This window comes from Gobio gobio, assembly GCF_949357685.1.
Source record: "Gobio gobio genome assembly, chromosome: 6".
Taxonomy (NCBI): Eukaryota; Metazoa; Chordata; class Actinopteri; order Cypriniformes; family Gobionidae; genus Gobio; species Gobio gobio.
In genome coordinates, this window is record NC_137102.1 from 60,321,284 (window position 1) to 60,384,322 (window position 63,039).

The following is a 63,039-nucleotide window of genomic DNA, read 5'->3' on the forward strand; positions in this document are numbered from 1 at the left end:
CAGACAGCACGAGACTGAATGGAGTTGTTTTTGGCAAGTTATTATTGCGTAATAACTCTTTTTAACGTCAAGCAAGTCACATTAGTAACAGTCGTGTGCTCAGTCTATTCTCTGCTATATGCGTCCACCTAAAAACTTACACTTTTCACAATGTATTATATATAATTTCGATATATTGCGCAGCCCTACTGATCGGTGTATGTAGAATTCAGAAACCCTTGTTATTAGCGCCACCTGTGGTTGTTAAGTGAACTGCAGCAGGAACTTATTGCTCGTAAAGGATTCAAAGTCCCAATTCACCGGCATCATCTCGACAGATGAGCTCATGAAAGGTTATGATAGTTTGATTAGTATATTTGAGACTATATCTCTGACTATAGTGTTGATTAGTGATGCAACAATACAGTTAGTCCACGGTTCAATACACACCTCGGTTTTTAACCACGGTTTTCGGTTCGGTTTGGTTCTGATGGCTTGTCACATCAGTTTTTTGTTATTCTATTCTTAGGCGACAGGGAACCGCAAGACGTTAAGGAGAAAATAGACTATTTTTTTTTATTGCAATACTCTTTCTTTATTTTACTTAAAAGAATTGAAAAACCTTACTTAAGCTTAAAACTTTACTTAAAAAAAACCTTGTACACATTCCTAGTGTATTGTAAAATATAATATATATATATATATATATATATATATATATATATATATATATATATATATATATATATATATATATATATATATATATATATATATATATATATATATATATATATAAAGATTAACAGTGGCAGCTCAGAGCTGTACAGCAGCATTTAAGTATGAAATTGAATGAATAAATGTAAAAATAAAACACTACATAGACTTCACTATAAAATATACATTGATTCTTATTAAAGCTGCTGTATTAGTTTTTCAGTCAAGAGCAGTGAGTGATTTTCTCTTTGTCTTTTGTTGTTTTATTAACATTAAATGGATAGTTCACTCAAAAATGAGAAATGAATACAGGTTTGGAACAATATTAGAGTGAGTAAATAATGACATAATTTTAGAGGTGAACTGTCCCTTTAAGGACAGCTTGTTCACTATAGGCTGCGCCGCTGTCAATTAAAGACCTGCATCTAATGTACAGACACACGGCGATTTTACTTTCACTTTAGACATAATCGACTGTGTTTATGTAAAACTTGTGTGTATTTGACAGTATTAGCGCAGTAAGACGACTTAGTCCAGTAATCACGTGTTTGACAGGCGTTTAGTGCGCGCTCTGAGAAGCGCATGTTTAAACCGCGCACACGCCGGCAAGGCTTTAAAACGCATGCAAATAATGAACTTTGGTGATTGTGAATAACTATAGTGTTCCGTGAGTATAACTCCACCACTAATGTGTGATGTGAATGTATGTCGCGTTGTTCAGTATATTACGATTGGAGGCAAATGATAGAATTTGTAGAAAAATACTTAATTAAATGCAAAACCGAAAAACCACAATTCACAGGCGCGTATTGAACCGTGAAGGCCGTACCGAACTGTTCAATATTATATTGAGAATTGTGGCATCCCTAGTGTTGATATTACTGTACAAATGGGCTTTTTCATTCATTTCATGTGTCAGAACGTGAGAGGTTCTCATGAGCGAGTGTAACCGTCACATCCGTTTGAATATCTCGGCAAAAACGCCCCGAATCCTACACATGAAAATCAGCCTTTCATACACAACCTATAGGACGTCACGGAAGCTCTCGCTTTTGATGTTCACACATTGGGAATAAAAGAATCCTTACCCCTTTAAAACAAGAAAAATATCAGAATAACCAGATTATTTTTCTTCCCTTTAAGCACAAACTCACTTAATCTGGATATATGTATCAAAAAACACGATTTAATATCTAAAACGATTTTTCTCCTCAAGTAAACGTAGGAGTGTTTAGATATTTGTACTGGAAAACAATAATTTTTTTTCAATATGTTTCATAAGCATTAATGATGATGAGAGGATTGCTGATCTCAATAATATATCATCAGGGTATCTGCAGGTTTCACACAGTCAAATTTAAGACCTTTATGAATTAAATTTAAGACCTATATCACACAATAAAAAAAACGTACAAAGGAAATGCAGAATCACAAAATTACTTTCAAAGCAAGTTAATTAGTAGTTTTAGTAAACTTGCACTTCGTCACAGCTCAATCCCACCAGGATTTCACTATATTATATATACACAATATTTTTTGTGAGATCAAAATGACTGATTTTGTGGTTATTTCCAGAAATGTGCACCTTTTTTCTTCTTCTATATTTAGGATGCCACATTTACCATGTCATTATGTTGGATGCACAATAGTCACACATGGCAATAAAACAAACAAAATGCATGAATCTGGTTTGGTATTCCCATAAAAAGGCTGGTCCAGTCGTGTGCTATCTAGCTTTAATAACACGATTGCTTAGGATGGGAAATATGACCAAAAAGTAAACCACAGCAATAAGCAATTGCTTAATATAGGTAAAAAGTTCTCAAGTAATGAAGTAAATGGTCAGTAATAAAATATAAACTTATAAACAAATGACCATAGGACAAATAATTACAACAAAGATACAGATACAAACAGTGCTTTAAGTTTAGGTCGGCTACTGTTTGTGTTTACCCTGTTGTTGTTTGTTTAATATTAAAGGGGTGGTAAAACACGATTTCACTATTCTAACTTTAGCTAATGTGTAAGGTCGCTGTTTGAGCATAAACATCTGCAAAGTTACTACGTTTAAAGTTTAAAGCAAAGGGAGATATTTGCTTTTAAAGAAATCAATTTCTAAGAACTACAGCAAACGGCCAGTAGGCGACTACAGACATTCCTCCAGGGTTGGTGACATCACCAGCCCCAATATTTACATAAACCCCTCCTCCGAGAATATTAAATAAGGGGGACGAGGCCATTTTTTATTGCTGTGGGGAAGACTTGTTGTGGTATAGTTAGGCTGGAGTGTTGTTGTGGTATAGTTAGGCTGGAGTGGTGTTGTGGTATAGTTAGGCTGGAGTGTTGTTGTGGTATAGTTAGGCTGGAGTGGTGTTGTGGTATAGTTAGGCTGGAGTGGTGTTGTGGCATAGTTAGGCTGGAGTGGTGTTGTGGCATAGTTAGGCTGGAGTGTTGTTGTGGTATAGTTAGGCTGGAGTGGTGTTGTGGTATAGTTAGGCTGGAGTGTTGTTGTGGTATAGTTAGGCTGGAGTGGTGTTGTGGTATAGTTAGGCTGGAGTGGTGTTGTGGTATAGTTAGGCTGGAGTGTTGTTGTGGTATAGTTAGACTGGAGTGGTGTTGTGGTATAGTTAGGCTGGAGTGGTGTTGTGGTATAGTTAGGCTGGAGTGTTGTTGTGGTATAGTTAGGCTGGAGTGTAGTTGTGGTATAGTTAGGCTGGAGTGTAGTTGTGGTATAGTTAGGCTGGAGTGTTGTTGTGGTATAGTTAGGCTGGAGTGTTGTTGTGGTATAGTTAGGCTGGAGTGGTGTTGTGGTATAGTTAGGCTGGAGTGGTGTTGTGGTATAGTTAGGCTGGAGTGTTGTTGTGGTATAGTTAGGCTGGAGTGGTGTTGTGGTATAGTTAGGCTGGAGTGTTGTTGTGGTATAGTTAGGCTGGAGTGTAGTTGTGGTATAGTTAGGCTGGAGTGTAGTTGTGGTATAGTTAGGCTGGAGTGTTGTTGTGGTATAGTTAGGCTGGAGTGTTGTTGTGGTATAGTTAGGCTGGAGTGTTGTTGTGGTATAGTTAGGCTGGAGTGGTGTTGTGGTATAGTTAGGCTGGAGTGGTGTTGTGGTATAGTTAGGCTGGAGTGGTGTTGTGGTATAGTTAGGCTGGAGTGTTGTTGTGGTATAGTTAGGCTGGAGTGGTGTTGTGGTATAGTTAGGCTGGAGTGGTGTTGTGGTATAGTTAGGCTGGAGTGTTGTTGTGGTATAGTTAGGCTGGAGTGTTGTTGTGGTATAGTTAGGCTGGAGTGTTGTTGTGGTATAGTTAGGCTGGAGTGTTGTTGTGGTATAGTTAGGCTGGAGTGTAGTTGTGGTATAGTTAGGCTGGAGTGTAGTTGTGGTATAGTTAGGCTGGAGTGCTGGAGTGTTGTTGTGGTATAGTTAGGCTGGAGTGGTGTTGTGGTATAGTTAGGCTGGAGTGTTGTTGTGGTATAGTTAGGCTGGAGTGTTGTTGTGGTATAGTTAGGCTGGAGTGGTGTTGTGGTATAGTTAGGCTGGAGTGTTGTTGTGGTATAGTTAGGCTGGAGTGTTGTTGTGGTAAAGTTAGGCTGGAGTGTTGTTGTGGTATAGTTAGGCTGGAGTGTTGTTGTGGTATAGTTAGGCTGGAGTGTTGTTGTGGTATAGTTAGGCTGGAGTGTTGTTGTGGTATAGTTAGGCTGGAGTGTTGTTGTGGTATAGTTAGGCTGGAGTGTTGTTGTGGTAAAGTTAGGCTGGAGTGTTGTTGTGGTATAGTTAGGCTGGAGTGTTGTTGTGGTATAGTTAGGCTGGAGTGTTGTTGTGGTATAGTTAGGCTGGAGTGTTGTTGTGGTATAGTTAGGCTGGAGTGTTGTTGTGGTATAGTTAGGCTGGAGTGTAGTTGTGGTATAGTTAGGCTGGAGTGTTGTTGTGGTATAGTTAGGCTGGAGTGTTGTTGTGGTATAGTTAGGCTGGAGTGTTGTTGTGGTATAGTTAGGCTGGATTGTTGTTGTGGTATAGTTAGGCTGGAGTGTTGTTGTGGTATAGTTAGGCTGGAGTGTTGTTGTGGTATAGTTAGGCTGGAGTGGTGTTGTGGTATAGTTAGGCTGGAGTGTTGTTGTGGTATAGTTAGGCTGGAGTGTTGTTGTGGTATAGTTAGGCTGGAGTGGTGTTGTGGTATAGTTAGGCTGGAGTGTTGTTGTGGTATAGTTAGGCTGGAGTGTTGTTGTGGTATAGTTAGGCTGGAGTGTTGTTGTGGTATAGTTAGGCTGGAGTGTTGATGTGGTATAGTTTGGCTGGAGTGTTGTTGTGGTATAGTTAGGCTGGAGTGGTGTTGTGGTATAGTTAGGCTGGAGTGTTGTTGTGGTATAGTTAGGCTGGAGTGTTGTTGTGGTATAGTTAGGCTGGAGTGTTGTTGTGGTATAGTTAGGCTGGAGTGGTGTTGTGGTATAGTTAGGCTGGAGTGTTGATGTGGTATAGTTAGGCTGGAGTGGTGTTGTGGTATAGTTAGGCTGGAGTGTTGATGTGGTATAGTTAGGCTGGAGTGTTGTTGTGGTATAGTTAGGCTGGAGTGTTGATGTGGTATAGTTAGGCTGGAGTGGTGTTGTGGTATAGTTAGGCTGGAGTGTTGTTGTGGTATAGTTAGGCTGGAGTGTTGATGTGGTATAGTTAGGCTGGAGTGTTGTTGTGGTATAGTTAGGCTGGAGTGTTGATGTGGTATAGTTAGGCTGGAGTGTTGTTGTGGTATAGTTAGGCTGGAGTGTTGATGTGGTATAGTTAGGCTGGAGTGTTGTTGTGGTATAGTTAGGCTGGAGTGTAGTTGTGGTATAGTTAGGCTGGAGTGTTGTTGTGGTATAGTTAGGCTGGAGTGTTGATGTGGTATAGTTAGGCTGGAGTGGTGTTGTGGTATAGTTAGGCTGGAGTGTTGTTGTGGTATAGTTAGGCTGGAGTGTTGATGTGGTATAGTTAGGCTGGAGTGGTGTTGTGGTATAGTTAGGCTGGAGTGGTGTTGTGGTATAGTTAGGCTGGAGTGGTGTTGTGGTATAGTTAGTAGGCTGGAGTGTAGTTGTGGTATAGTTAGGCTGGAGTGTAGTTGTGGTATAGTTAGGCTGGAGTGGTGTTGTGGTATAGTTAGGCTGGAGTGGTGTTGTGGTATAGTTAGTAGGCTGGAGTGTAGTTGTGGTATAGTTAGGCTGGAGTGGTGTTGTGGTATAGTTAGGCTGGAGTGGTGTTGTGGTATAGTTAGGCTGGAGTGTTGTTGTGGTATAGTTAGGCTGGAGTGGTGTTGTGGTATAGTTAGTAGGCTGGAGTGTAGTTGTGGTATAGTTAGGCTGGAGTGGTGTTGTGGTATAGTTAGGCTGGAGTGTTGTTGTGGTAAAGTTAGGCTGGAGTGGTGTTGTGGTATAGTTAGGCTGGAGTGGTGTTGTGGTATAGTTAGGCTGGAGTGGTGTTGTGGTATAGTTAGGCTGGAGTGTTGTTGTGGTATAGTTAGGCTGGAGTGTTGTTGTGGTATAGTTAGGCTGGAGTGTTGTTGTGGTATAGTTAGGCTGGAGTGTTGTTGTGGTATAGTTAGGCTGGAGTGTTGATGTGGTATAGTTAGGCTGGAGTGTTGTTGTGGTATAGTTAGGCTGGAGTGGTGTTGTGGTATAGTTAGGCTGGAGTGGTGTTGTGGTATAGTTAGGCTGGAGTGTTGTTGTGGTATAGTTAGGCTGGAGTGGTGTTGTGGTATAGTTAGGCTGGAGTGTTGTTGTGGTATAGTTAGGCTGGAGTGTTGATGTGGTATAGTTAGGCTGGAGTGTAGTTGTGGTATAGTTAGGCTGGAGTGTAGTTGTGGTATAGTTAGGCTGGAGTGTTGATGTGGTATAGTTAGGCTGGAGTGGTGTTGTGGTATAGTTAGGCTGGAGTGTAGCTGTGGTATAGTTAGGCTGGAGTGTTGATGTGGTATAGTTAGGCTGGAGTGGTGTTGTGGTATAGTTAGGCTGGAGTGTTGATGTGGTATAGTTAGGCTGGAGTGGTGTTGTGGTATAGTTAGGCTGGAGTGGTGTTGTGGTATAGTTAGGCTGGAGTGGTGTTGTGGTATAGTTAGGCTGGAGTGTTGATGTGGTATAGTTAGGCTGGAGTGTTGATGTGGTATAGTTAGGCTGGAGTGTAGTTGTGGTATAGTTAGGCTGGAGTGTAGTTGTGGTATAGTTAGGCTGGAGTGTTGATGTGGTATAGTTAGGCTGGAGTGTTGATGTGGTATAGTTAGGCTGGAGTGGTGTTGTGGTATAGTTAGGCTGGAGTGTAGCTGTGGTATAGTTAGACTGGAGTGTTGTTGTGGTATAGTTAGGCTGTAGTGTTGATGTGGTATAGTTAGGCTGGAGTGGTGTTGTGGTATAGTTAGGCTGGAGTGTTGATGTGGTATAGTTAGGCTGGAGTGTAGTTGTGGTATAGTTAGGCTGGAGTGTTGATGTGGTATAGTTAGGCTGGAGTGTTGTTGTGGTATAGTTAGGCTGGAGTGTAGTTGTGGTATAGTTAGGCTGGAGTGTTGATGTGGTATAGTTAGGCTGGAGTGTAGTTGTGGTATAGTTAGGCTGGAGTGTTGATGTGGTATAGTTAGGCTGGAGTGGTGTTGTGGTATAGTTAGGCTGGAGTGTTGTTGTGGTATAGTTAGGCTGGAGTGTTGTTGTGGTATAGTTAGGCTGGAGTGGTGTTGTGGTATAGTTAGGCTGGAGTGTTGTTGTGGTATAGTTAGGCTGGAGTGTTGTTGTGGTATAGTTAGGCTGGAGTGTTGATGTGGTATAGTTAGGCTGGAGTGTAGTTGTGGTATAGTTAGGCTGGAGTGTAGTTGTGGTATAGTTAGGCTGGAGTGTTGATGTGGTATAGTTAGGCTGGAGTGTTGATGTGGTATAGTTAGGCTGGAGTGTTGATGTGGTATAGTTAGGCTGGAGTGTAGTTGTGGTATAGTTAGGCTGGAGTGTAGTTGTGGTATAGTTAGGCTGGAGTGTTGATGTGGTATAGTTAGGCTGGAGTGTTGATGTGGTATAGTTAGGCTGGAGTGGTGTTGTGGTATAGTTAGGCTGGAGTGTAGCTGTGGTATAGTTAGACTGGAGTGTTGTTGTGGTATAGTTAGGCTGTAGTGTTGATGTGGTATAGTTAGGCTGGAGTGGTGTTGTGGTATAGTTAGGCTGGAGTGTTGATGTGGTATAGTTAGGCTGGAGTGTAGTTGTGGTATAGTTAGGCTGGAGTGTTGATGTGGTATAGTTAGGCTGGAGTGTAGTTGTGGTATAGTTAGGCTGGAGTGTTGATGTGGTATAGTTAGGCTGGAGTGTAGTTGTGGTATAGTTAGGCTGGAGTGTTGATGTGGTATAGTTAGGCTGGAGTGGTGTTGTGGTATAGTTAGGCTGGAGTGTTGTTGTGGTATAGTTAGGCTGGAGTGGTGTTGTGGTATAGTTAGGCTGGAGTGTTGTTGTGGTATAGTTAGGCTGGAGTGTAGTTGTGGTATAGTTAGGCTGGAGTGTTGATGTGGTATAGTTAGGCTGGAGTGTAGTTGTGGTATAGTTAGGCTGGAGTGTTGATGTGGTATAGTTAGGCTGGAGTGTAGTTGTGGTATAGTTAGGCTGGAGTGTTGATGTGGTATAGTTAGGCTGGAGTGGTGTTGTGGTATAGTTAGGCTGGAGTGTTGTTGTGGTATAGTTAGGCTGGAGTGGTGTTGTGGTATAGTTAGGCTGGAGTGTTGTTGTGGTATAGTTAGGCTGGAGTGTTGTTGTGGTATAGTTAGGCTGGAGTGGTGTTGTGGTATAGTTAGGCTGGAGTGTTGTTGTGGTATAGTTAGGCTGGAGTGGTGTTGTGGTATAGTTAGGCTGGAGTGGTGTTGTGGTATAGTTAGGCTGGAGTGTTGTTGTGGTATAGTTAGGCTGGAGTGGTGTTGTGGTATAGTTAGGCTGGAGTGGTGTTGTGGTATAGTTAGGCTGGAGTGGTGTTGTGGTATAGTTAGGCTGGAGTGGTGTTGTGGTATAGTTAGGCTGGAGTGGTGTTGTGGTATAGTTAGGCTGGAGTGGTGTTGTGGTATAGTTAGGCTGGAGTGTTGTTGTGGTATAGTTAGGCTGGAGTGGTGTTGTGGTATAGTTAGGCTGGAGTGGTGTTGTGGTATAGTTAGGCTGGAGTGTTGTTGTGGTATAGTTAGGCTGGAGTGGTGTTGTGGTATAGTTAGGCTGGAGTGGTGTTGTGGTATAGTTAGGCTGGAGTGTTGTTGTGGTATAGTTAGGCTGGAGTGGTGTTGTGGTATAGTTAGGCTGGAGTGTTGTTGTGGTATAGTTAGGCTGGAGTGTTGTTGTGGTATAGTTAGGCTGGAGTGTTGTTGTGGTATAGTTAGGCTGGAGTGGTGTTGTGGTATAGTTAGGCTGGAGTGGTGTTGTGGTATAGTTAGGCTGGAGTGTTGTTGTGGTATAGTTAGGCTGGAGTGGTGTTGTGGTATAGTTAGGCTGGAGTGGTGTTGTGGTATAGTTAGGCTGGAGTGGTGTTGTGGTATAGTTAGGCTGGAGTGTTGTTGTGGTATAGTTAGGCTGGAGTGGTGTTGTGGTATAGTTAGGCTGGAGTGGTGTTGTGGTATAGTTAGGCTGGAGTGTTGTTGTGGTATAGTTAGGCTGGAGTGGTGTTGTGGTATAGTTAGGCTGGAGTGTTGTTGTGGTATAGTTAGGCTGGAGTGTAGTTGTGGTATAGTTAGGCTGGAGTGTTGTTGTGGTATAGTTAGGCTGGAGTGTTGTTGTGGTATAGTTAGGCTGGAGTGTTGTTGTGGTATAGTTAGGCTGGAGTGTTGTTGTGGTATAGTTAGGCTGGAGTGGTGTTGTGGTATAGTTAGGCTGGAGTGGTGTTGTGGTATAGTTAGGCTGGAGTGTTGTTGTGGTATAGTTAGGCTGGAGTGTTGTTGTGGTATAGTTAGGCTGGAGTGGTGTTGTGGTATAGTTAGGCTGGAGTGTTGTTGTGGTATAGTTAGGCTGGAGTGTAGTTGTGGTATAGTTAGGCTGGAGTGTTGTTGTGGTATAGTTAGGCTGGAGTGTTGTTGTGGTATAGTTAGGCTGGAGTGTTGTTGTGGTATAGTTAGGCTGGAGTGGTGTTGTGGTATAGTTAGGCTGGAGTGGTGTTGTGGTATAGTTAGGCTGGAGTGTTGTTGTGGTATAGTTAGGCTGGAGTGTTGTTGTGGTATAGTTAGGCTGGAGTGGTGTTGTGGTATAGTTAGGCTGGAGTGTTGTTGTGGTATAGTTAGGCTGGAGTGTTGTTGTGGTATAGTTAGGCTGGAGTGGTGTTGTGGTATAGTTAGGCTGGAGTGTTGTTGTGGTATAGTTAGGCTGGAGTGGTGTTGTGGTATAGTTAGGCTGGAGTGTTGTTGTGGTATAGTTAGGCTGGAGTGTTGTTGTGGTATAGTTAGGCTGGAGTGGTGTTGTGGTATAGTTAGGCTGGAGTGTTGTTGTGGTATAGTTAGGCTGGAGTGTAGTTGTGGTATAGTTAGGCTGGAGTGTTGTTGTGGTATAGTTAGGCTGGAGTGTTGTTGCGGTATAGTTAAGCTGGAGTGTTGTTGCGGTATAGTTAGGCTGGAGTGGTGTTGCGGTATAGTTAGGCTGGAGTGGTGTTGCGGTATAGTTAGGCTGGAGTGGTGTTGCGGTATAGTTAGGCTGGAGTGGTGTTGCGGTATAGTTAGGCTGGAGTGGTGTTGTGGTATAGTTAGGCTGGAGTGGTGTTGTGGTATAGTTAGGCTGGAGTGGTGTTGTGGTATAGTTAGGCTGGAGTGGTGTTGTGGTATAGTTAGGCTGGAGTGGTGTTGTGGTATAGTTAGGCTGGAGTGTTGTTGTGGTATAGTTAGGCTGGAGTGGTGTTGTGGTATAGTTAGGCTGGAGTGTTGTTGTGGTATAGTTAGGCTGGAGTGGTGTTGGGGTATAGTTAGGCTGGAGTGGTGTTGTGGTATAGTTAGGCTGGAGTGGTGTTGTGGTATAGTTAGGCTGGAGTGTTGTTGTGGTATAGTTAGGCTGGAGTGGTGTTGGGGTATAGTTAGGCTGGAGTGGTGTTGTGGTATAGTTAGGCTGGAGTGGTGTTGTGGTATAGTTAGGCTGGAGTGGTGTTGTGGTATAGTTAGGCTGGAGTGGTGTTGTGGTATAGTTAGGCTGGACTGGTGTTGTGGTATAGTTAGGCTGGAGTGGTGTTGTGGTATAGTTAGGCTGGAGTGGTGTTGTGGTATAGTTAGGCTGGAGTGTTGTTGCGGTATAGTTAGGCTGGAGTGTTGTTGCGGTATAGTTAGGCTGGAGTGGTGTTGTGGTATAGTTAGGCTGGAGTGTTGTTGTGGTATAGTTAGGCTGGAGTGGTGTTGTGGTATAGTTAGGCTGGAGTGGTGTTGTGGTATAGTTAGGCTGGAGTGTTGTTGTGGTATAGTTAGGCTGGAGTGGTGTTGTGGTATAGTTAGGCTGGAGTGTTGTTGTGGTATAGTTAGGCTGGAGTGGTGTTGTGGTATAGTTAGGCTGGAGTGTTGTTGTGGTATAGTTAGGCTGGAGTGTTGTTGTGGTATAGTTAGGCTGGAGTGTTGTTGTGGTATAGTTAGGCTGGAGTGGTGTTGTGGTATAGTTAGGCTGGAGTGGTGTTGTGGTATAGTTAGGCTGGAGTGGTGTTGTGGTATAGTTAGGCTGGAGTGGTGTTGTGGTATAGTTAGGCTGGAGTGGTGTTGGGGTATAGTTAGGCTGGAGTGTTGTTGTGGTATAGTTAGGCTGGAGTGTTGTTGTGGTATAGTTAGGCTGGAGTGGTGTTGTGGTATAGTTAGGCTGGAGTGGTGTTGTGGTATAGTTAGGCTGGAGTGTTGTTGTGGTATAGTTAGGCTGGAGTGGTGTTGTGGTATAGTTAGGCTGGAGTGTTGTTGTGGTATAGTTAGGCTGGAGTGTTGTTGTGGTATAGTTAGGCTGGAGTGGTGTTGTGGTATAGTTAGGCTGGAGTGTTGTTGTGGTATAGTTAGGCTGGAGTGTTGTTGTGGTATAGTTAGGCTGGAGTGTTGATGTGGTATAGTTAGGCTGGAGTGGTGTTGTGGTATAGTTAGGCTGGAGTGTTGTTGTGGTATAGTTAGGCTGGAGCGTTGTTGTGGTATAGTTAGGCTGGAGCGTTGTTGTGGTATAGTTAGGCTGGAGTGGTGTTGTGGTATAGTTAGGCTGGAGTGTTGTTGTGGTATAGTTAGGCTGGAGTGTTGTTGTGGTATAGTTAGGCTGGAGTGTTGATGTGGTATAGTTAGGCTGGAGTGGTGTTGTGGTATAGTTAGGCTGGAGTGTTGTTGTGGTATAGTTAGGCTGGAGTGTTGTTGTGGTATAGTTAGGCTGGAGTGGTGTTGTGGTATAGTTAGGCTGGAGTGGTGTTGTGGTATAGTTAGGCTGGAGTGTTGTTGTGGTATAGTTAGGCTGGAGTGGTGTTGTGGTATAGTTAGGCTGGAGTGTTGTTGTGGTATAGTTAGGCTGGAGTGTTGTTGTGGTATAGTTAGGCTGGAGTGTTGTTGTGGTATAGTTAGGCTGGAGTGGTGTTGTGGTATAGTTAGGCTGGAGTGGTGTTGTGGTATAGTTAGGCTGGAGTGTTGTTGTGGTATAGTTAGGCTGGAGTGTTGTTGTGGTATAGTTAGGCTGGAGTGTTGTTGTGGTATAGTTAGGCTGGAGTGTTGTTGTGGTATAGTTAGGCTGGAGTGGTGTTGTGGTATAGTTAGGCTGGAGTGGTGTTGTGGTATAGTTAGGCTGGAGTGGTGTTGTGGTATAGTTAGGCTGGAGTGGTGTTGTGGTATAGTTAGGCTGGAGTGGTGTTGTGGTATAGTTAGGCTGGAGTGTTGTTGTGGTATAGTTAGGCTGGAGTGGTGTTGTGGTATAGTTAGGCTGGAGTGGTGTTGTGGTATAGTTAGGCTGGAGTGTTGTTGTGGTATAGTTAGGCTGGAGTGTTGTTGTGGTATAGTTAGGCTGGAGTGGTGTTGTGGTATAGTTAGGCTGGAGTGGTGTTGTGGTATAGTTAGGCTGGAGTGTTGTTGTGGTATAGTTAGGCTGGAGTGGTGTTGTGGTATAGTTAGGCTGGAGTGGTGTTGTGGTATAGTTAGGCTGGAGTGTTGTTGTGGTATAGTTAGGCTGGAGTGGTGTTGTGGTATAGTTAGGCTGGAGTGTTGATGTGGTATAGTTAGGCTGGAGTGTTGTTGTGGTATAGTTAGGCTGGAGTGGTGTGTGGTATAGTTAGGCTGGAGTGGTGTTGTGGTATAGTTAGGCTGGAGTGGTGTTGTGGTATAGTTAGGCTGGAGTGTTGTTGTGGTATAGTTAGGCTGGAGTGTAGTTGTGGTATAGTTAGGCTGGAGTGGTGTTGTGGTATAGTTAGGCTGGAGTGTTGTTGTGGTATAGTTAGGCTGGAGTGTTGTTGTGGTATAGTTAGGCTGGAGTGTTGTTGTGGTATAGTTAGGCTGGAGTGTTGTTGTGGTATAGTTAGGCTGGAGTGTTGATGTGGTATAGTTAGGCTGGAGTGGTGTTGTGGTATAGTTAGGCTGGAGTGTTGTTGTGGTATAGTTAGGCTGGAGTGTTGATGTGGTATAGTTAGGCTGGAGTGTTGTTGTGGTATAGTTAGGCTGGAGTGGTGTTGTGGTATAGTTAGGCTGGAGTGGTGTTGTGGTATAGTTAGGCTGGAGTGTTGTTGTGGTATAGTTAGGCTGGAGTGTTGTTGTGGTATAGTTAGGCTGGAGTGTTGTTGTGGTATAGTTAGGCTGGAGTGTTGTTGTGGTATAGTTAGGCTGGAGTGTTGTTGTGGTATAGTTAGGCTGGAGTGTTGTTGTGGTATAGTTAGGCTGGAGTGTTGTTGTGGTATAGTTAGGCTGGAGTGGTGTTGTGGTATAGTTAGGCTGGAGTGTTGTTGTGGTATAGTTAGGCTGGAGTGGTGTTGTGGTATAGTTAGGCTGGAGTGTTGTTGTGGTATAGTTAGGCTGGAGTGTAGTTGTGGTATAGTTAGGCTGGAGTGGTGTTGTGGTATAGTTAGGCTGGAGTGTTGTTGTGGTATAGTTAGGCTGGAGTGGTGTTGTGGTATAGTTAGGCTGGAGTGGTGTTGTGGTATAGTTAGGCTGGAGTGTTGATGTGGTATAGTTAGGCTGGAGTGTAGTTGTGGTATAGTTAGGCTGGAGTGGTGTTGTGGTATAGTTAGGCTGGAGTGTTGTTGTGGTATAGTTAGGCTGGAGTGGTGTTGTGGTATAGTTAGGCTGGAGTGGTGTTGTGGTATAGTTAGGCTGGAGTGGTGTTGTGGTATAGTTAGGCTGGAGTGTTGTTGTGGTATAGTTAGGCTGGAGTGGTGTTGTGGTATAGTTAGGCTGGAGTGGTGTTGTGGTATAGTTAGGCTGGAGTGGTGTTGTGGTATAGTTAGGCTGGAGTGGTGTTGTGGTATAGTTAGGCTGGAGTGGTGTTGTGGTATAGTTAGGCTGGAGTGTTGTTGTGGTATAGTTAGGCTGGAGTGTTGTTGTGGTATAGTTAGGCTGGAGTGTAGTTGTGGTATAGTTAGGCTGGAGTGTTGTTGTGGTATAGTTAGGCTGGATTGCAGGTCCTCTTTGTTCAGGCTTCAGGGAGTTCGGGATCAATGGTTAAAATGTATTTTTAACTCGGTCCCTCATAATTATTACCCAAATCTCGCTCTCTGTGCTGCACATTTCACGGAGGAAAGCTTCACAATCATCGCGATTCGCACAACGGCTTGTCCTGAAAGACGGATTAAAAACAGAAGCTGCTCATGGGCCACAACCTGTAAGTCTGATTTATTTCTCGTCGATGTGTTTTCCTGTTATAGTTTGTATTGTTAATTGTATGTTGTAGCAAGGAAGTAAACAGATGATAACGCTCATTCATACTTAGCGTTATCCGATGAACACCTAACGTTACAAACTTTTTAAAATCTCAACAGTGAACCTGGCATTAGTGTAAATGATTCTTTGATTAGAGCTTTTATGTATTGTTTATCTACAGGCTTGCTAAACATGGTTCTGTGTGTGATTTGGCTACTAGTAAAGCCAATGTTTAGTGTTCGTTTTGGGTTAATAGTTCTTGCGACAGATATTTGGATATAATCTTTCTAAAAATACAAAAGTGCCATTCAGTAGCGATCACTATAGATCCGCAGTCTTTACTCTTGAGGAATGAACAGGTTCTGCTCGATCATCTTCACTAAAATGAAGATATTTTAGTGTAAATCTGATGCTCTGAAAGGCCTCCATTGGCTCAATGGCACGGTTCACTCTCAAGACCCTTAAAAGACACTAAAGATGTCGTTACAAAGTCCATCTCACTACAGTGGTTCTACAATAACTTTATGAATCGGCGAGAATAGTTTTTGTGCGCAAAAAACCCTAAATAACGACTAATATAGTGATGACGATTTCAAAACACGGCCTCATGAAGCTTCGAAGCGTTATGAATCAGTGAGTCGATTCAGCGGTTTGACACGCGATCCGAATCATGAATCGACTCACTGATTCATAACGCTTCAAACCACTGAATCGACTCACTGATTCATAACGCTTCGAAGCTTCATGAGGCCGTGTTTTGAAATCGTCATCACTATATAAGTCGTTATTTAGGGTTTTTTTGCGCACAGAAACTATTCTCGTCACTCCATAAAGTTATTGTAGAGCCGCTGTAGTGAGATGGAGTTCGTAACGACGTCTTTAGTGTCTTTTAAGGGTCTTGAGAGTGTAAAGTTGAGCCAATGGAGGCCTTTCAGAGCATCAGATTTACACTAAAATATCTTCATTTGTGTCTGAAGATGAACGGAGGTCTGACGGGTGTCCAACCACATGAGGCTCAGTCATTAATGACAGAATTTACATTTTTGGGTGAACTAACCCTTTAAAACACATACAGGAGTCTGACAGTGGCAAGTCTTGTCTACTTTTTGATTTTGAAATTCTAGACTTTTTAAGAGCCCGAAATCTCAAAGGCTTCGTACATTAGAACAGGTCATGTTGTAGCTGGTCAAAACAAGCGAGTGTTATTGTTCAGGGTGTTCACACTGACTCTAGCTCAAAGACTTGGAGATGAAGGAATATCTCAATCAATAAGCATGGGATTATTTGAAGATGTTTGGTGCAATATCACAAAAACCTGTTCAGTTGGATGTTTTTTGGACTTGTACCGCCCCCTGGTGGCCGTGATGAGCTGTTGCATCCCTCACATCTAGTGCTAATGAGGCACAATCATCACTGGAATGACATTTGGCAAACTCAGGAAATCATTCAACACTTTCTCTGAGGGACAAACAATTATTAGGCTTATAGTCAGAGCATCAGTATTGCACTTTTTTAGATAAAACGAATGAAAAATCCCAGACTTACATCGAAAGAGGGACCCGAAACGCCATGCAGCTTCACAGCAAAACACCTCAGCAACTGCAGAGCTAATGTTTCAATTCAGACACCCATCAGGCATAACATTATAACCTTCCTAGTATTGTGTTGGTCAGTTTGAGCTTCAGTAGCTCGTCTGTTTGGTTCTTTTTTCCTGCTTCTAACACATCAACTCTGAGGACAAAATGTTCACTTGCTGCCGAATATATCCCACCCACTAACAGGAGATCAACAGTTATGGCGTATCGGTGTATATTTCAGTCTTGTGATGCTAAACGTGCACATCTAAAACAACAGAGAACTGACATTAAGTCTGAACTGCTTTACACTTTTTATTTTTCTAATCTAAAAAAACAAAACAATGGACAAATGGAAAATGGAAAGCAGAAAGCGTTCATCCCCTCTGCAGTCGCTTTATTGAGAGTCTTAAAGCAACATCCGTCTGTACATGAAGTAATAATCATAACTGATATCCTGGCATTTATGAATCCATTACACGTGATCAAGACGGAAACATTCTCAGGTCATAATTCAAAAATCAAAAGACAAACATATGAAAAATATGTTTTCTTAAAAATGAAGCTTATTCTTAGGACCGTTAACATTTTTATTGCAGGGACGTTTTCATGATAATTAAGTATTTTAAATCAGTATCAGTAGAGAACTCCTGAAACGCCTCCACTGAGTTTTCCTCCGGGAACAAACACAATATTCCTCATTATAATAATTCATATGCAGAATAAAGGCCTGGTTGAGTGTTGAAACTGGCCGTTATGGTAAGGGGCGGGACATTTCCCAAACACCAATCACAACACACCGCTCCAGCCGACCAATCAGAGCACAGTGTGCTTTTCAGAAAGATAGTTACTGACAGACTGGGAAGAGAGGAGCCGCAACAATGGAGAATATGAGGAAATACTTTGAAAATGGGATTTTCAAAGGCAGTATAACAAATACTACCATAATATAAAGAATTGAATAATATAAGAGTTTTTTTCTCAGTAATGGGAAGTTTGTTGGCAAATGTCACCCACATGCAAAGTCGTAAAAACAGGCTTCATCTTTGTGTTATATCTGTGTTTTGACCGTGACATGAGATTCTCCGTGTGTGTGTGTGTGTAAAATAAGCAGCTTTGCACGTGTTCCATCAGATACGCTGTAAACGTTGGTGTTGTGTCGGGGAATCGTGTGTCAGGTGACGGTGAAGTGTGTGTGTGTGTGTGTGTGTGTGTGTCATTCTGCTGTTTGTGTGGGTGTGCTGGGCTGGTTGAGCCCAGTGGTTTTACACAACCATCCAGCGAAGTCCACCTCCTCCACCTCGGAGCGCTTGATGAACGTGTGATTCTGTCAAAGAGAGAGAGAGAGAGAGAGAGAGAGAGAGAGAGAGATCATTTATATTGGAATAATATATGATTCTGCCAGTCATAGTGAATAATGTCCGGAAACAGATGATTTGATCTATGAAATCCCTTTTATTTTTTCCCAAACTCAGTTTTTCCTGTTTTAATTTTTGAAACCCATTTTAATGGTTAATATTATTTTTGTAGTAATCATAAAGCATGTCTAAATAATTTAAACGTATCCAATTTAACGTTTTATTAAAAGTTGAACAAAAATGACATGTTAAAGGCCCTGTGAAATTAGATTTTTTCTGTTATAATCCATATATTGTGTGTGTGTGTATATATATATATATATATAGTACAATATTATATTATATATTGTCCAAATTAAATTGTAATAATCAAAAAGCATGTCTAATTAATTGACTTCATAAAAACAATCAAATGTATTATTATTAGAGCTGTCAAATCAATTAAATCGCATCCAAAATAAAAGTTTGTGATTACGTAATATATGTGTGTGTACTGTGTATAATTATGGTGTATATATATAAATACACACCCCATGTATATATATTTATATTATATATAAATATAACACATTTCTTAAATATACATGTATGTGTGTGTGTATTTATATATACATAACACAGTACATACACATATATTTTCATACACTTTTATATATTTAAGAAATATTTGCATTTGCATGTATATGTATGTATATATGTATATATGTATATATATATAACATTTTTTAACATAATACATTTTTCTTAAATATACACATGGATGAGTGTGTATTTATTTATACAAACATAATTATACACATAAATATACAATTATTCACAAATTTGTGTTATTTTTAAATTTTTAGGGCAATCAAATGAAGGCATAAAAAAATAATTTAAATATTTTAATCATAAAATTAAACAAACTTTTTAGTCAAAGTGCTGCACAACTGAGCTTTACTGTTAAAATTAAAACATGGACGGAAAATGGTGATTTTTCCTTAAAAAATATTAAGTTTAACAATATTTTATTATTAGTGTTAGTATTATTGTTACATTGAGACTTCTATATTTCTGTCACAATTTCTTCAAGTTAAACTGAACTTTAATTTGGACGGGTTGGAGATGTTTGAGTCTATGATATGATGATAGTATAATATTCACAGACACTAGTCTATATCATGACTTCATTTAAGTGCACTGCTTTTATTTATTCATCAAAAAAATGGCAAATTCTGTGAAATTACGCATTATACAGCAAATTCTGCTTTTATTCCACGATTATGTCCATGTTTGTAAATCATAGGGCACTAACTATGGCTGATATTATTTTCAATCTTGGTTACTGTAATAATAATAATGAACACTGGTGCATTCATTATAAAACTCATTTAGATTTGATTTCATCTTGCATTAAAACATGATAAACGTGTTCTCACCACCAGCATCTTCAGGTCCGCTCTGTCTGCAGGGTTTTTAATGAGACTAGACAGAAAACACAGAGATAATCAGCTGCAATGATCACTCACATCTGTACACACACGATCTCAATCACATCTGAACACACACACACACACACACACACACACACACACACACACACACACACACACACACACACAACTCACCATTTGGTCACAAAGTCCTGGAAATCAGGCGTGAAGACGCCGTGAGGCAGTTTCGGGGGCGGCTGATGGATAACACACAGAAAACCTCAGAATTTACACACTCATATATCATTAATAACAGCATCAGAATCATATTCACAGTGTGATGGGGAATCATATATCTGTCCAATCTGCCCGTTTACTCTGGACATTCATGCATTTAAAACCACTTTGAGTCCTCAGCTGTGAATCTGCTGTTAGTTCAGACACACTAAACATGATCTTCAGTATTGTTATGGGATTATAGCCAGGCTGTGATTGAAAGACTCTCACCTCATTGACGATGTAATCCAGCAGCTCAAATATAGCCATGACGGGCCCATGACCTGAAAGAGAACAGGCAATAGAGTCAATAACTCATGATGTTTACCTTAAAGGATTAGTTCACTTTTAAATAAACTTTTGCTGATCATTTACTCGCCCCCATGTCATCAAAGATGTCCATGTCTTTCTTTCTGCAGTCGAAAAGAAATGAAGGTTTTTGATGAAAACATTCCAGGATTGTTCTCCATATAATGGACTTCAATGGGCTCCAAACGGTTCAAATGACAGTTTCAGTGCAGCTTCAAAGGGCTTTAAACGACACCAGATGATGAATAAGGGTCTGATCTAGCCAAACCATCAGCTTCTGTGAGAAACCCAGCAGTATTTATGCTATTATTTTACCTCTTAACTAGGGTTGGGTATCGTTTGGGTTTTTTTCGATTCCGGTGCCAAACCGATACTTTTAAAACGGTTCCGGTGCCTAAACGGTGCCTGAACCGATACTTTTTTTTTTTTAAAAGGCCACCAAACGAGGTGGATGACATTAAATGGCTTTTTATTTATTTATTTATTATTTAAATTGAACCATTTATTAAAAGTTTAATGTATACTTAAATGTATGAATATAAATAAATACAAAACACAATTTACTTATTTACAAATTATAATTGACATATTTACAAATTCACAGTAAAACCTAAGCCACCCAACTACAACAAGCCTAATATAACTCTTAATAACAGTTACAGTAATAACAGCAGTCGTCTGTGTTCTTGCTCTGCTACAAACCAGCTTCGAGATTCAGCTTTATTTTGAAATATGATCATATTCTCTGGCTAAATATTTTAGAACGCATCGTCTTAATGTTTCCATGACGACGCGTCATGTTTCTCACATGACACAGCAGCCGCAATAGCGCTGACAGCTCAGCTGTATCGGGTTTATTTCGCTTTTTTCTTTTTATTCAAAATATTCACAAACTTCTTAACTGTGTCACGAACTATCTGATGTTCAAATGTGTGAGTGAATGTGTGTTAGTTGATCTATAAAGCGCAATGGGCGGCGCCATGTTAGTTTGCGCCTCAGAATCGGATCTGTCGGATTTACAACACTTGAGTTCCTTCTCGTCTCACGAAATACATGAAAGTAAGTGACCAGTGAACTGGAAGAAGAAAAGAGTAAACAATATAGTAACTATATTATGTGCATGTATCTGATGTGAATAAAACACGTAACGTTAGTCAAATTATAACCGTCTGAAAGGATTGTCATTGCCGCTTCCACAGACATCAGTGTGTGTTTTTTGCTAGTAGCCTATTTATGAGCATTTAAATGTCTGAAACCTGAAATAAACATGATGTGGTTGAAAACACTGAATAGTTGTCATGAGATGTGGTTGAAAACACTGAATAGTTGTCATGAGATGTGGTTGAAAACACTGAATTGTTGTCATGAGATGTGATGTGACGAGCGCTGAGCGTCTGTCTCTGGCTCAGCCAAAGCGCGAAAGCACGTTTGAATTTTGGCACCGAAATGAGGAACCGAAATCTGCGTTCTGATTCGGTCCGGTACATACCGGTTAAATAAGTACCGGTGCCATATTGGAACCGGATTTCGGTACCCAACCCTACTCTTATCAGACGAACGTGATCATCTCTGAGCTCCGCCATAACTTCCGCTAAGTGAGGTCAAAATACGAGCGTGGTTATAGATATATCAATCGTAGATGCCTCATTCTACTGATCTGTGCAGGCGTATCTACGTATACATCTATGACCATGCTCGTATTTTGACCTCACTTGTCGGAAGTTACGGCGGAGCTCAGAGATGATCACGTTCGTCTGATAAGAGGTAAAATAATAGCATAAATACTGCTGGGTTTCTCGCAGAAACTGATGGTTTGGCTAGATCAGACCCTTATTCATCATCTGGTGTCGTTTAAAGCCCTTTAAAGCTGCACTGAAACTGTTATTTGGACCTTGAACCGTTTGGAGCCCATTGAAGTCCATTATATGGAGAACAATCCTGGAATGTTTTCATCAAAAACCTTCATTTCTTTTCGACTGCAGAAAGAAAGACATGGACATCTTGGATGACATGGAGGCGAGTAAATGATCAGCAAAAGTTTATTTAAAAGTGAACTAATCCTTTAATTATATATTTATACATTATATATTTTGCTTAATATTTTTTAACATAAACCTAAGAAACCTAAAAGCGTGCTTGAACTCTTGCTTTTACAACTTCAGCTCTGCAGCATATTTAGATTTTATTAGAGAATTAGGCATATCTGAATTTAAAAGAGCGCCCTACCCACATACATTGGAGTAAATTGATAAAAATGGTCTCATTTGACAGAAAACACTCTAAATTTTAATACAGTGGTGGAATATTGCATATATTATATTATATTTATTCACAATTTTATGATAAACATGTATAAAAAGTCATTTTTTAGTTCATTTGTTATTTGAAAATCTATCATTTTTAATCTGTTTGGTCTATTTCCCTTCAGAAAGTTTCTGTTGATTCCACTAGGTGTCAGTAAACAGGGGAAAAATAATTTTCTTGATATCTCCTTTCAAAAAAAGGTGGTTAAAAGTTATTGAGATGAATCTGTCCAAACTATCTAGTAACTCCTCCTCATCTGCATTGATTTAAGCCTGCCTGGGGAATCGAGAAGAAGGCTCCGCCTCCTCAACTTTGTAAAGGGAGATCTCGGGCTCTGATTGGTCCAGAAGCATGATCGACATGTCTATAGACAGCTGAGATACTCAGCTTTTTTGATGTATGACGCAATACGTGATGACGTCATCAAAAATCACGGCGATCAAAACTAAGGATAATAAGAGTATTTGTCTGCATCACATGTTTTGATCTGGACATTGGTGACATAGTGTGGTTTGGCCATGCTCGCTCACAGACATGAGGGAATGGTCTCATTTTGAAGAAAACAACCTAAGGAACGAGCTAATATAGCGTTCGAGGGTAGTAGCTACACAAGGAGGAAGTGATCCGAACAGGAATATGACTCATGTGTTTGCTTGTTCAAAGGAGTCATTTCCATCTTCGTGATTCTTTTGATAATAACGTTACTGTAAAGTGTTGGATTGGTGAAATAAACTGCACAGTGAAATTCTTGAGGGTGAGAGCTTTCATTTGATATATGACTTGGTGCGTTTGTGTGATATAAATATGAAATGTAATATTATTCATATGATTTTCTCAATTGCAGGGGGGGTCAAATTCAGACCTTATTATCTTTTTCTATGTAACATCAATGCAAAAGTGATTGTTATTAAGAAAGCTGAGGTTCTAATCTTTCAAACGATACCATATATGTGTAGTTTTGTGCTGTACAACTTATAGATTTTTTTAAATGATTATGATGATGCAATATTGGATCGGTGGGGGGTGCAGAGTATTCTATGCATTATGTTATTATTATTATATGTTATATTCATTTTTTATATGTTGTAATTGATGTTTATGTTTTTATGATAGCGCTTTGAGCTGCATTCCATGCATTAAAGGTGCTATTATTATTATTATTATTATAGTGCCACCTGCTGGCATTCTATGCAATATTATAAACAAACTATTAAACTTTTGATTTATAATACTGGTCAAAAGTTGGAATAGTTACGATTTTTTATATGTATGAAATATGCTCACCAACGCTGCATTTATTAAACCAAAATACAGTAAAAATTGTGAAATAATATTACATTTTAAAGTAGTTGTTCTCTATGTGAATATCTAGTAAAGTGTAATTTATATCCTGTGATCAAAGCTGAATTTATCATCATTACTCCAGTCTTCAGTGTCACATGACCCTTCACTAATCACTCTCATATGAGGATCTGATGATCAACACACATTTATGATTATTATCAGTGTTTTTGCAGCTTTTGTTGGAAACTGATACACTTCTATTCAAATGTTTGGAGTAAGTAATATTTAAAATAATGATTAATACTTTAATGTCACTATTTAATGAATAAAATACATCAATTTCAAATAAATGCTGTTCTTTAGAACTTTCTATTCATCAGAGTCATGAAAAAGTAAAATATATCAAGTTTTCCACAAAAATATGAAGCTGTTTTTAACATTAAAAAAAGTGTTATTACCAAATAAATACCAACAATAACTGAAAATAACCAAATTAGAATGATTGCTAAAGGATCACGTGACACTAAAACTGAAGAAAATTCACGGAAATAAATTACATTTTACAATATATTAAAATAGAAAACACTTAGTTTAAATTGTAATAATATTTCACAATTATTACTGTATTTTGATCAAATAAAAACAGCCTTGGTGAGCAGAAGAGACTTCTTTTAAAACATTAAAACAATCATAATTACTCCAAACTTTTGACCAGTAGTGCAAAACTCAAAGAAGAGCTGAATCGTCCATTTGGTGACGCTAGAAGAAAATACACACTACACTTTTAACCCTCTGGGGTTCTTCATTTATGGGTCACACTCAGGACCTTCAGGTCAAAAATGACCCAGAGGGCGGGATTAAGATAAAAAAGATTTGAGTAAAATCAATTAAATATATTTTTGTTCAATAATATTTTTTCTTTTATTTTTTGGTGTTTTGAGATAATTTTATGATTTATAATTAATATTTATGTAACAATTATGACCCATTTTTTTCCCATTGAATATAATAATTAAAAAAAAAATTATATATATAGTTTTTTTATTTATTTATTAAAGCTGTATTTCATTTTAGAGTCAAGCCTAGGCCTCATGAAAGCAATTTTTTCTATGAGATCGGTGCCATCCGGTGGACACATTGAGCATTTTTATCATCACGCAATAGCACATTTTTACCACTATAGTGGATCTTGCGTTTTATAAAAAAAAAATTAAAATCGTAGCTTCATCGTAATGGTCCGAAACTTGGTGACTTTATTGGTACTTGGTATATAAACACCCCAAAAAATTGGGGACAGGATTTGAAAAGTCTAAATGGTGGTAAAAAAAAAAAGTCACACTCAGGACCTTCGGGTCAAAAATGACCCATATAGGAAATGAATGGGAAATTGGCAAAAATATGAAAATACAGAATTTTTTTGTGCATACAATCTACAAATCAGCCAGGATGCAGAAAGAAAGGACTCAACAGTGAAGATCTCTAAAACATCAAGAGTGCAAAACAGACAAAAAAACTCTCACACACACACACTTGTACACACAAAAACACACGCACACATAAATGAACGCGTGGCATTCCAAAAGCTAATCGTGATTTTGTGTGTGTGAGGTTTTTTTTGTATGTTTTTTGACTCAATTAAGTCACCAAGTTTCGGACCATTCCGATGAAGCTATGATTTTTTTTTTACATTTATAAAAAGCTTAGGGTCATTTTTGACCTGAAGAACCCCAGAGGGTTAATAACATCCAAAAACGACTCAAAATCTTGTGCTGCCATCCATAAAGCAACCATCTCTCACCGCTCACGGGTCTGCCGGGTGGTCTGGGTCGAGGAGAGGTACTGTGAGTCTCCGCCGCCCCGACATCCATCATCGCCCTGCCGAACATCCCCTCCAGCTCCTTGGCATCGGGTGGAGGAATGGGATACCGTCCGATGGCCAACTCCACCAGAGAGAGACCCATACTCCACACATCTGACTGCACCGAGTAATGAGTGCCCTGCAACCGCTCCGGCTGAACACACACACACACACACACACACACACACACACACACACAACATCAGCTCAAATCCTACAACACTTCACAGAATCATTACAGCTAAACGCCTCCATAAACTCATGGAGAAGTTCTTCTCTTAGGGGTATTAAGAAGTTCAAAAGTTACACTGTTAGTGAACATCACGATGAATATGTTAATATGTGCGCCACGCTTTTCTCTCAAGAACAAAAACGTGATAATAGCAGTTAAAGGGTTAGTTCACCCAAAAATAAATTCTGTCATTAATGACGTCCCCTCATGTCGTTGGACACCCGTCAGACCTCCGTTCATCTTCAGACACAAATGAAGATATTTTAGTGTAAATCTGATGCTCTGAAAGGCCTCCATTGGCTCAACTTTACACTCTCAAGACCCTTAAAAGGCACTAAAGACTAAAGTTACAAAGTCCATCTCACTACAGTGGCTCTACAATAACTTTATGGAGTGACGAGAATAGTTTTTGTGCGCAAAAAAACCCTAAATAACGACTTATATAGTGATGACGATTTCAAAACACGGCATCATGAAGCTTCGAAGCGTTATGAATCAGTGAGTCGATTCAGCAGTTTGAATCGCCAAATTTCAGCAGTTTGTCGGTTTGACACGCGATCCGAATCATGAATCGACTCACTGATTCATAACGCTTTGAAGCTTCATGAGGCCGTGTTTTGAAATCGTCATCACTATATAAGTCGTTATTTAGGGTTTTTTGCGCACAAAAACTATTATCGCCGATTCATAAAGTTATTGTAGAGCCGCTGTAGTGAGATGGACTTTGTATCGACGTCTTTAGTGTCTTTTAAGGGTCTTGAGAGTGTAAAGTTGAGCCAATGGAGGCCTTTCAGAGCATCAGATTTACACTAAAATATCTTCATTTGTGTCTGAAGATGAACGGAGGTCTGACGGGTGTCCAACCACATGAGGGTCAGTAATTAATGACAGAATTTTCATTTTTGGGTGAATAACCCTTTAATGTCACACCAGTTTTGAGTATATCAGGGCTTTAACCCTTGCTAAAAACACCATACTGAAGACGTACCGACATGTATGATCGTGTTCCTACAAAAGAGTTGGCCATGGAGTCGATGAGCTGCCCACTCACGCCGAAGTCACACAGTTTGATCTCCCCGCGAGAATTGACCAGAATATTCGAAGGTTTGACATCTGAGAAAAACAGTGTTTCTTATTAGTGCACTCATTTTACACAGATCATTTGAAAGATTCAATACTTTATTTTCTTTACCTCTGTGAATAATCTGGTGCTTTTCTCGAAGGTAAGCGAGACCTCTTAAAACCTGTTTGAAGAAAAAAAGGAAAAAATCAGATGAATGTAGTTGCACACCCGGACGAATATCGCCAGCGTTTTTCATGACGTTTTTCGGCGCGTCTTTGTGTTCACACCCAAGCGATTTTCACTGTTATGAAGGAGGGAATAATATGGAATAGAGCCCTGCATTTATGCCCGACGGGCGGCGACTTTTTTACGCCCCTATTGGCTTCGGGCCAATTTTCACGTCATACCTCAAACGCGGGCCGGGCTTTGGGCCTTTTTTTAGACTTCTCCTTCGTTTTATATATTAGACATTAATTAATTAAAAGAAACAACGAGATGTGCTGAGCTGGTGGAAACAACATGAGACCATGAGGATACCGCGACTGTCAAGACTGGCTCGCACAGTGTGTAGAGTACGCCGCTATGCAACACGCATCACCTCAAATGAGTAAAGCAAGCCAACACGCTAACTGCCGCAAGTTAAACTGAAATACAGGCATGAAAACGGGTCAGGGGTGAAAAAGGTGAGAAGGATATTACCCCTCTAGGAGGGTCCGTGAGCATGCTCCCCCGGAAGAAAATTTTAAATATTCCATATTTTAAAACATCAATCTGATGCATTTTGAGATGCTTTTTTTGCCAACCTGGGGAGAGGTTGCATATAATGTGTGCTGGTCAACTAGTCTAAAATTAAGAAACAGTAAAAAACAAAAACATTGTGTGTACATTTAAGATAGGCTACTTAATTTATTATTCCAATATCCTAATATGATACTAAATACCACAGGGAAAAGGGCTTCTATTTGTGACGTGCTGTCTTTGCATTTGAACATTGTAGGCCTACATTTTAAACAGGACACGCATTAGCTGAATAAATGCTAGCCAGTACAAACATATTTATAGAAAACAGTTGACACTGAATAGACAGGAGTAAAATAATAGCAAAACGAATCACTTCTTCTAAAAAGAATATCAAGTATAATTTAGACGAATCCGACATGTAATGAGGGCTGTGTTAACAGTAAAACGTCCGTCATTTAACTCATTTTAAAAACACGGATGGATAATACAAAATGCTTTCTGATATTTTGACAGAAAAAAACACAAGCAAGAACAAAATTTAAACTTAGTCCGTCAATTTTCATTTTACAATTATCTTATATCTGTGTGCGCGCGCGTCTGTGTTTGTGAGAGACAGCTCGCGCCACACTAATCTATAAGTAACTAACGCGCTAGTTTTCATACAAAATAAATATGTAACATAATTGGGTACTTTAGTTATTATTAACACAATAACGTAACACATGCAGGCTACGTTGCTCAACACTGAGAATGAATAAATGTATGCCTGCAGACTCACGCTTATATTATATAGTTCACTGAATCGCAGTTCACTGAATCTCGCGCTCCCTTCTGGCATGCGCACCTCTTCGCAGTTCACTGAATATGAACCCCCTACCCCCAAAAAAATGTTTTCTCATCGAATCTACACAATTCACGTAGGTCACCTATTTCGATTTCAAAATGGCGAATTTCGCCGAAAGGTGAGGGATTTTCATGTATGGAAATAGGCTAAGTCTTAGATGCTCAGTTACACAATCATCTTCATTAAAACTAATGAGACTAAATGCTCTCACCAGTGCTCAGGTCGCTCGTTCTCATATTGCGGTCTTTGATCTAATGAGCTGATGAATCAAATGCAGCTCACATCTGTTGCTTTCGTTGACGTGAACTCTGTTAAATGTGCCTATAGCACGGGAATTAAAGATCGGATTTATATTCATTTTGCGGAGAGGTGTAAGGTAAGACAACCTGCATTTAAAAAAAAATGCACTTTCAAAACTTTCCAGGGCCTTGAATATTTTTTCTCAGATTCACAAAGGATTCAAGGACCAGTGGGATAGAGTTTAGATTCTCTGCGTTTAAAAGTGAACATTTCAAGCTTTCTACACACATTTCTCATGTCTGTGAGGTAAGTAGCTGCTGAGTCTCGGTTTATTTATGAGACGCGCTCCAGTTCATGTGCAATGAAAGTGATCGCTCCGGCGCCTTCATGTCACGATTATAGTCTGCTATAGTCTATTTGCTTCTTATTTATTAAATCCAGGCGATTAACAGACGAAAGCTTGATTAAAATTAAGATACAATTTATACAAAACGAAATTCACTTTACAGAAAGGCTTTCTATAAAACAAAACTTAATATTAAACACCACCAAACTCATTTCTGACCCACTCGCATCTTTGCTTTTTTCATAATCAGATGAAATTTAAAAATAACATTATAATATTTAAACATAAATATGAAACAAAATACATTGTTTAATCGCTACAACAAGTATAGGAGCTACAGTACAGATAAATGTCATGTCTTGAGAGAACTGAGCATCACACCGCTCCGATTCGCTCATTACAGGCTCGTTCTCATCAGAACGCACACGTATTAAAAAATGGTCGGGTTTAAATCGGACCCGGGCTCGTAATTACAGTTAATGTGTTTGGCCGGGCTCTGACACAACGTGCATGGGGTCGGGCTTGATTTTTTGAGCCCGATCTGAGCTCTATCGTGGGAACCCTGTAATATACAATCTCATAACATTATTTAATGCAGTTGTAATTTTTCAGTGTTAATAATTTAATTTGATTGGCAACAGCCGTATTGTATCTTATTATTCTGATTGAATTTATTGAACAAATTTAAGAATTCGAAATGAAAGATGAAACATATTTCATAAGATTAGGGAAAAATGTCCTTTATAAAAGGTAAAAGAAAAGCCCATCACAAATATGCAGATTTAAATATATGTCATAAGTTACACACTTACAGCTATGCTGACTTTTCCCAAGATCTCCTCTGGGATTCTGCGGGCATCTTTCAGGACCTGATCCAAAGATCCTCCGTCCTGTGGACAAGAGAAAGAGACCAAACACACGGCGGTCAGCGAGGGAACCGCAAATAAAAGAGCAAAATTAACAGATCATTTTAAAATGAAATCTGTTGTCCTTTATATCACAATCATTACGATCACTTTAATCACACATGATCAGGTTCTGTTAGTTTATGTTAAAACTAATAATGAGCAATACATTTGTTACAGGATTTATTCATCTTTGTTAATGTTAGTTGATAAAAACTCAACTGTTCATTGTTAGCTCAGGTCCATTAATAATAAATAACAGTATAAGACGCTATAAGCCTCTGAGCGCACCATGTTCTCCATACAGATGCTAATCTCGCCGTCGCTGTAAAACGCCCCGTAGAAACCCACGATATAGGGCGAGTTACACTCATGCAGGACCTGAAGCTCCCGGATGATCTGATGCCTGATGGCCGGCTTGATCTCCAGATGAATCAACTGCAGGAAGAGCGACAAACACACACACACAACACACTGTAAACACAAACGTTCTGGGCCGTTTTCTTCATGTCTATGAACAGCAGAAAGACATGTTAGATTATCCATTCATCATAAAAGTGCATCCATCTATCATAAAAGTGCATCTATCCATCATAAAAGTGCATCCATCCATCATAAAACAGCATCCATTCATCATAAAAGTGCATCCATCCATCATAAAAGTGCATCTATCCATCATAAAAGTGCATCCGTCCATCATAAAAGTGCGTCCATCCATCATAAAAGTGCCTCTATCCATCATAAAAGTGCATCCATCGATCATAAAAGTGCATCCATCGATCATAAAAGTGCATCTATCCATCATAAAAGTGCATCTATCCATCATAAAAGTGCATCTATCCATCATAAAAGTGCATCCATTCATCATAAAAGTGCATCTATCCATCATAAAAGTGCATCTATCCATTATAAAAGTGCCTCTATCCATCATAAAAGTGCATCTATCCATTATAAAAGTGCATCTATCATCATAAAAGTGCATCCATTCATCATAAAAGTGCCTCTATCCATCATAAAAGTGCATCTATCCATCATAAAAGTGCATCCATCCATCATAAAACAGCATCCATTCATCATAAAAGTGCATCCATCCATCATAAAAGTGCATCCATCCATCATAAAACAGCATCCATTCATCATAAAAGTGCATCCATCCATCATAAAAGTGCATCTATCCATCATAAAAGTGCATCTATCCACCATAAAAGTGCATCTATCCATCATAAAAGCGCATCTATCCACCATAAAAGTGCATCTATCCATCATAAAAGCGCATCTATCCATTATAAAAGTGCATCTATCCATCATAAAAGTGCATCTATCCATCATAAAAGTGCATCCATCCATCATAAAAGTGCATCTATCCATCATAAAAGTGCATCTATCCATCATAAAACAGCATCCATTCATCATAAAAGTGCATCTATCCATCATAAAAGTGCATCTATCCATCATAAAAGCGCATCTATCCACCATAAAAGTGCATCTATCCATCATAAAAGCGCATCTATCCATTATAAAAGTGCATCTATCATCATAAAAATGCATCTATCCATCATAAAAGTGCATCTATCCATCATAAAAGTGCATCTATCCACCATAAAAGTGCATCTATCCATCATAAAAGTGCATCTATCCATCATAAAAGCGCATCTATCCATTATAAAAGTGCATCTATCATCATAAAAGTGCATCCATTCATCATAAAAATGCATCTATCCATCATAAAAGTGCATCTATCCATCATAAAAGTGCATCTATCCATCATAAAAGCGCATTTATCCATCATAAAAGTGCATCTATCCATCATAAAAGTTCATCTATCCATCATAAAAGTGCATCTATCCATCATAAAAGTGCATCTATCCATCATAAAAGTGCATCTATCCATCATAAAAGTGCATCCGTCCATCATAAAAGTGCATCCATCCATCATAAAAGTGCATCTATCCATCATAAAAGTGCATCCATCCATCATAAAAGTGCATCTATCCATTATAAAAGTGCATCTATCATCATAAAAGTGCATCCATCCATCATAAAAGTGCATCTATCCATCATAAAAGTGCATCTATCCATTATAAAAGTGCATCCATCCATCATAAAAGTGCATCTATCCATTATAAAAGTGCATCCATCCATCATAAAAGTGCATCTATCCATTATAAAAGTGCATCTATCCATCATAAAAGTGCATCTATCCATCATAAAAGTGCATCCATTCATCATAAAAGTGCATCTATCCATTATAAAAGTGCATCTATCCATTATAAAAGTGCATCTATCCATCATAAAAGTGCATCTATCCATCATAAAAGTGCATCTATCCATCATAAAAGTGCATCTATCCATCATAAAAGTGCATCTGTCCATCATAAAAGCGCATCTATTTGTCGTCTCAGAGCTTATTTAATGCAATATTTCAAAGGATAAATAAAAGGAACCAGGTTGATGATGCAAACTTACAAACCCAGCTCTAAACACGTATAATGGAAGTCTAGCAGGAGCTGAAATGTGATACTTAAATGAGTATTTCAAGCACTTCCAAGAAATGCAATATATTTGAGCAGTTCTTTGAAATGAAGACATCTATCCGGTTCATTCTGTGGCATAACCCACACGCTGGCGGCTCACCTTCCGGGCCATGACCAGACCCGAGGGTTTGTGGCACACTTTATTGACCACACCTCCGTTCCCAGCTCCCAGTTCACAGATGTGCTGGAAATCATCATCTTTCAGCTCTCCCAGATTAGCCTTCTGCGTGAGGAAAGCTTCCAGACGCTTCTTCTGCTGCTCGTCCAAATCCAGCTCTTCCAGCTTCTTCTGCAGGGCCTCCAGATTCGCTCTGAGGTTTAAAGGGATAAATCAGCCCATGATTTACTCACTCTCAGGTCATCCTAGATGTAGATGACATCTAGAAAAAATCTAAAACTTTATAATAAATAGTCTTTGAGATTTTTTAAATATATATTCAAATCCATCAACAACAAAAAAAATCATTAAATGTGTTCAAAAGAGAACTAGTGAATGCTCAAGCCTCTCCGTAGAGACTCTAGTGGTTACACACATGGGTGCAGGATTTCTTAAATAATAACAAAAGAGGCGCTAATCTGCTTTCAGAAAAAAATATTTTGAAGCCCTAGTCTCTATTTTAACCTGAAATAATGCAATAATAAAAAATAAATAACAAAAAAATGTTTTTGTATAATTTTCAATGGCAAAAATAGACCATAATTATTGTAAAAATATAAAACAAAATACCATCAAATCATCTCAAAATACAAAATTAAAAAGAAAAAATATTAATATATAATATATAAATATTATTCTTTCAGACGAACACAATCTGAGTTATATTAACCCTCTGGTGCTCTTCCTTTAGGGGTTGCATTGGTCATAAGTGACCGGACACCTAAAAAATTAATCTTCCTCCACCCCAGTAAAACCAATGCAATTTATTTTTCTTCAATAATATTTTTTCTTTTTAATTTTGTATTTTGAGATGATTTGATTGTATTTTGTTTTATATTTTTACAATAATTATGGTCTATTTTTGCCATTGAAAATTATACAAAAACATTTTTTTTGTTATTTATTTTTTATTACTGCATTATTTCAGGTTAAAATAGAGACTAGGGCTTCAAAATATTTTTTTCTGAAAGCAGGTTAGCGCCTCTTTTGTTATTATTTAAGAAATCCTGCACCCATGTGTGTGACCACTAGAGTCTCTACGGAGAGGCTTGAGCATTCACTAGTTCTCTTTTGAACACATTTAATGATTTTTTTGTTGTTGATGGATTTGAATATATATTTAAAAAATCTCAAAGACTATTTATTATAAAGTTTTAGATTTTTTTTTTTTCTGTGAATTTGTGTTTTTGCAGATTTCCCATTAATGTCCTATGGTGGTCATTTTTGGCCGAAGAGCACAAGTGGGAGTATTTGTTTTCCGACCAATCAGCATGCTCGAATCATGACCACACTTTTTGTGTGTTTATAGTCCTAATGCTAGAAAAGCCACCAAGTTTCATATCGTTCTGATGAAGCTGTGATTTTTAAAAATTCCAAATGTGGTTCATAGGTTCAGTTTTTCATAGGTGTGTGTGTGTGTGTGTATAAGTGTGTGTGTGAGTGGATGTGTCAATATCACACTCTTGATGTTTTAGAGTGTTACTGCTGTGTACTTTTTCAGCATTGTGGCCGATTTGTAGATTGTACACACAAATATTCGCAGAATTTTTACCGATTTCCCATTCATTTCCTATGGTCGGTCATTTATGACAAAAGACAATTAATGCTACTTTTTTGTTTTGTTTTTTACAACCAATTAGCATGCTCGAATCATAACCCCATTTTTTTGTGTGTGTTTACATACCTAATGCAAGAAAAGTCCCCAAGTTTTATATCATTCTGATGAAGCTGTGATTTTTTACATTTCAAAACAGAAAATTTTCCGGTCACAAATAACCGAAGAGCACCAGAGGGTTAATAAATGCCTGTTTCTGTTTTTAATTCTAATTTTTTTGGGTGAACTATCTCTTCAAGGAAAACAAGTCATTTAGCACAGGGGTTTTCAAACTGCCAGAAAATTTCAGAGAATAAAAAGACAAAGCAAAAATGGTTAAAGTCTACCAAACATTTTCTAAAAGTTTCTCTCCTTTCTTGCCGTATACACTTTCCAGAATTGTATGTTTGTTTTGTATCTTTCTAGTGTGTTTTTCTCACTCTAGTCCCCTTTATCTCGCTCACTGGGGTTCTTAACGCAGTACATAAGCTGCTTACACACATTTATTGTGAAAGTTGCTTTTTCAAATAATTTTTAATTGAAAATGTTCTTCTTCAGGTTTATACATCCAACATTAAGTATAGCCAATTTAAGTTTGGAAACAATATGTTGTATTTTTAATGCCACACCTACTATTTAACAGTTTAAATGTTTTTTCAGGGTTCCCACTCTTTTTCAGCAACCATTTTCCAGGACATTTTCAATTTTACTACGGCGGGAATAAAAGACTAGGATCATGCCAAATATTGCTTTCTAAGTCTTTAAAAGCCGTACAGTTTATTGCCATTACTTAACAATCCAGCATTTTTCAACATGAGCTCTTAATCATACATTATGACTATGGAAGCTTGTTTACACCACAGAATAGAAAGAAAAGGTCATTGTGACTTTATCTCGCTATTCTGACTCTCGCAATTGCGAGTTTACATATTTGTGATATAAACGCGAAAATTGTCGCAATTCTTTTTTCCTCAGAATTGGACTTTATAACTTGCAATTGCAATAGTTTAGATCTTACAATTCTGAGAAAAGAAGTCAGAATTGCAAGATGTAAACTTGCAACTGCGCAAAAAAGTCAATTGTGAAGAAAAGGTCAGAATTGCGAGTTTATATCACGCAATTGTGACTATATAACACACAAATGTGACTTTATATCAAAATTATGTGATATGTAGCAGCTTAAGAGTTAACATTCACTGCATACATTTGAGCAGCTATAGCATTAGCATTAGCTAACACAAGACTAAACATCATTATTCAAAATACTACTCACAAATATCAAACTCAGCATTCCTGAACATGTGCTTTCTGCAACTAGCGCTAATTGTTTGGGCCAGCGATAAACTCTTTATACTCAGCTAAAGAAATAACTTTTTTTTTTTTTTTTTTTCCAGACAACAACAAGATTTTCCAGGACATTTTACATTTTCTCTAATTTTCCATGTGTTTTCCAGGACTGAAAAATTTGTCATCAATTTTCCAGGTTTTCCAGGACGAGTGGGAACCCTGTTTTTTCATACATAAAAATACATGGATTTTAGGAAGGGGGTCCCTCATAAAAGGTTCATGATGTTTGGGGGTCCTTGGCATCATAAAGTTTGAAAACCCCTGATTTAGCACATTGAATCTGCCCTGATAGCACACGTACATCTCGGAGACGTCTATTTGATGTGCGTGTTTACATCTGGAAGACGTATTTTTTAGAGTGTTTGCTCATCTGCAATACGTCTATTGGACGTTTCCTGTCAGATGTCAAATAGTCGTTTAAACAATGTCTTTAAGATGTTTATGATTTAGAATGTATGAAAAACTGACATCTTAAAGACGTCTATCAGATGTTTGTAAACTGCAGATGCTTTCCAGATTAAGTGATCTTTAACAGACATCTTGCAGACGTACGTAACTACTCCAGGACTACACACACTGTGTGACTTACTCTGTCGCAGCATCTATGGGTGTAGAGGAAATCTGTCCTTCTCCAGCTCCTGTTATAACTATGGGATCTGGTCTCTTCTTGGGAGCCATGATGTGTTTAACACCTTTAATCTCTGGGACAGCAAAAGGCGAGCTCAGACTGAGCTTTACTCAATAAAGTCTCTGATTTACAACTGGTCATCGAGATGATCCCCTCCTCAACCTGTTTCCTACTCAGATCTGATCATTATTACAAAGGAAAAAATCTAATATAAACCCCTAACACCTCAGACATTCACTTCAGGCTAATATGACACTAATATGTTATATATTATTTAGATATAAACTGTAAAATCACCGTATGTCAACATCAGCTACACACATGGCATCCTGTTAAACTGAGCAAAAGCACATTAACTTCACGAAACGAGTATAAATGAGCTAGAAGTAAATAAATAAAAGCATTGTTTTGATTCCTCAGCCTGCGCGCGAGAGGATGCTGTTAGCTTGCTAGCATCCGTCTGAGAGTTTTGTGAGGTTTAAAGCGTCTGTCAGCGCTCGCTGTCTCTCTCATGTAACGGGAAAACGAGTTCCTGAACTCCGTGGCGAGCGAGGAAGGTCCCGGTGAGCGGAAAGTCCCGGGAGAGGAGGCTGAGGATCCGGAGGGTGAGGAGAGTTTCGGCCCAGCTGCTCTCGGCAGCTTACCGGAAACATCGGAGTGTGCAGATCCCGCGCGGCAACTATCGCGAGACTTGCTAACGCTAAAAGACCATTTTGTTTTATTATGTCGATTTAAGTGGTTTTGTCATAATATTATTTGCTAACATTCTACCGCGTTATTTTTTTTTTCATTAGTTATTATTATATATAATTTTTCAGTCGTAAATGTGCGCGCGATTTGATTATTTGGTAATTAAAAAAAAACATTTGATCAAAATATGAATCAAAATATATTATTATTTTATTAGGGGTGTCAAACGATTAAATACATATTTGTTAATTATTTTGTATAAATAAAGTATATATATTTTTAATAATGAAACAAAATTAACAAAAAAAAACAAAAAACAGAATTTGTTTAAAACAAGACATTTTTATTAAGCCCTGAAAATATTATTTTTGTTGTGCTGTCGCATGGTTAATCGCATCAAAAATAAGTGTTTACATAATACATGGGTTTAATAGTTATTATTATGTACATATAAACACAGACATACATGTATATATTTAAGACACATTTGTTATATTTATATATAAAATCTTTTTATGAATTATATAAATACATACATGCAAATATTTCTTAAATATATACATGAATGAGTGTCTATTTATATATATATATATATATTTCATAATTATACACAAATGATGTAAACACTTATTTTGGATGTGATTAATCCCAATTTTTCAAAGTATTTTTAAAACGCCTTATACTTTTTAAATTATATTTCTACTTTCATATTGTTTTATTTTTATTTGTTAACTCTACTCATTTCCTCCATTTGCATTACTGTTATTATATTTAACTTTGCTCTGCAAAATATCAGTATGTAGTTAGTCATTACAATGAAGCTCATTGAATTTAAATTACTAAACGAATAAATGAGAGAATTAAATGTTTACATTTGTATTATATTTATGTTTCTATAAATGAATCAGAATTCAGAGTCAGATCTGTCAAATCTCATAATTAAACTTTATTGGCAGATTTACACCAGAGAAACACAGAACACAATCAAACCACAGGTTCAGTCATTCAGCCGTATATGATAAAAACATTTGGCAAAGTAATTCATAAATATTATCAATTATTAAAACAAAACCTTCATACAATAAGTAACTGTCGCTCAGTTAATAGTTTTGGACCTGGGGTTTTCGACTTTTGGGTCCAGAAGTTTTAACTTTGCCAGACTTTCTAAAATGCACACGTTCGTCTTGTAAATGTGTAGAAACGGTTTCTTCTTTCTGGAGATCTTCATCATCTTCATCATCATCATCATCATCATCATCATCATCATCATCATCATCATCATCATCATCAGAGGAAAACTGAGTCAGATCCACAACCACACTCTCCAGCGGCTTACAGCTCCCTCCTGTTACAGGAGACAGCACACATCAGACAGACAGCTCCCTCCTGTTACAGGAGACAGCACACATCAGACAGACAGCTCCCTTCTGTTACAGGAGACAGCACACATCAGACAGACAGACAGACAGACAGCTCCCTTCTGTTACAGGAGACAGCACACATCAGACAGACAGACAGCTCCCTCCTGTTACAGGAGACAGCACACATCAGACAGACAGCTCCCTTCTGTTACAGGAGACAGCACACATCAGACAGACAGACAGACAGACAGCTCCCTTCTGTTACAGGAGACAGCACACATCAGACAGACAGACAGACAGACAGCTCCCTCCTGTTACAGGAGACAGCACACATCAGACAGACAGACAGACAGACAGCTCCCTCCTGTTACAGGAGACAGCACACATCAGACAGACAGCTCCCTCCTGTTACAGGAGACAGCACACATCAGACAGACAGCTCCCTTCTTTTACAGGAGACAGCACACATCAGACAGACAGCTCCCTCCTGTTACAGGAGACAGCACACATCAGACAGACAGCTCCCTCCTGTTACAGGAGACAGCACACATCAGACAGACAGCTCCCTCCTGTTACAGGAGACAGCACATCAGACAGACAGCTCCCTCCTGTTACAGGAGACAGCACACATCAGACAGACAGCTCCCTTCTGTTACAGGAGACAGCACACATCAGACAGACAGACAGACAGACAGCTCCCTTCTGTTACAGGAGACAGCACACATCAGACAGACAGACAGCTCCCTCCTGTTACAGGAGACAGCACACATCAGACAGACAGCTCCCTTCTGTTACAGGAGACAGCACACATCAGACAGACAGACAGACAGACAGCTCCCTTCTGTTACAGGAGACAGCACACATCAGACAGACAGACAGACAGACAGCTCCCTCCTGTTACAGGAGACAGCACACATCAGACAGACAGACAGACAGACAGCTCCCTCCTGTTACAGGAGACAGCACACATCAGACAGACAGCTCCCTCCTGTTACAGGAGACAGCACACATCAGACAGACAGCTCCCTTCTTTTACAGGAGACAGCACACATCAGACAGACAGCTCCCTCCTGTTACAGGAGACAGCACACATCAGACAGACAGCTCCCTCCTGTTACAGGAGACAGCACACATCAGACAGACAGCTCCCTCCTGTTACAGGAGACAGCACATCAGACAGACAGCTCCCTCCTGTTACAGGAGACAGCACACATCAGACAGACAGCTCCCTTCTGTTACAGGAGACAGCACACATCAGACAGACAGACAGACAGACAGCTCCCTTCTGTTACAGGAGACAGCACACATCAGACAGACAGACAGCTCCCTCCTGTTACAGGAGACAGCACACATCAGACAGACAGCTCCCTTCTGTTACAGGAGACAGCACACATCAGACAGACAGACAGACAGACAGCTCCCTTCTGTTACAGGAGACAGCACACATCAGACAGACAGACAGACAGACAGCTCCCTCCTGTTACAGGAGACAGCACACATCAGACAGACAGACAGACAGACAGCTCCCTCCTGTTACAGGAGACAGCACACATCAGACAGACAGCTCCCTCCTGTTACAGGAGACAGCACACATCAGACAGACAGCTCCCTTCTTTTACAGGAGACAGCACACATCAGACAGACAGCTCCCTCCTGTTACAGGAGACAGCACACATCAGACAGACAGCTCCCTCCTGTTACAGGAGACAGCACACATCAGACAGACAGCTCCCTCCTGTTACAGGAGACAGCACATCAGACAGACAGCTCCCTCCTGTTACAGGAGACAGCACATCAGACAGACAGCTCCCTTCTGTTACAGGAGACAGCACACATCAGACAGACAGCTCCCTTCTGTTACAGGAGACAGCACACATCAGACAGACAGACAGACAGACAGCTCCCTTCTGTTACAGGAGACAGCACACATCAGACAGACAGACAGCTCCCTCCTGTTACAGGAGACAGCACACATCAGACAGACAGCTCCCTTCTGTTACAGGAGACAGCACACATCAGACAGACAGACAGACAGACAGCTCCCTTCTGTTACAGGAGACAGCACACATCAGACAGACAGACAGACAGACAGCTCCCTCCTGTTACAGGAGACAGCACACATCAGACAGACAGACAGACAGACAGCTCCCTCCTGTTACAGGAGACAGCACACATCAGACAGACAGCTCCCTCCTGTTACAGGAGACAGCACACATCAGACAGACAGCTCCCTTCTTTTACAGGAGACAGCACACATCAGACAGACAGCTCCCTCCTGTTACAGGAGACAGCACACATCAGACAGACAGCTCCCTCCTGTTACAGGAGACAGCACACATCAGACAGACAGCTCCCTCCTGTTACAGGAGACAGCACATCAGACAGACAGCTCCCTCCTGTTACAGGAGACAGCACACATCAGACAGACAGCTCCCTCCTGTTACAGGAGACAGCACACATCAGACAGACAGACAGCTCCCTTCTGTTACAGGAGACAGCACACATCAGACAGACAGCTCCCTCCTGTTACAGGAGACAGCACACATCAGACAGACAGCTCCTTTCTGTTACAGGAGACAGCACACATCAGACAGACAGCTCCCTCCTGTTACAGGAGACAGCACACATCAGACAGACAGCTCCCTCCTGTTACAGGAGACAGCACACATCAGACAGACAGCTCCCTTCTGTTACAGGAGACAGCACACATCAGACAGACAGCTCCCTCCTGTTACAGGAGACAGCACACATCAGACAGACAGCTCCCTTCTGTTACAGGAGACAGCACACATCAGACAGACAGCTCCCTCCTGTTACAGGAGACAGCACACATCAGACAGACAGCTCCCTCCTGTTACAGGAGACAGCACACATCAGACAGACAGCTCCCTTCTGTTACAGGAGACAGCACACATCAGACAGACAGCTCCCTCCTGTTACAGGAGACAGCACACATCAGACAGACAGCTCCCTCCTGTTACAGGAGACAGCACACATCAGACAGACAGCTCCCTCCTGTTACAGGAGACAGCACACATCAGACAGACAGCTCCCTTCTGTTACAGGAGACAGCACACATCAGACAGACAGCTCCCTTCTGTTACAGGAGACAGCACACATCAGACAGACAGCTCCCTCCTGTTACAGGAGACAGCACACATCAGACAGACAGCTCCCTCCTGTTACAGGAGACAGCACATCAGACAGACAGCTCCCTCCTGTTACAGGATACAGCACACATCAGACAGACAGCTCCCTCCTGTTACAGGAGACAGCACACATCAGACAGACAGCTCCCTCCTGTTACAGGAGACAGCACATCAGACAGACAGCTCCCTTCTGTTACAGGAGACAGCACACATCAGACAGACAGCTCCCTCCTGTTACAGGAGACAGCACACATCAGACAGACAGCTCCCTCCTGTTACAGGAGACAGCACATCAGACAGACAGCTCCCTCCTGTTACAGGAGACAGCACACATCAGACAGACAGACAGCTCCCTCCTGTTACAGGAGACAGCACACATCAGACAGACAGCTCCCTCCTGTTACAGGAGACAGCACATCAGACAGACAGCTCCCTTCTGTTACAGGAGACAGCACACATCAGACAGACAGCTCCTTTCTGTTACAGGAGACAGCACACATCAGACAGACAGCTCCCTCCTGTTACAGGAGACAGCACACATCAGACAGACAGCTCCCTCCTGTTACAGGAGACAGCACACATCAGACAGACAGCTCCCTCCTGTTACAGGAGACAGCACACATCAGACAGACAGCTCCCTCCTGTTACAGGAGACAGCACATCAGACAGACAGCTCCCTTCTGTTACAGGAGACAGCACACATCAGACAGACAGCTCCTTTCTGTTACAGGAGACAGCACACATCAGACAGACAGCTCCCTCCTGTTACAGGAGACAGCACACATCAGACAGACAGCTCCCTCCTGTTACAGGAGACAGCACACATCAGACAGACAGCTCCTTTCTGTTACAGGAGACAGCACACATCAGACAGACAGCTCCCTTCTGTTACAGGAGACAGCACACATCAGACAGACAGCTCCCTCCTGTTACAGGAGACAGCACACATCAGACAGACAGACAGCTCCCTCCTGTTACAGGAGACAGCACACATCAGACAGACAGCTCCCTCCTGTTACAGGAGACAGCACACATCAGACAGACAGCTCCCTCCTGTTACAGGAGACAGCACACATCAGACAGACAGCTCCTTTCTGTTACAGGAGACAGCACACATCAGACAGACAGCTCCCTTCTGTTACAGGAGACAGCACACATCAGACAGACAGCTCCCTCCTGTTACAGGAGACAGCACACATCAGACAGACAGTTCCCTTCTGTTACAGGAGACAGCACACATCAGACAGACAGCTCCCTCCTGTTACAGGAGACAGCACACATCAGACAGACAGCTCCCTCCTGTTACAGGAGACAGCACACATCAGACAGACAGCTCCCTCCTGTTACAGGAGACAGCACACATCAGACAGACAGCTCCCTCCTGTTACAGGAGACAGCACACATCAGACAGACAGCTCCCTCCTGTTACAGGAGACAGCACACATCAGACAGACAGCTCCCTCCTGTTACAGGAGACAGCACACATCAGACAGACAGCTCCCTCCTGTTACAGGAGACAGCACACATCAGACAGACAGCTCCCTCCTGTTACAGGAGACAGCACACATCAGACAGACAGCTCCCTCCTGTTACAGGATACAGCACACATCAGACCGACAGACAGACAGACAGACAGACAGATGACAGACAGACAGCTCCCTTCTGTTACAGGAGACAGCACACATCAGACAGACAGATGACAGACAGACAGACAGACAGACAGACAACAGATGACAGACAGACAGACAGACGACAGACAGACAGACGACAGACAGACAGAAAGATGACAGACAGACAGACGAGAGACAGACAGACAGACGACAGACAGACAGACAGACGACAGATAGACAGACGACAGATAGAGACAACAGACAGACAGACGACAGATAGACAGACGACAGATAGACAGACAGAGACGACAGACAGACAGATGACAGACAGACGACAGATAGACAGACGACAGAGAGACAGACAGACGACAGATAGAGACAGACAGCTGACAGACGACAGATAGACAGACGACAGACAGACGACAGATAGACAGACAGACGACAGATAGAACAACAGACAGACAGAGAGACGACAGAGAGATGACAGATAGAGATGACACAGACAGACAGACGACAGCCAGACAAACAGATAGAACGACAGACGACAGATAGAGATGACAGAGACAGACAGATGACAGACAGACGACAGCCAAAGAGATGACAGACAGACAGACGACAGCAGCCAGACGACAGCCAGACAGACGACAGATAGACAGACGACAGACAGACGACAGATAGACAGACGACAGAGAGACAGACAGACGACAGATAGAACAACAGACAGACAGAGAGACGACAGAGAGATGACAGATAGAGATGACAGAGACAGACAGACGACAGCCAGACAAACAGATAGAACGACAGACAGACAGACAGACGACAGATAGAGATGACAGAGACAGACAGATGACAGACAGACGACAGCCAAAGAGATGACAGACAGACAGACAGACGACAGCAGCCAGACGACAGCCAGACAGACGACAGATAGACAGACGACAGACAGACGACAGATAGAGATGACAGAGACAGACAGATGACAGACAGACGACAGCCAAAGAGATGACAGACAGACAGACGACAGCAGCCAGACAGACGACAGCCAGAGAGACGACAGAGAGACAGACAGACGACAGATAGAACGACAGAGAGACGACAGAGACAGGCAGTCGACAGACAGACGACAGATAGATACGACAGAGACAGACAGACGACAGACAGACAGACAGACAAACAAACAAACAAACAAACAGAGACAGACACACAGACGACAGACACACGACAGCCAGAGAGACGACAGGGAGACAGACAGACGACAGATAGAACGACAGAGAGACGACAGAGACAGACAGTCGACAGACAGACAGACGACAGATAGATACGACAGAGACAGACAGACAAACAAACACAGAGACAGACACACAGACGACAGCCAGACACAGAGACAGACAGACAACAGCTAGACAGACAGACAACAGACACAGAGATGACAGACACACGACAGCCAGACAGAAAGATGACAGACACACGACAGCCAGACAGACGACAGCCAGACAGACAGAAAGATGACAGACAGACGACAGCCAGACAGACGACAGACAGATAGACACACAACAGCCAGACAGACGACAGCCAGACGACAGACAGACAGACGACAGCCAGACAGAAAGATGACAGACAGATGACAGCCAGACAGACATATGACAGCCAGACAGATGACAGACAGACACAGAGACAGACACACAGATGACAGACACACGACAGACAGACGACAGCCAGACATACGACAGACATACGACAGACATACGACAGACACACAGACGACAGCCAGACACAGAGACAGAGACAGACACAGACGACAGACACACGACAGCCAGACAGACAGACGACAGCCAGACGACAGCCAGACACAGAGACAGACACAGACAACAGACACACGACAGACAGACAGACGACAGCCAGGCACAGACGACAGACACACGACAGACACACGACAGCCAGACAGACAGACGACAGACAGACAGACAGACGACAGCCAGACACAGTCGACAGACACACAACAGCCAGACGACAGACAGAAAGATGACAGACAGATGACAGCCAGACAGACGACAGCCAGATAGACGACAGACAGACATACGACAGACACACGACAGACAGACAGACAGATGACAGCCAGACATACGACAGACGACAGCCAGACACAGAGACAGACACAGACGACAGACACACAACAGCCAGACGACAGCCAGACACAGAGACAGACAACAGACACAAGACAGACAGACAGCCAGACACAGACGACAGCCAGACAGACAGACGACAGCCAGACACAGTCGACAGACACACGACAGCCAGACGACAGCCAGAAAGATGACAGACAGATGATAGCCAGACAGACGACAGCCAGACAGACGACAGCCAGATAGACGACAGACAGACATACGACAGCCAGACAGACACATGACAGCCAGACAGATGACAGACAGACACCGAGACAGACACACAGATGACAGACACACAACAGCCAGACAGCCAGACGACAGAGAGATGACAGAGAGAGAAAGATGACAGACACACGACAGCCAGATAGACGATAGACAGAAAGATGACAGACACACGACAGCCAGACAACAGACAGACAGACATACGACAGCCAGACAGATGACAGACACACGACAGCCAGACAGACAGATGACAGACAGACACAGAGACAGACGTCAGACACAGATGACAGACACACGACAGACTGACAGCCAGACAGAAAGATGACAGACACACGACAGCCAGACAGACGACAGCCAGACAGACAGACGACAGCCAGATAGACACACGACAGCCAGACAGACGACAGACAGATAGACGACAGACAGATGACAGCCAGACAGACGACAGCCAGAAAGATGACAGACAGATGACAGCCAGACACACGACAGCCAGACAGACGACAGACAGATAGACGACAGACAGATGACAGCCAGACAGACGACAGCCAGACGACAGCCAGAAAGATGACAGACAGATGACAGCCAGACAGACGACAGACAGACATACGACAGCCAGACAGATGACAGACACACGACAGCCAGACAGACAGATGACAGACAGACACAGAGACAGACGTCAGAGACAGACGTCAGACACAGATGACAGACACACGACAGACAGACAGCCAGACAGAAAGATGACAGACACACGACAGCCAGACAGACGACAGCCAGACAGACAGACAGACAGACGACAGCCAGATAGACACACGACAGCCAGACAGACGACAGACAGATGACAGCCAGACAGACGACAGTCAGACGACAGCCAGAAAGATGACAGACAGATGACAGCCAGACAGATGACAGGCACACGACAGCCAGATGACAGACAGACAGATGACAGACAGACACAGAGACAGACGTCAGAAACCTGTCTGTGAAGCCGGGCCACAGTCTCACAATAATAATAGTGATAAGGTGCTTAAGTAGTAGATCAGAATGTTGTCTCTCTCAAGCCAAAATAATGATGATCTTACTGTGTAGAACTTTGTGTTTGTCGTCTTTCTCGTGTCTCACGGCTCTCCAGCTGCTGTCAGACAGAAACTCAATCTCCTCCTCGTCCTCACCACAGCTCTCAAGAACTTCACACAGCAAACTGCAGAACAGAGCAGAACGCCGAATACTGGGACGTAACCAGATCAAATATGCAAACTAACCAGTAACCAGTGTTGGGGAAGCTACTCTAAAACAGTAGTTTGACAAGCTACAAGCTACTTATACATGAAAGTAGTTAAACTACAGTCAAGCTACCCTTCTTTAAAAGTAGTTAGATACACTACAAGTTACTAACAAAATGTAGCTAGCTACATCGAAACTACTTTGATGTTGTTTTTTTTACAATTAAATTGCATATTTACAAATAACTGAATAATCGTTAATGAAGAATGTTTTAAGTTAAATGTTTGGGGTTTAAAGCAACACAATGCAATACAAATATCATTAATTTAAAGTTTTATTTTTTAACTATCCAAATATACAATACTCAAATGTAGTATATATCTCAAACTAACAGTCAAAGTGCCAAATCGCTGTCTGCGACGAAGTCAAATCGCTGTGTGCGACAAAGAAAAAGCGCTGTCTGCGTCGAAGTCAAAACGCTGTCTGCGTCAAAGTCAAAACGCTGTCTGCGTCAAAGTCAAAACGCTGTCTGCAACGAAGTCAAATCGCTGTCTGCGTCGAAGTCAAATCGCTGTCTGCGTCGAAGTCAAATCGCTGTCTGCGTCAAAGTCAAAGCGCTGTCTGCAACGAAGTCAAATCGCTGTCTGCGTCGAAGTCAAATCGCTGTCTGCGTCGAAGTCAAATCGCTGTCTGCAACGAAGTCAAATCGCTGTCTGCGTCGAAGTCAAATGGCTGTCTGCGTCAAAGCGTTGTCTGCGTCGAAGTCAAATCGCTGTCTGCGTCAAAGCGTTGTCTGCGTCGAAGTCAAATCGCTGTCTGCAACGAAGTCAAATCGCTGTCTGCGTCGAAGTCAAATCGCTGTCTGCGTCAAAGCGTTGTCTGCGTCGAAGTCAAATCGCTGTCTGCGTCAAAGTGTTGTCTGCGTCGAAGTCAAAGCGTTGTCTGCGTCGAAGTCAAAGCGTTGTCTGCGTCGAAGTCAAATCGCTGTCTGCGTCGAAGTCAAAGCGCTGTCTGCGACGAAGTCAAAGCGCTGTCTGCGACGAAGTCAAAGCGCTGTCTGCGTCGAAGTCAAAGCGTTGTCTGCGTCGAAGTCAAAGCGTTGTCTGCGTCGAAGTCAAATCGCTGTCTGCGTCGAAGTCAAAGCGTTGTCTGCGTCGAAGTCAAAGCGTTGTCTGCGTCGAAGTCAAAGCGCTGTCTGCGTCGAAGTCAAAGCGCTGTCTGCGTCGAAGTCAAAGCGCTGTCTGCGTCGAAGTCAAATCGCTGTCTGCGTCAAAGTCAAAGCGTTGTCTGCGTCGAAGTCAAAGCGCTGTCTGCGTCGAAGTCAAAGCTCTGTCTGCGTCGAAGTCAAAGCGTTGTCTGCGTCGAAGTCAAAGCTCTGTCTGCGTCGAAGTCAAATCGCTGTCTGCGTCGAAGTCAAAGCGCTGTCTGCGACGAAGTCAAAGCGCTGTCTGCGTCAAAGTCAAAGCGTTGTCTGCGTCGAAGTCAAAGCGCTGTCTGCGTCGAAGTCAAAGCTCTGTCTGCGTCGAAGTCAAAGCGTTGTCTGCGTCGAAGTCAAAGCTCTGTCTGCGTCGAAGTCAAATCGCTGTCTGCGTCGAAGTCAAAGCGTTGTCTGCGTCGAAGTCAAATTGCTGTCTGCGACGAAGTCAAAGCGTTGTCTGCGTCGAAGTCAAAGCGTTGTCTGCGTCGAAGTCAAATCGCTGTCTGCGTCGAAGTCAAAGCGTTGTCTGCGTCGAAGTCAAAGCGTTGTCTGCGTCGAAGTCAAAGCGCTGTCTGCGTCGAAGTCAAAGCGCTGTCTGCGTCGAAGTCAAAGCGCTGTCTGCGTCGAAGTCAAAGCGCTGTCTGCGTCGAAGTCAAAGCGTTGTCTGCGTCGAAGTCAAAGCGCTGTCTGCGTCGAAGTCAAAGCTCTGTCTGCGTCGAAGTCAAAGCGCTGTCTGCGTCGAAGTCAAAGCGCTGTCTGCGTCGAAGTCAAAGCGCTGTCTGCGTCGAAGTCAAAGCGCTGTCTGCGTCGAAGTCAAAGCGTTGTCTGCGTCGAAGTCAAAGCGCTGTCTGCGTCGAAGTCAAAGCTCTGTCTGCGGCGAAGTCAAAGCGCTGTCTGCGTCGAAGTCAAAGCGCTGTCTGCGTCGAAGTCAAAGCGCTGTCTGCGTCGAAGTCAAAGCGTTGTCTGCGTCGAAGTCAAATCGCTGTCTGCGTCGAAGTCAAATCGCTGTCAAAGCGCTGTCTGCGTCCAAGTCAAATCGCTGTCAAAGCGCTGTCTGCGTCGAAGTCAAATCGCTGTCTGCGTCGAAGTCAAATCGCTGTCTGCGTCGAAGTCAAATCGCTGTCTACGTCGAAGCCTTCAAGCACATACAGGTGAATAATAGCCTTTTTAAATTGATTATCCTGCTCTCTCTCTCTATAAATGAAACAATAGATGGTGATATAACGCACGATTTTAGTATGTGATCAAATAAGAAGAAAACACTGAGTTGCTTCAGTGCATTGCAGGCTCGTCAAAACACAAAACGGAGTGTAGCTTTTGGTCGCGCTACACCGCTACTTGCTGGGAAAAGTAGTTAGCTACTGGAAAAGCTACATTTTTTTAAAAGCAACTGAGCTACTGACAAGCTACTGTTAAATGTAGTTAAGTTAGTAGCTTAGCTACTTGTAGTTAACTACTCCCCAACACTGCCAGAGCAGAGGAGTGGCGATGATCACCTGTCGATGCGCAGCTCATCACAGGGGGCGTGTCTGTGGCACACGGGGCAGGTCCAGCGCGGCTTCCTCTCGTTCATTTGGAGATAGAAGGAGGCGTCGAAACACTGCAGGTGAGCGCAGCCGCGGGCCCGACAGGGGACACACAGACGCAGCTTCGCTAGCTTACAAACACAGTCACGGTTAGCACTGGGAACAATCTGAGCTGCAGAAATAACCTGACCTGACTGTGAAGCTCTTGGACAATTTTGGCCATCAAACATACATCATATTCATAAGTAATAACATATTCCTTCTGTAATGTCCAGCGTTGGACATGATTCCTACTCACTGGACACATCAGGGACACCTGCAGGCCTGTAGTAGCGACCTCACTTTCTGGATCAGAGCACAACTTCTCAGAAACTATCAAAAGAGAAATTAATTATGTAGTTATGGGAAGTGTACATGCACTCTCTCTCACACGTACACACACACACACACACACACACACACACACACACACACACACACACACACACACACACACACACACACACACACACACACACACACACACACACACACACACACACACACACACACACACACACACACACACACACACACACACACACACACACGCACACATACAGTCCCCTTGGAATTGTAAGGTTCTATCTGACATTTTTGTCAAAATTGAGTTACACATATTCTTATTCTGTGACAACTTCTTTACATTATGTGATGTTGTTTTTTAAGTTTTTACGTTTTTTTTTACTTTTTATTTAGAAAATAAAAAGGTTATTTCTACACAGTCAAATGGAATGCAAAAACTTTAAAGCTCAATATCTCCAAACCAGTTAGAATGCAGATAGAACCTTATAATTCCAAGGTGGCGATATGTACACACACACACACACACACACACACAGTCTCACACACAGACTCACACACAGACACACACACAGACACACACACAGACACACACACAGACACACACACAGACACACACACACACACACACACACACACACACACACACACACACACACACACACACACACACACACACACACACACACACACACACACACACACACACACACACACACACACACACACACACACACACGTCGTCTGTCTTTTTGCACACATGACACAGACTGGATCAAATGCTCTGGCCTTCCCTTCACCAGTAGATTACCGTCCATGTTTAAAGAGAAAGTGGGAGGAGAAGACTCAGTTATGATGGAGGAGAAGACTCAGTTATGATGGAGGAGAAGACTCAGTTATGATGGAGGAGAAGACTCAGTTATGATGGAGTAGTGGCTCACCTCGGCGTCTGCAGATCTCCAGCGGCTCCACCGCGGTCCGGCGGAGCTGATCCAGCAGCTCCTGACACGACACCACCCTCACCAGATACACCGCCACAGTGTAGCTCTACACACACACACACACACACACACACACACACAGCTCCTCATCTCAGGGAAACGCACAGATACAGTAGCAGGTTTCCCAAACACTCCCCATCAGTCAAATGGATAGACCCGCCCCCTCATGAATATTATAATGTGGATTATTTCTGTAATGGTGCATTCACACCGGAATAAATAGTTACATAGTTATAAATAGTTATTGAAAGTTATTTTGAAAAGTAATGCATTACAATAATGCGTTACTCCCTTAAAAAGTAACTAATTGAGTTACTTAGTTACTTTTAAAGAAAAGTAATGCGTTACTTTTTCTCACCTGGCCTGGGTTTTTTTATAACAAAAAAGTTATATTTTTGTGCAACGGTAAAGACCTCTTCATACCAAAATGTAAATAATAATCCCCAGGCTGAGGTAAAAATGCAGATTCCCTCATGAACAGTAGAGGGCGCAGCTCTGGATAATGGAGGAAGAGGATAAAGGAGAAAAAAGTTTTACCAATAAAACCCAAACATCTAGTAATTTTCCTCATCAAAGGTCAGCAGCAAGACATTGGTAAATTAAATATAAAGGTAGATTATGCATAAAACTAGTTGTTTTATTTAACATTTAATTATTAGAGGTTTGCATAGTTCTCTGATTTTACATTTGACTGATTTTATTCATTTTGAGGAGAACAGAATCTTTATTGTGCAAGTGAGAGAAATAAATGCTCACATTAAGTCTAGAACTACAATAACCATCATGTTCAAACACACACACACACACACACACACACACACACACACACACGTAGTGTTTTCATCTTTTATGGGGACTTTCCATAGGCGTAATGGTTTTTATACCGTACATACCGTATATTATATCCCCTTACACTGCCCCTGCCCCTAAACCTAGCCCTCACAGGAGACATTCTGCAATTTTACATTTTCAAAAAACATCACTTAGTCTGATTTATAAGATGTTTTCCTCATGGGGATTAAAAATGTCCCCACAAGGATGAGGATTTCGGATATTGCTATCTTTGTGGGGACATTTTGTCCCCATAACGTGATGATTACCAGTCCACACACACACACACACACACACACACACACACACACACACACACACACACACACACACACACACACACACACACACACACACACACACACACACACACACACACACACACACACACACACACACACACACACACACACACACACACACACACACACACACACACACACACACCTCTGCACTTATTCTTCTCAACATGAGGACAGGAGAGCTGTCAGTCAAACTAATGTGAAAAAGTAACTCAGATATTTTGTTGTAATTTTGAAAAGTAATGCGTTACTTTACTAGTTACTTGGAAAAAGTAATATTATTACGTAACTCAAGTTACTTGTAATGCGTTACCCCCAACCAGTGTTGGGGAAAGTTACTTTGAAAAGTAATGCATTACAATATTGCGTTACTCCCTTAAAAAGTAACTAATTGAGTTACTTAGTTACTTTTTAAGAAAAGTAATGCGTTACGTTACTTTTGCGTTACTTTTGCGTTATTTTTTCTCACCTGGGCTGGGCTTGCTTTTTAGTTTTGTTTTTTAATAGCAAAAATAGTCATTTTTTGTGCTAATGTAAAGACCTCTTCATACCAAAATTGAAATAATAGGCCTCAGGCTGAGGTATAAATGTGCTGCCATTCTGGATAATGGAAGAATAGGACGCAGGAGAAAAACGTTTTACCAATAAAAACAAAAAATCTAGTAATTTTTGCTCATGGCTTAACTGAATCATCAAAGGTCAGCAGCACGACATTGGTCAATAAAGGTAGATTAAATGCATAAAAATATTTGTTCTATTTAACATTTATATATTTGAGGTTTGAGTACTCTGATTTTGCATTTGACTGATTTTATTCATTTTGAGGAGTACAGAATCTTTATCTAAATATAGAACTACAATAACCATCATGTTTACACACAACGCCTTTCCACTTATTTTTCACAACATGGGGGCAGGAGAGCTGTCAGTCAAATAAATGTGAAAAAGTAACTTGCGTTACTTTTTTGAAAAAGTAACTCAGATATTTTGTTGTAACTTTGAAAAGTAATGCGTTACTTTACTAGTTACTTGGAAAAAGTAATATTATAACATAACTCAAGTTACTTGTAATACGTTACCCCCAACACGCGATAATCATATTGTCTGAACCAGATATTAATATAGAGATTTTCTCCTCATTGTTGTCACTACTAGAGCAAGCTCCTGATTGGTTAACGCGGTGCGAATATCCGCCAAAGTTCGCGCGAATCACGCGTCAAACGCTCAATTCGTGCCGCCTCATTTGCGCAAATCGCGCCGCAAAATGTCTATTCGCGTCTTTGCATTGACTTAACATGTAAATCACTCTCGTGAAACGCTTCATTGGCGTCCGGTGTGAACGCACCATAAGACAGACGCACCTTGCCGAAGTTTCCCCACAGCACTGAGAATCGGTTTGTGAATGTAATATACAACTCGGGTGTGATGTCGATCGGACGGCACGGGCGAGATGGCTCCACCCCCATTTTATTGGATGAATAGGAACACTGTGAACAACACATGATGTCTGATGTTAACTTCACGTCTAATGTCAAGCATCTGACACTTGATCTGCCATTCGTCACCTGTACAGGACAGTTAGCGTGATTCACTGAGACACCGATGTTCGGCGGATACTGATCTTCTTCAACACCGACGCTCTCACTGTAGCAAATCCTGAAACACACGTTCAACACAGAATGAATCAACGCGGTTGAGCAGCCATACATGGGATTTATTTGACCTGTCTTCACTTCACCTGAGCACCACCTGGAGAGACGTCGAGCCAGACTGAGACGTCCTGATGGACGGAAGGAAAAAACTTTAAATATCTCAAGAACACAAGTTAAAATAAAACAATTATACCGAGGACACTGTGATCAAACACAATATGAGGCAAAGAAACACGGTCAGACTGAGTGAATCAATCTGAATCTAACACAAGAGTCAGTTAATGTGAATCAAACACGAGAGTCAGTTAATGTGAATCAAACACGAGAGTCATCCAAATCAATGTGAATCAAACACGAGAGTCATCCGAATAAGTGTGAATCAAACACGAGAATCAGTTCATGTGAATCAAACACGAGAGTCAGTTAATGTGAATCAAACACGATAGTCAGTTTATGCGAATCAAACACGGGAGTCAGTTTATGTGAATCAAACACGGGAGTCAGTTTATGTGAATCAAACACGAGTCATCCAAATCAATGTCAATCAAACACGAGAGTCATCCTAATCAATGTAAATCAAACACGAGTCATCCTAATCAATGTGAATCAAACACGAGTGTTATAGGAATGAATGTAAATGAAACATGAGTCATCCTAATCAAAGTGAATCAAACACGAGAGTCATCCGAATCAATGTGAATCAAACACGAGAGTCATCTAAATCAATCACAGAGTCATCCGAAATCAATGTGAGTCAAACACGAGTGTCATCCGAATCAATGTGAATCAAACATGAGAGCCATCCGAATTAATGTGAATCAAACGAGAGTCATCCAAATCAATGTGAATCAAACACGAGTCATCCTTATCAATGTGAATCAAACACGAGTCATCCTTATCAATGTGAATCAAACATGAGTCATCCGAATTAATGTGAATCAAACGAGAGTCCTCCGAATCAATGTGAATCAATCACAGAGTAATCCGAAATCAATGTGAATATCCGAAATCAATGTGAATCAAACACGAGTGTTATAGGAATGAATGTAAATGAAACATGAGTCATCCTAATCAAAGTGAATCAAACACGAGAATCATCCGAATCAATGTGAATCAAACATGAGTCATCCTAATCAATGTGAATCAAACACGAGAGTCATCCTAATCAATGTGAATCAAACACGAGAGTCATCTAAATCAATCACAGAGTCATCCTAATCAAAGTGAATCAAACACGAGAATCATCCGAATCAATGTGAATCAAACATGAGTCATCCTAATCAATGTGAATCAAACACGAGAGTCATCCTAATCAATGTGAATCAAACACGAGAGTCATCCGAATCAATGTGAATCAAACATGAGAGCCATCCGAATTAATGTGAATCAAACGAGAGTCATCCAAATCAATGTGAATCAAACATGAGAGTCATCCGAAATCAATGTGAATATCCGAAATCAATGCGAATCAATCAGAGTCATCCTAATCAATGTGAATCAAACACGAGTGTTATAGGAATGAATGTAAATGAAATATGAGTCATCTGAATTAATGTGAATCAAACACGAGATTCATCTGAATCAATGTGAATCAAACACGAATGTTATAGGAATGAATATAAATGAAACATGAGAGTCATCCTTATCAAAGTGAATCAAACACGAGTCATCCTAATCCATGTGAATCAAACACGAGAGTCATCCTAATCCATGTGAATCAAACACAAGAGTCATCCGAATCAATGTGAATCAAACACGAGAGTCATCCTAATCAATGTGAATCAAACACGAGAGTCATCCAAATCAATGTGAATCAAACACAGTCATCTAAATCAATGTGAATCAATCACAGAGTAATCCGAAATCAATGTGAATATCCGAAATCAATGTGAATCAAACACGAGAGTCATCCTAATCAATGTGAATCAAACATGAGAGTCATCCGAAATCAATGTGAATATCCGAAATCAATGCGAATCAATCAGAGTCATCCTAATCAAAGTGAATCAAATACGAGAATCATCCGAATCAATGTGAATCAAACATGAGTCATCCTAATCAATGTGAATCAAACACGAGAGTCATCCTAATCAATGTGAATCAAACACGAGAGTCATCTAAATCAATCATAGAGTCATCCTAATCAAAGTGAATCAAACACGAGAATCATCCGAATCAATGTGAATCAAACATGAGTCATCCTAATCAATGTGAATCAAACACGAGAGTCATCCTAATCAATGTGAATCAAACACGAGAGTCATCCGAATCAATGTGAATCAAACATGAGAGCCATCCGAATTAATGTGAATCAAACGAGAGTCATCCAAATCAATGTGAATCAAACGTGAGAGTCATCCGAAATCAATGTGAATATCCGAAATCAATGTGAATCAATCAGAGTCATCCTAATCAATGTGAATCAAACACGAGTGTTATAGGAATGAATGTAAATGAAACATGAGAGTCATACTTATCAAAGTGAATCAAACACGAGTCATCCTAATCCATGTGAATCAAACATGAGAGTCATCCGAAATCAATGTGAATATCCGAAATCAATGTGAATCAATCAGAGTCATCCTAATCAATGTGAATCAAACACGAGTGTTATAGGAATGAATGTAAATGAAATATGAGTCATCTGAATTAATGTGAATCAAACACGAGAGTCATCTGAATCAATGTGAATCAAACACGAATGTTATAGGAATGAATGTAAATGAAATATGAGTCATCTGAATTAATGTGAATCAAACACGAGAGTCATCTGAATCAATGTGAATCAAACACGAATGTTATAGGAATGAATGTAAATGAAACATGAGAGTCATCCTTATCAAAGTGAATCAAACACGAGAGTCATCCTAATCCATGTGAATCAAACACGAGAGTCATCCTAATCCATGTGAATCAAACACAAGAGTCATCCGAATCAATGTGAATCAAACACGAGAGTCATCCTAATCAATGTGAATCAAACACGAGAGTCATCCAAATCAATGTGAATCAATCACAAAGTCATTAGTCTGAATCATGGACTAAATTGGTCATTCAACTCACTTCCTCACCGAATCGACTCACTTGAGTTTTTCTTTTCAGAACCATTAAACATGTTTAAAATGCCCTTTTGGTTCATTTGAATTCGGCATTGCATGTGTCACTCTTGTAGGAAAACAAACACAGGTGCTCAAAAGTGAAGGTTACTGAAATGTGAAAAATGCATTTACATTTTAAAACCCTAAACACTGCACAAAAAAAAGACTTTCTCCCTCAGTATTTTTGTCTTGTTTCACACGATATGGACATCCGTCATTACAAACAACAGCACAGAGACAGAAACTCACCGGCTCTTCTGGATCTGAGTCTGTTGATTCACACTGAGATGAATCAAGAAATCTGACTTTTGCATGAATCCTCCAAACGTGGGCACTGAAAACATGAGACAACACTCATGCATGTATGCTTTGGTGATGTGAAGAGTGATTCGTGATCTTCAGTCATACCCAGAGGTGAGGGAGGCAGGATGATCTCCAGCGTCTGATAGAAGGGCAGTTTGATCATCTGTGGCTCCGCACACACAGACCCGGGAGAGACACACTCCGGCGTAGGGCTGTAACGATTTGACCAAAAATAAAAACCTCGATTAATTGAACATTTGACCTCGATTACGATTAATGAACCATTATTTTGCTTTTTTTTTGCCCTCATATTGTTGAGTAAGTTCACTAATAAGGTTTTTACTGTAAATATTTTCTACTATTAAAGGTTAAAGGATTTTTTTTTTCTAATGAAAAAGTGCATTTCTTTGTGATTTTAAAATACTTGAAGGAAATGGTTCACTTTCAGCAGTTATTGTCTATGGAGCAGATTTCTGTTTGTTGTACATCAGATACAGATACATTAACACAGTAGGCCTACATTACATTTATCTGAATGCATCAATGAGAGCAGTGTTTGCCCTAGAAATTTTTCCAGCAGCGGTGCTGTTACATACCGGAGGTTGTCATTTTGAGATATAGGCTATTTTGTTATGTAGGCTACTTGATGGTTTAGTCGCGCGAAGCATGTGCAAGTCGGTCCGTTTTGCAGCGTGCGCACACACACACACACACACACACACACACACACACACACACACAAACACAAACACACACACACACACCCGCCTTGAACTTGGAAACAGCGTCTATTGCGCGGATTATTGTGCTTTTCATTTAATCAAACACGTTCTGCCATAGCCAAAGTGGAGAGAGCATTTGACAACAATCAGTGATTGTGTTGAATCTGACGTTAAATGCATGTTTGGGGAGAAATGACAGCGCGCGCTGAAGGGACGGAAGTTGAGCATAGTTTATAATAGTTTTACCTCATATCTTCTTTTTTTAATCCTTGGAAGCGGAAATAAAATAAGATTAATATCACAGCCCTGTGACATTGTGAAAGTGTAAGCAGACTACATTTTTGTTTAGTTCTCTGGCCATCGTCAATCTTTCTCTCTCCTTTACAGTGTGTAAGTGAATGTCGTGATATTACTGATCATGTGAAGATTTTGCAGTGGCGCTGAAAATCCAGCGGTGGCGCTGCGCAGCTGTGAAAACATTGTAGGGGAAACACTGGAGAGAGTGAGTGTGTGTGAATTACTCATACCGTCTCTGTTCATTATGAAGCTGTGGTTTGTACTGCAAAGGTATTAAAATGTATGCCTATAACGGTTGAGTTTCTGAGCTACTTTAGTGACTTTACTTTAGTCACAGGACAGCGTTTACACTGCGTTTCTGCGTGCGATCTTCACGTGATGTGCGAGCTTCTGTCTGAGTGTTCGTTTGTCACAATATATCAGGCATTAGTTCAACATAACACTCATCTGATGGTCGAAACTCGCTTTAATGTTCAAACTGGCAGGGCTTAAACCACATACAAATGACAGCTGTGTGAGGACGCAGGTGAAAGATCTGCCTTCAGGGCGCGCGCGTTATCAGAGACGCGACACGGCTCTGTGTCACAGAAAGAAGCTGAGCACTGAACGGAGAAGTTTTCCGTATTGTTGTTTTTGAATAGTGCACAATCGCTTTAAATGTTGAAACTGGCAAGCCTTAAACGCATACTTGACAAACTTTATGAGCACGAAAGTGAAAGCGGCTTCGGGCTTGCGCGCGCCGTCTGTGTGTGTGTCAGCGCGTAGGCTATAAGAACAGCAATTAACTGACCTGTATAAACTGTGTAAAACATGCAGCTACTATAGAGAGTCTGGGCATCTATAAACACAGATAACTGCTCCTGCATCTCTGTGTGTGTCTGCAGACTGCACTTGATGTGACTGACGGGGCGGAGTCACGTGAAAACCCAAATAACCCACATGGGAAAAATACGTTGGTTAGAGGTTCTGAATGTCGGTTTCGGTTATTTTTCGATTAATCGTACGACCCTACTCTGGCATGGAGATGATCTGGACTGGGCTGGGCTTGGAGCTCCTGCGGGCGTCTCTGGAGCCCTGGCGGAGTGTGTGAAGCTCCCGGACCGCAGACAGCAGCTCCGCACTGCAGTCGTTGAGCAGGAGATCCCGGACTCTCGTCATCAGCTCCTTCTTCAGGCCACTCTTACTCCTGCCCATCCTGGAGAGCAGAAGACGGAGCTCCGTCACCCGGAAGGCCTCCAGCATCAGCTGTGGGACAGGGCAGATACTGATGAGCAAATATATATATATATAGGTTCATTACATATATGTTTATGATGGACTTCCATTATTATTCACAGTGTGGCTTTATTTTTCCACCCAATTCATTTTTTGACTGAAGTGAATCGATGCGTTTGTGTAAGAAAAATATCCATATTTAAAAACTTTAAAGTAAATGATCTAGCTTCCGGCGAATACATTTTTAAATATGGACATTTTTCTTACACAAACGCATCACTTCGCTTCAGAATGCCTTTACTAACCCCTGGAGCCGTGACGAGCAGTTATATGATCGATGGATGCACTTTTATAATGGATAGATGCACTTTTATGATGGATAGATGCACTTTTATGATGGATGGCGAACTTTTATGATGGATGGACGCACTTTTATGATGGATAGATGCACTTTTATGATGGATGGACGCTTTATGATGGATAGATGCACTTTTATGATGGATGGACGCTTTATGATGGATAGATGCACTTTTATGATGGATGGACGCACTTTTATGATGGATAGATGCACTTTTATGATGGATGGACGCTTTATGATGGATAGATGCACTTTTATGATGGATGGACGCTTTATGATGGATAGATGCACTTTTATGATGGATGGACGCTTTATGATGGATAGATGCACTTTTATGATGGATAGATGCACTTTTATGATGGATAGATGCACTTTTATGATGGATGGACGCACTTTTATGATGGATAGATGCACTTTTATGATGGATAGATGCACTTTTATGATGGATAGATGCACTTTTATGATGGATGGCGAACTTTTATGATGGATGGACGCACTTTTATGATGGATGGACGCACTTTTATGATGGATAGATGCACTTTTATGATGGATAGATGCACTTTTATGATGGATAGATGCACTTTTATGATGGATGGCGAACTTTTATGATGGATGGACGCACTTTTATGATGGATAGATGCACTTTTATGATGGATGGATGCACTTTTATGATGGATGGATGCACTTTTATGATGGATGGACGCTTTATGATGGATAGATGCACTTTTATGATGGATGGACGCACTTTTATGATGGATAGATGCACTTTTATGATGGATGGATGCACTTTTATGATGGATAGATGCACTTTTATGATGGATAGATGCACTTTTATAATGGATAGATGCACTTTTATGATGGATAGATGCACTTTTATGATGGATGGCGAACTTTTATGATGGATGGACGCACTTTTATGATGGATAGATGCACTTTTATGATGGATGGATGCACTTTTATGATGGATGGACGCACTTTTATGATGGATAGATGCACTTTTATGATGGATAGATGCACTTTTATGATGGATGGACGCACTTTTATGATGGATAGATGCACTTTTATGATGGATGGACGCACTTTTATGATGGATAGATGCACTTTTATGATGGATGGACGCACTTTTATGATGGATAGATGCACTTTTATGATGGATGGACACACTTTTATGATGGATGGACGCACGTTTATGATGGATGGACACACTTTTATGATGGATAGATGCACTTTTATGATGGATGGACACACTTTTATGATGGATGGACGCACGTTTATGATGGATAGATGCACTTTTATGATGGATGGATAGATGCACTTTTATGATGGATGGACGCACTTTTATGATGGATAGATGCACTTTTATGATGGATGGACGCACTTTTATGATGGATAGATGCACTTTTATGATGGATGGACGCACTTTTATGATGGATAGATGCACTTTTATGATGGATAGATGCACTTTTATGATGGATGGACGCACTTTTATGATGGATAGATGCACTTTTATGATGGATGGACGCACTTTTATGATGGATAGATGCACTTTTATGATGGATAGATGCACTTTTATGATGGATGGACGCTTTATGATGGATAGATGCACTTTTATGATGGATGGACGCACTTTTATGATGGATAGATGCACTTTTATGATGGATGGACGCTTTATGATGGATAGATGCACTTTTATGATGGATAGATGCACTTTTATGATGGATAGATGCACTTTTATGATGGATGGACGCACTTTTATGATGGATAGATGCACTTTTATGATGGATAGATGCACTTTTATGATGGATAGATGCACTTTTATGATGGATGGCGAACTTTTATGATGGATGGACGCACTTTTATGATGGATAGATGCACTTTTATATTTATGATGGATAGATGCACTTTTATGATGGATAGATGCACTTTTATGATGGATGGCGAACTTTTATGATGGATAGATGCACTTTTATGATGGATGGATGCACTTTTATGATGGATGGACGCTTTATGATGGATAGATGCACTTTTATGATGGATGGACGCACTTTTATGATGGATAGATGCACTTTTATGATGGATGGATGCACTTTTATGATGGATAGATGCACTTTTATGATGGATAGATGCACTTTTATAATGGATAGATGCACTTTTATGATGGATAGATGCACTTTTATGATGGATGGCGAACTTTTATGATGGATGGACGCACTTTTATGATGGATAGATGCACTTTTATGATGGATGGATGCACTTTTATGATGGATGGACGCTTTATGATGGATAGATGCACTTTTATGATGGATGGACGCACTTTTATGATGGATAGATGCACTTTTATGATGGATGGACGCACTTTTATGATGGATAGATGCACTTTTATGATGGATGGACGCACTTTTATGATGGATAGATGCACTTTTATGATGGATGGACACACTTTTATGATGGATGGACGCACGTTTATGATGGATGGACACACTTTTATGATGGATAGATGCACTTTTATGATGGATGGACACACTTTTATGATGGATGGACGCACGTTTATGATGGATAGATGCACTTTTATGATGGATGGATAGATGCACTTTTATGATGGATGGACGCACTTTTATGATGGATAGATGCACTTTTATGATGGATGGACGCACTTTTATGATGGATAGATGCACTTTTATGATGGATGGACGCACTTTTATGATGGATAGATGCACTTTTATGATGGATAGATGCACTTTTATGATGGATGGACGCACTTTTATGATGGATAGATGCACTTTTATGATGGATAGATGCACTTTTATGATGGATGGACGCACTTTTATGATGGATAGATGCACTTTTATGATGGATGGATGCACTTTTATGATGGATGGACGCTTTATGATGGATAGATGCACTTTTATGATGGATGGACGCACTTTTATGATGGATAGATGCACTTTTATGATGGATGGACGCACTTTTATGATGGATAGATGCACTTTTATGATGGATGGACGCACTTTTATGATGGATAGATGCACTTTTATGATGGATGGACACACTTTTATGATGGATGGACGCACGTTTATGATGGATGGACACACTTTTATGATGGATAGATGCACTTTTATGATGGATGGACACACTTTTATGATGGATGGACGCACGTTTATGATGGATAGATGCACTTTTATGATGGATGGATAGATGCACTTTTATGATGGATGGACGCACTTTTATGATGGATAGATGCACTTTTATGATGGATGGACGCACTTTTATGATGGATAGATGCACTTTTATGATGGATGGACGCACTTTTATGATGGATAGATGCACTTTTATGATGGATGGACGCACTTTTATGATGGATAGATGCACTTTTATGATGGATAGATGCACTTTTATGATGGATGGACGCACTTTTATGATGGATAGATGCACTTTTATGATGGATGGATAGATGCACTTTTATGATGGATAGATGCACTTTTATGATGGATGGACGCACTTTTATGATGGATAGATGCACTTTTATGATGGATGGACGCACTTTTATGATGGATGGATGCACTTTTATGATGGATGGACGCACTTTTATGATGGATAGATGCACTTTTATGATGGATAGATGCACTTTTATGATGGATGGACGCACTTTTATGATGGATAGATGCACTTTTATGATGGATGGACGCACTTTTATGATGGATAGATGCACTTTTATGATGGATGGACGCACTTTTATGATGGATGGACGCACGTTTATGACAGATGGATGCACTTTTATGATGGAAGGATGCACTTTTATGATGGATGGACGCACTTTTATGATGGATAGATGCACTTTTATGATGGATGGACGCACTTTTATGATGGATGGATGCACTTTTATGATGGATGGACGCACTTTTATGATGGATAGATGCACTTTTATGATGGATAGATGCACTTTTATGATGGATGGACGCACTTTTATGATGGATAGATGCACTTTTATGATGGATGGACGCACTTTTATGATGGATAGATGCACTTTTATGATGGATGGACGCACTTTTATGATGGATGGACGCACGTTTATGACAGATGGATGCACTTTTATGATGGATAGATGCACTTTTATGATGGATGGACGCACTTTTATGACAGATGGATGCACTTTTATGATGGAAGGATGCACTTTTATGGACTTCAAAAATGACACTGCCATTATAAAGCTTGGAAGAGCCAGAATATCATTAATATAACTCAGATTGTGTTTGTCTGAAAGAAGAATGTCATATTCACCTAGGATGACCTGAGGGT

The 63,039-nt window shown here is 41.0% G+C and overlaps 2 protein-coding genes across 2 annotated transcripts; both read right to left on the reverse strand.

Moving 5' to 3' along the window:
* Positions 1-16,346: 16,346 nt before the first annotated feature.
* map2k2b (mitogen-activated protein kinase kinase 2b) lies at positions 16,347-36,150 on the reverse strand. The gene is made up of 11 exons (XM_079819120.1): positions 35,442-36,150; positions 31,855-32,065; positions 29,512-29,658; positions 29,128-29,205; positions 26,274-26,325; positions 26,070-26,194; positions 24,790-25,003; positions 19,326-19,378; positions 19,014-19,075; positions 18,825-18,870; positions 16,347-17,375 (listed from the first exon to the last, which is right to left on the reverse strand). Exons 1-11 carry the CDS (start codon positions 35,528-35,530, stop codon positions 17,265-17,267), a joined length of 1,188 nt encoding a protein of 395 aa, XP_079675246.1. The 5' UTR covers positions 35,531-36,150; the 3' UTR covers positions 16,347-17,264.
* Positions 36,151-37,270: 1,120 nt separating this feature from the next.
* pias4b (protein inhibitor of activated STAT, 4b) lies at positions 37,271-58,412 on the reverse strand (the record flags this gene model as incomplete). Its single annotated transcript, XM_079820517.1, has 11 exons — positions 37,271-37,401; positions 45,757-45,875; positions 48,593-48,749; positions 48,917-48,994; positions 49,906-50,011; positions 52,460-52,585; positions 52,664-52,754; positions 52,837-52,878; positions 56,098-56,182; positions 56,257-56,363; positions 58,183-58,412. 11 exons carry the CDS (start codon positions 58,410-58,412, stop codon positions 37,271-37,273), a joined length of 1,272 nt encoding a protein of 423 aa, XP_079676643.1.
* Positions 58,413-63,039: the final 4,627 nt, after the last annotated feature.

Bases quoted from the DNA above. Each gene is read 5' to 3' on its own strand.
- map2k2b (XM_079819120.1), bottom strand. From the start codon at position 35,530: ATGGCTCCCAAGAAGAGACCAGATCCCATAGTTATAACAGGAGCTGGA. The intron at 29,659-31,854 runs GTGAGCCGCCAG...CTCTTCCTGCAG, and splicing joins GTCTGGTCATGGCCCGGAAG to TTGATTCATCTGGAGATCAA. The intron at 25,004-26,069 runs GTACGTCTTCAG...GTGTGTGTTCAG, and splicing joins GAACACGATCATACATGTCG to CCGGAGCGGTTGCAGGGCAC.